This window comes from Papaver somniferum, unplaced genomic scaffold, assembly GCF_003573695.1.
Source record: "Papaver somniferum cultivar HN1 unplaced genomic scaffold, ASM357369v1 unplaced-scaffold_128, whole genome shotgun sequence".
NCBI classification, from domain to species: Eukaryota; Viridiplantae; Streptophyta; class Magnoliopsida; order Ranunculales; family Papaveraceae; genus Papaver; species Papaver somniferum.
This window is the reverse complement of record NW_020621936.1, coordinates 1,475,708-1,547,796: the sequence shown is the minus strand read 5'-3', so window position 1 is coordinate 1,547,796 and position 72,089 is coordinate 1,475,708. Positions and strand designations below refer to the sequence as shown.

The following is a 72,089-nucleotide window of genomic DNA, read 5'->3' as shown; positions in this document are numbered from 1 at the left end:
AATGATTAACTAAACTAATTACAATTAGTGTATATATTAGGATTAACCATTCGAATAATTTCTGGAAATCAAAACTTTTTTCATCATTTTTTTTTATTTGATTCAGTAGATGATTTTGAAGATTTTAGTTTTAAATTTTTTTACGGAAATCAACCACCCAATATGATGAAGTATATCCTCAAAGTTCTTAGGGGATGCTTATATTTTGAGGATTTTGTAGATCCAATCCGGTTAAATCCATCAATTTTTTTAAATTTTTTTGTTGCAGTTACGGTTGGGAAATATTGTCGACCCAGCCGTAATTGGTAATTTACGGCTCGGAATTGAGGCAATCTCCTCCGTAAGTTATTTTCACGGTTGGGAAATGAAAAACTCCCAACCGAAAGTGTTTTTTCTTTGTTTCAGTAATTATCAGAAATTGTTTCGGCTAGGTTTTCCAAGCCGAAAATACAATTTACGACTGGGAAGCCTAGCCGAAACAAGCACGTTCGGCGGAGAAAACCTATCCGAGATTTTTATTTTATTTTATTAGAACCGCTTGCAGCTAGGATTTCCTAAGCGTGGACACCTTTTTACGGCTGGAAATTTTTACTGGGTTACGATTAGTAATTATCATTTCTCAACTGTAATATAGGATTTACGGTGGGGAAAATAAGAACTCCCAGCCGTGTACAGTTTCAAAAACTGTTTCTTTTGCTCCACTTAATCGAACCGAATTTTTTGGCCTATCCAAAATAAAAATAAATTGTGCGTTTCTTAGTTTTGGTTTTTTTTTATCATCACGACACGATGGAAAAGATGAAGAAGAAGAATGGAAAAAAAATATTGTTTTTTATGATCCTTATTTTCATCACGATGCGATAGAGAATCACGCTGTGATGGAGAAGATGAAGAAGGTTTTTAAATGATAATCATCTTGATCGTGATGAAAGAAGGAGAAGAGAAGAAAAAGAAGAAAAGATTTTTTTTTTCCAAAAATAAATAAATAGTTAGATTATAATTTATTTATGTAGTAAGGGTAAATTTGACTTTTCACATGCATAAGTCCCACTCCCCAAAGTTCGGATATTAGATAGCTTATGAAGCCTCCAGATCTATAACGAAAATGATTAACCTACCTACCAATAATCACGCGTGAAAATCCTGCGTCTAATAGGAATGGGACCCACATCAGCCCATCTACCAACCAAATGTTGAGAGTTTAAATCTCATCTGTCCATTTTTTCTGTCGGGAGATTTTGCGGTGGAAAAGGTTAGTGAATGTAGCAGTTCCCAATCTAAAATGATTCTTTTTTAATGACTACGAGCAAAACAATCTATGGACCAAACATCCTGGTCGTACTAGATGACTCATGGACAAAATTGCCTTAGGAAAAAAAGAAAAAGAAAAAGAAGGAGAAAACAAAAAAGCTAGGCTATCCAAAACAAAAGAAAAAGACGGGGCTTGGATAAAGAAATATATGCAGTGTAGAATAAAGAAGTATATATCGACAATTTAGTGCTCAGTCTAGGTTATTTCTTAGAAAACCATTTTGAAAACTGTCGATTTCAGGATAGTCCTTGTTGTTCATTTTATGAAAGACACGAGAGATCTTTTCCAGCAGAAAATGGAGACACTGCTAGACAACCAACTACTTTTTCTTTTGATGAGCGCAGCTAACTTTCGCAAAAGTAGATGTATTCTGACCTATATATAATAATGAAATCATTCTGGTTGGCGAACTTATTCTAGTACATTGGATAAGTAATTCTTAATAGCCTACATAGATGGGAAACGTGAAGTACAATGGACCGGAGGTTCATAGTCAGTTCACAAACCACAACCTATTAATTTCTTTGTTGAGAAGGTCACGTAATTTACAACTTTAGCTCGCCATTAGTCTTCGCTACTCCCATGCTGCCATGCATGCTTATAACAATGCTCAACATATATGTTTTAAAACAACACAAAATGGGTTAAAAAGATTAAAATTAACAATTCCAGGGTAAAAAGGACATTTAGATTTTAATACTGTTTAAATTAGGGGTGTCAACGGGTCCGGGTCTTCCAGGGTATCACTAGACCCGGACCCTACTTATAAAGGTCGGGTCCGGTTTCTAACGGTTCCGGGTCCGGTTCCTAAATTTGTGGACTCAGAACCGGACCCGTTTAAATATCCGGGTACCCGTTGGGTCTAAAGAAAACTATTTAAAAAATCTTAAAAACTTAATATATTTCTCTTTTTAGCTTGGATTTAAGTAATTTTTATAAAAAATTATTATTATTTCTTATGAATGTACTAAATAAAGATTAAATGTAAGAGAAAAAATTTAAATGAGTAAAATATCAAAGCTAAAACTAGAAAAAATACTTATAATTTTGCTAAAAACATGAATAAAAGAATGAATAAACGGGTACCCGATACCCGCGGGTACCCAATGGGTATTACCCGTTTGGACTCGTTTAAATTCGGGTCCAATCGGGTAATTACCCGCCGGGTCCTAAGTAGCTAATGGGTCCAACTTTAGGACCCGGAACCGAACCCTAATATACCGGGTCCGGTTCCGGATCCGGGTAATGGGTACCCATTGACAGCCCTAGTCTAAATGGACAAAAATGTAAAAATAGGCAGGATGTAAACAATTTCATCCTATCCATTTTCAAATACTTTTTCTTATTTTTAGCATTAGTTTGGTATTGTTGCGGCTTCTGTAAAAGCACTTTTCTGCTGTGTGTTGTTGTGCTGTGCTGTGAGAAAAAAGCAGTTAGACGTTTGGTAAAAAATTAATTAAAGTTAAAGCTGATTAAAAAAGCTATCAAAGTGTGTTTGGTAAAATATGAAATTCAACCATTGTTACTGTAGCAAATGACAAAAACAGACATATCTCTGAAATAACTTTACTTAGTTTTATTAGGCTCAAAAATAATTAATATTTTATTATTAAATATAAATATATATAATATTAGATTTACTAATGGTCATTATTATTATGATTGTTAAAAAAAAATATTTTACTTAACCACTTTTATTATATATATATATATATTATAAAAAGAAGTGGTGTGTGTGTAGCCTTACAAATCCGACCATCGATTTTGTCACCCACGATGGAGATCGATCGGTTATATGTCCTATATAGACGTCCGTCCGATCCTGTTTTTAACATATAATTTTGGACGGCGTGGATTATGTCGCGGCGCAGGACAAAGCTAACCCTAAACCAAAAATTATTCCTATACACGGCTAACCGTGACTAAGCATTCGTAGTCGTCAATTTTTTTATGGTAAGGCTTCGAATTTGATTTCCTTAATCCTGCCCAATCGTAGTTTTCCTAAATCACTCCAGGCACAGATTGACTTATTATATATTGTATATAGCCGTCTGTTGGATCGTTTGGGTTTCCTAATATGGCTAGGCACAGATTGGCTTGGCTAGGTTTCCTGAATTTCCTAAAACCATATTAGCGGTATTTCCAAATTTATTTAGTTTATGCACCAGTATATAAGAAGACTTCCCCATTAATTAAGTTTGTTAATAACAAAAAAGAGGCAATTGATCGGGTTTGTCAGAAAGATTGGTTATCCGTGTATTCTGGTATTTAGATTGCTTCATAGTCCTTCGGAAAGCAGCTCAGGTTATTATTCATTGGTTCTTCAATTTGGGGTGAAGTAGTAAAATTCTAGGATTTTTTCCTTTTTTGTGATAGAATATATTAGTTTTTCCTTTTCTCCTTTCTGTCTGCATCCGGATTATATATGTAGTGTTCAATTTTTGTTATGTGTGTTATGTTTATGTTAATGCAGGATCAAGCACTTGATCAAAGAATTACAAGAAATCAATAAGAAGAAATTCATTATAATGAAGAAGCTTACATGAAGAAGTTGGTGTTGATTTTTCAAGAAAGCTTTTTTCTCCTCTATGTTCTCTACGACCCCTTCGTCATCTTCATCTCCATCTTCACCACCAGATGAAGAAGTCGCCGATGAAGACGGTTTCTTCTCTTGATCACCGTCAAAAAAACGCTAAAACCATATCATCAGTAATATCCACTGGATCATCAACACGACCTGATGATAAAAAAAAGTTTGGTAATTCATCTTCAAATCCAGTTAAAATCCTACGACTCATTGGATTATTAGTCTCCCGCTAACTCTACCCATGATTAAAAAAAAAATCTTTGATTATCTTAGAAATGATTGGAATACTGTGCAACAAACCACTAGGACATCCTTAAAGGACCACGGTCGGGGCTGTAAGCCCGGACTAATTTGACCAGACCAACGAAACACTAGGACACCCTTGAGAGGTCACAGCCGGGGCTGTAAGTCCCGACTAATTTGACCCGACCAACAAAATACTAGGACACCCTTGAGAGGCTGCTAATTTGACCCGACCAACAAAACACTGAATTGTAGGACCCATCTAACTTATAGGCTTGATATTTGACAGTACTGATTAATCAATTTTGCTAATGACTAACATTTTATGGGAGAATACTCACCAGCCGACCAAATAACAAAAGAAAATCGAAAAAGGTTGAGTCCCGGCCGTAGGCCGGGGTGATACCTAGTATATATATATATATATATATATATATATATATAATTTTCAAACAAAAAATCAAAGTTAAATTAATTACTTTTTATTTTTATTTTTATTAGTGGAATATTAAAAGAATTGGTATATAAAATAATTTGAAAATAAAAATAAAAATATTTAAAGAATAAAATACAAGAAATAAAAAAATTGATTGTTTATAAGTTTAAGGACATTTTTTGTCATTTATAAAATAAAGTATGGATAAAAATGATAAATCAAACATTAAATTTAGGTGGGACTACAACTTATGCTTTTGTAGCTTTTAAAAGCTCCTCCTCCGAAGCTTTTAAAAGTTGAGGAATTTCGCTAGTGCTTTTGATAAAAAAACACTTTAGTTTTTTTTTACCAAACACTAATTTCACAAATTATTGACATATATAAATTTCGAAAGTGTTTTTGAAAAAATAAAAGCATTACCAAACTTAGTCTTAATTTACATCGGGATGCATCCAGTTTCATCCTTACTATTTTTTAAATTTAAGTCAGGATGAATCCAGTTTCCTCCTTGCTATTTTTTTAGTGTCCATTTCACCCATACTAATTTTTACTCGTCCATTTGTACCATGTTTTAAAAATATTTGGACAAATGACCCATTTTCCGTTAAAACAATAATAATACCGTCTCAGGGAACATTTTAACGAGTACTAATACAATACCATGGCAAAGCTCGGCTGTAGAATCAGATAGAACGAAATATGAGATTTTATTTGTTTTTTAAGTCTAGAAAGAAAAACAAATTCTTGATTATCCTTCTTTTAGCACATGGTGTTTTTGAGCAAAAGTAGAAAAAGCATGAGAACCGCAATACATCTTATTAGTCCGCGACTTGGCTTTCACCCTTACGTTGCTTATGATGGTGTTAGTTTTCCAAACTAAAATCAATATTGTCCTACCATGTAGTCAAGTTTACTACACACCTAAGTAGACTTCCCTTCGTGACATCAATAAAGGTTTGATCAACGACCTACTACTACTCACCTAACATCCAAACTCTGAAGTGTAAATGTTGATCCCATATAACAGCACATATGAATTCAGATCCTCCGTACTTCACCAGTTCACCCCATTCTTCCATGAATTGTGTTGCGCTCCCCCATTTTGGTCTCCCAAAACTAAACTCTTGCTTTATGATAATAATCCACCTAAAAGAATGATATTATCATATGCGACTTGTGAATGTTCTAATATTGGGATTGATGAGTCATACCAATGAACAACGGTGATCATTTAGATATCGATTAGAAGTAAAGCAAAAGAGATGATGAGAGTCAAGCCATACCTACCCCACACAAACTTAACGTCTAAATTAATGCATCAAAATTCTAATTATATGAAAAAGTTGTTTATATATACTTGAAAAGCTCAAACCCATTCCTTGATTGTATTTCCGCCTCTTCTATTATACTTTTTTTTTTTACCCGATGTCTCTCTCTGCAACAAAGATAAGGGATTCATTAACAGTACTCTTCTCAAATCTCTGCACATTTTCTCTTATTCTCTTCTACATTATTCTTTTTGAATCAGTGTTTTACATCATATCAGTTGTGGACAAGTTATGGCGACATCCTAAGCGTACAAACAAAACGATAGAAGAGCATATTCCGGCGGCTCAATATAGAGCCGAAATTAATTCAGAACCGGTTGAGTGTTCTGTTTGTTTATCAAAATTTGAGGAAGGAGTGGTGATTAGAGAATTGCAATGTAGCCATTTTTTTCACAAGGATTGTGTTGATAAATGGCTTCAACAAGAGTCCCCGACATGTCCTATGTGTAGGAAAACCGTGAAAATCGTCGTCAATCATGGTGAATTTCTAAACCATCAAGAGTTCGACGGCGCCAATGAGTTGTTGTTTCCCATGTTGTGCGGAATGCATGGTAATCATTTGCATAGATTTTTCTACTGATTAACATTATTTTTTTTGACGCTTGATGATTTTTATGTATATAACACAGGTAGGGCTGCACATGGTTCGGTTTTCATCGGTTTTTTGAAAAAATTAAACCGAAACCGAACTACTCGGTTTCCAATAATGAAAACCAATGAAACCATTTGGGTAGTTCGGTTTTTCTCGGTTCGGTTCCAACTCGGTTTTGTATAAAACCATTCGGTTTTTGGTTAACCACTGAAATTTTTTATATCTGTCAGTCTCACAAAAATGACAGGCAAATTTTTCTGAACCTGTCACTCAAGTTTCAAATACATCAAATGTTCCAACTTCCAATACATATTGATAGAAACATTAAATTTTAAAGAGTCTAGTTTCTCCTTAATAACAAAAATGAAAAAACATCAAAAAATCATAATCATAAGTTCATAACTGACTACACATCATGAAAAAACATCAAAAAATCATAAACATCACCAGACATGTTTTCATCATTTGCATAGAGACACTTGTACTCTTCGAAAAGTTCTTGAAAATCAGTTTTCACATAAGTCGATAAGTGTTTACGTAATGACGGACCCGTGATATCTAAAGTATCAAGAATAAAATTTAAACCTTTCATCTTCTCACGTGGATCAAGCAAAACAGCAATGAACATGAGAGTGTTCATTTTCTCATATTCTCCCCAATACTTATTAAACTTGTCTAGCATTTTAGTGCCCATACCAGAGAGAAATGGATCTGAACTTTTTACCCATGTGTTCATTGTTCTATGAATGACACTTACGTTAAACAAGAACTCATGCGAAGTAACACGAGTACAGTAAGAAAACTTGACAGTCAAATCAAAGAATACCTTTAAAAATTTTCCAAATGATCTTGCATTGGCCCAATCTTCCATATATGGAGCATGTATAGGAGGCGGAGGAGGGGCCTTCTTCTTGCCTTTGTTATGAGCAATAGTAGAAGCTTCTTCCATGTCAACATCATTACTAGCACCGGTAGAAGTAGAAAATACAGGAGGGATGGATCTTTCGTTGAAACAAAACTTCTTTTTGAAAGCCTTATCTTCCCGTGCTAGCCTTTCAAAAGCTTTCTGATATCTACAAGCAGCTTCCAACATCATGTAAGTGGAATTCCATCTTGTATCCACATCTAAAACTAAACCTTTTTTGCAATCTATCTTTTCTTGTTTAGCACAATCCATAAACTTACTCAACCTAGCAGGAGAACTCATCACATGCTTCACCACTGCCCTTACTCTCTTAATAGCCATGTGATACTCTCCCAAGCCAGCATTCACAACAAGTGCAAGCACATGAGCAGCACATCTAACTTGCATAAACTTAGTATTCAGTACACCTTTTGAACTAATCACTTGCTCCTTTAAATGACCATCCTCCCTTAGATAATCAATAGCTAAATCATTAGCACTAACATTGTCAAGAGTAATAGTAAAAACCCCAGGAAGTTCCCAATCTAACAAACATTCCTCTAACATCTTCCCAATTACCTCACCTGAATGACCTAAAATTTGGAAAAAGTTGATTACCAGTTTGTGCAGCTTCCAATCTTTATCAATAAAATGCGCAGTTACAACCATGTAGCTTTTATTTTGGGCATTTGAGGTCCATGTGTCAGTGGTGAGACAAACTCTCACATTGTTTTCCTTGAAGTAGTTCTTCATCTTCTCCTTTTCAGCTTCATACAAATTTAACACACCCCGCGAAATGGTCATACGAGAAGGGATCTTGAATCTGGATTCAAGTACCCTACAAAGTTCCTTGAACCCTTCTCCTTCAACCACTCTAAACGGCTGCTCATCTAAAATCACAAATAAAATCACTGCCTTTGTACATGCATCTTGATTAAAAGTTGCTGCAACCAATTTTCCTTCTCCTCCTAGCCTAGCCGGTTGAAAATCAAGCGTTTGCTGTCCTTTTTCCTCCTTGGGCTTCTTTTTACATATCTTCAAATGATTATTCATACCACCTGTCCCATACTTGGTACCCTGAGCTGCAATCTTTGTCTTACAGTGGCGACATTTTGCATATTTCGAAGGCTTGGGGTCCATATCAAAGTGGTTCCACACATCAGAACGTTTCTTTCCCTTTGGTTCTGTCACTTGACTCACTTCTGTGTCATCTTCAGTTGCATCTTCAGGGGTTTTACGCTTATTGCTATGTGTTTCTGTCACTTTTATGACAGCTTCAGTTGCATCTCCATCTGCACTAGCATCTCCAGCAACACTAGCATCTTTAGCAGCACTTGCACCTCCAGCTGAATTTGCACCTCCATCTGAACTTGCATTAGGTGGAGGTCGAGGTGGCCGCTTATTAGAAGAAACAGAGGCAGTAGGTGTTGAACTGGATCCTCCTCGCATTGTCAAAAGGCAAGTCTGCAATGTGATAAACCATACATTTAATTTAAACCATACATTTAAGCAAAACCCCAATTTTTGGTTGTATGGGGTGATTACAAAAATGTTAAGAATTACAAATCTTAAAATAATTCTAACTCTCTGCATTCTTCTAAATTAACCGTATATTAGGCACAAAAATAGTCATTTTCACATGGAGACTTATTCTTTCTACCCATTACTAATCAACTTTCTGATTCTTTCTACCCATTACTAATCAACTTTCTGATTCAATTCACAAAAACCCTAACTTAAGAAGAAATTAAAATGAAACCCTATACAATTCTCTATTCTTAAATTAAGAACAAACCCATCACTAATTACTCATTTTATAATTCAATTTCACATATATTTAAGAATAATTGACAAACCCTAATTTATGTATTCTGATTTACCTTCCCTAATTTATGTAAATCAACCTAAATGACCAATTTTACATTTGAAATCCCCAATTTTTTTCAATTTTACAAACCCTGATATCATAATTAAAATCATAAACATGACAACAATCACATAAATATGAACATGACAACAATCACAAGATTCACAACCAAACTACTTGCAGAGATCCCTGTAAATCAAGAATAAAGGTACAAAAATCAAACAAAACGAAAAATTAAAAAAAAAAAATTAATCAGTAATTTCAATAGCAGATTCAAAACCCCCAAATCTCCATTTCTAGTAAAAAAAATTTAAAGGAATCTGAAACAAAACCCAGATCTACAAAGTTTCAAAAAGAAATCAAACCTGAAAGACACCAGAAGTAGGAGTAATCAAAGAGAAGTTGGATTGAACAGCACCAGAAGAATCACGAGAAAGAGCTTCCTGAACCAATTTCCTCTACAAATCATAAGCACAGCTGCCAAAAATCAGTCGAGTCGAGTGAAGTTGGAAGTGGAACTGTCTGTGGGAAAGCTTTCTGATAATATGATATCTATGAAAGAAGAGAAGAGCGATGTAAGTTATTACTTATTAGGGTTAAATATCCCCATCAACGGCCTAAAATCATTTAATCCTACGGTCACTATTAATCGGTTAACCAATTGGTTATTGGTTCGGTTTTATTTCAAAACCTAAACCGAAACCGATACTGTCGGTTATCTGAAACTGACAACCATAAATGAACCACAGGAATATGGTTATGGTTCGGTTCGGTTAAAAAATTTCGGTTTTCGGTTTCGGTTTCGGTTATGGTTCGGTTTTGTGCAGCCCTAAACACAGGTAGAAATTAGTATACAATACAAAATTTTATGCAATCATTTATCTCTTGGAAAAGTACATTGATTATACTTTAAAGTTAAATTTTTAGGTAGATTTCAAGAATTATTGCAGATGATTCCTTGTACGGATCAACTCTCAAGAGTCTCAAGACTTCGAAGGTCTTCGATTCTATAAAATTTGGATAAATGCACCACAAATATGGCGTACGTACGATTCAAATTCACTACTCAAATGCATACAAACAGTAATCGATTGAATGCATCTAGAGTGCACTGGTTAATTACATAAATCAGTAGCACTTTCAAATAAAAATATCGCTTGCACCATTTTTAGAGTGTACTTACGTTCTTCCCGAACCATAAAATCCATCTGTGCTAGTCCTTGATATGATTGTCTGTTGGTTTTTAAGAATCACCTATGCAGAGTATGGCGTGAATGGAAAATATCAATAAGTCTAAATTCACTTCGATCTTTCCACCGAAAATTCCACCCAGACATAAGTGGCGGGTCCCATTTCTGCCCGCGCCTATCTTAATACTAAGAACGTTAAGTATTATCGGTTTGATTCCCTTTCGGGATAAATCGAAGTGGAAACTTCGTTGTGTGTACGCTAACTGGAAAAATATTTTCTACCTTGTTCTAACTATCTAGAAAGTGAATTAATTCCATGAAAATGATTTTTTATTTTATTTTTCCAATATTTTTGTCTAAGAAAAGGCTGAAAATTTTGGGTGGAAAACCAATTCCGAGGAAGGTGTCAACTCATTTTTCTACTGGAAGGAAATAATTCAATCAAAAATGATACATACACCGAAGCTGTGTCCCGTGAGGTGCACCGATCGCATGGTGTGGGAGAAAAAACAGTGGTGGGCCCCACCATTGACCCCACCCCTGCAGATCGCGGGGATTGTTCGGTGTTTGTATCATAACTGTAATTCAATTTCCCGCCGAGTAGAAAAATGTTTAAGAGTAGGAAGATATGCATGTTGCTCTCTGCTAATGTGAGCCAAAGTAATTATCAAGCTAGATTTTTATCTTCACGCATGCTCACAGATGGAATTGTTGATGTGAACGCAACCAAATTGTTGATGGAATTGTTGATGGAGGAGCCAAAGTAAGGAAAATCATCTCCAGTTCCTTCCATTTTGTTCTGCAAGTGATTCATATTAGAGCTTGTTTTATTCTGAAATGAGATCTCAACATCTGATTCATCCTTAGATGGATCGTAGTTGGATCCGAATCATAGGAACATGTGGACTATCAATAACATTGTTAGAAACAATCATCATTTGCAAATTGGATGAATGATTGGTTTCTTGTGCACTGGTGGTAAGATTGGTTGCTCCAAATTTCTAACTAACTCTACATTCTCCTTGAGTGCATCAAGTTCAAATTCAATATTGTTTTCTTTCATATACAAATCTCATTATCAGTACATGTGTTAATTAATTGGAGATAAAAAAAAGATCTGGATGAAGAAAAAGGTTGGTCTCATTTTGGTGCAGAAAAGATTAATTAGCTAATTGGCCCAGTCTATAATGAATTACAAAGTAACTAGAGAATAAACAATTTTGATTAAGTGGCTATGATGACTGCCAAATGTAATAGAAGATTTTGAGATTCCAAGATAAGAGGATAGATATTGAGAGCTACAATGGGTTTACACCAGGAAGCTTTAGAAGAGACATACTTTAAAATTATCTTTGGGGACCATCCCATTTTTTTTTTGAGGGGGCATCCTCAATTTTGTTCTAGGTTGCTAAGTACGAAGTATATAAAAATACTCTCTCCGTTTTTGGTAAAGAGATAGTTTCACTTTTTCAATTTGACTTACTTTTAGGCTAAAATGAAAAAAATGAAAGTATCTCTTTTCCAGAAACGAAGATAGTAAGAAGTTTCTTATCCATATACTTTAGTTAATAGTCAAAATGCTCTTTCTTAAATTAATTGATTGTTGATTTTAGATTAGATTAGCGAGTTAGATAATAAATCGGAGTTAGCGTTAGTTGTAGAATCAGAACTATTGAGATAGAGAAGAAAAGAAAGCAGAAGAGTTTTCGAAAAACTTTTTGATAACAAATTAGGTTTTGATGTTCTTGAATTCAAAATGAGGGATTTGAGTGATAATTCTGAGGATTGTGAACCTTCAACTTGTAGAGTGAAGGAAGTATTCTCTAATCTTCATAACTGAAAAAGCGGGGGTCTAACAACACCACCCAATATTTCGCTTAGCAATCTGTATGGACTAACTCCGAAATACTTTGCTAGAGAATCAACTAGATAGTCAGACTCAATCTAGATAAAAGTATCTCAAGGAGTTAATATCTCTCTCTTGATTTGATTTTTACTCAAGCTAAAAACAATAGCGAGTCTTTATCAAATACAAGGAATACTTGGACGGTACCAAAGACCAATGTCCAAGGATCAATCAATATCAATCAACAACCAAAGGTTGGATTTCCAATTGATGATCACCAACGCACAACCTGTATTGTTTCAATTATATAAAAAATAATGCGGAAAAGAAATAACACATACACCAAAAATTTTGTTAACGAGGAAACCGCAAATGCAGAAAATCCCCGGGACCTAGTCCAGATTGAATACACATTGTATTAAGACGCTACAGATACTATCCTACTCCAAACTAACTTCGGACTGGACTGTAGTTGAAACCCAATCAGTCTCCCACGATCCAAGGTACAGTTGTACTCCTACGCCTCTGATCCCAGCAGGATACTACGCACTTGATTCCCTTAGATGATCTCACCCACAACCAAGAGTTGCTGCAACCCAAAATCACAGACTTGATAATAAACAGAACTGTCTCACACAGAAAAGTCTATCAAAGGATAAATCTGTCTCCCACAGATAAACCCTAGGTTTTGTTCCGTCTTTTGATATAAAATCAAGGTGAACAGAAACCAATTGATAATCTGGTCTTATATTCCCGAAGAACAACCTAGATTAATCAATCACCTCTCTACAATCCTTCCTGACTACACAAGTGGATTGTCTAGGAATCACAAACAGTGAGTTGAAGATGTTTGTGACTTTTTTATCTTGCATATCGGAGAACTCTCACGATCTCAAGCCAATCAATCGATTGTACTCGTACGATAGAAGATGCAAGATCAGATCACACAACTACGATAAAGTAGTATCGGTCTGGCTTCACAATCCCAATGAAGTCTTTAAGTCGTTAACTTGATTTTAGAGAAGAAAATCAAAGGTTAATGGAGATCGACTCTAGTGGGAGCACTAATAGCACCCAAACGTGTGGGGATTAGTTTTGCACAATGCTATATGTCTCCTTTATATAGCCTTCTAATCAGGGTTTTCCCTTAGTTACAATGCAATCCTTATTCACCGTTAGATGAAAACCTGATTTAGATTCAAGCTAATATTTCTCAACCGTTAGATCGAAAACTTAGCTTGTCACACACACTTGGGTAGACGTTTACTGGGTTCGTGAAAACCATGCCCAAACGTGTATGTGTATGTTGGTTCAACATAGTAACCCAAAAGGTTAACCATATGAGCATTTCATATTAACCTTGTTCTTCTTCACCATAACCAGTTCAATTGACTCAAATGAACTAGTTAAAGAGTTGTTCAATTGCTATGAGATCTTATGTAACTACACAAGACACAATTGAAACAAAGATGATTTGATTCGATTGAATCGGCTCATGAACATTATAGCCACGGTTTGTATAAAGCATTCCTTAGTAATTTAATGTTTCATGTTCAGAGCACATCTTTAGATCATAACCTCTTAAGTTCACAAACAAGTTCGCGGACTTAAGTTAATCGGTTGAGTTTTCTAAACTCAGCAGAAATTCTCGGAAAGAGAACTTCCGCCAGTTCGCAAACTGAGTTCGCGGACTTAGCACACAAACGAGTTTTGGAAAATCCAGCATAAATTCTCGGTTGAGAACTTCCGACAGTCCGCGGATTGAGTCTGCGAACTGGGTTCGCGGACTTGGCAAGCCAATTCTACAATCCTTCCGATTTCTCTTGATCAAAAAAGTTCGAAAACTTCGGTTCAAGGAATACATGGTTATGTAATCTAAACTCTCATTTCAATCGTTGTGACATTCTCAGAGGACGCTATGTAGCCGTTATTCACAGACCGATTCACGTCAGAGCAATTCTCAAAGTGATTGAAACTTTTCATGACTTTCGTCACTAGGTGAAGATAAACTTGATCAAAGCGAAACATTTTACCAACACACGATTTCGAGATAAAAGATAAGCAATGAATGCTCAGCTCGAAATGTCAAATGTGTATGATCTAGTCTATATGGCATACGACTTTTGTCTCATAAGAAGTAGGAGATAGAAGAGATAGACTTTTGAGTGATAGATAAGTTCAAGTCTCCACATACCTTTTTGTTGATGAAGTTCCACGGTTCCTTGTATAGATCTTCGTCGTTGTATGATGAATCGCCATGAAGTCCTTGAGCTCTACTACACTTTTCTATCCTAGTCCGAGACTTGGCTATGTAGGCTAGAAATCAAGACTTATAGTTTTGATCACTAACACTGACAAACATGCTTGAGATAGCAAAGCATGCGAGGTTTACCGAGCCATGCTCTAACAATAACGATTCGATAATGAGAGATTTCTTAGTTAGTGAAATGTATTCTTCCCTAAACTCAATCTCAATATGATGGTTTTTACGAGCCAAACGAGGACCAAAATGAAGGATATGAATATTATTGGGATACTCGGGCATACGTTTTTTTTTTGTTGCTTGAATTGGCTAAAATTTGCTGAAGGTAAAATATATATATGAGTTTCCGCTAGGTCGATTTTAAACTCGGAAACCTATTCTCCAGGTCTCGTCAGAACTTAGCTTTAATGGAGTTTGGGCTTAGATCAGCTACCTATTCTTCAGATTTGGTAGCCGAACTTAGCTTTAATGAAGGTTTAGGATTAATTCGGCTACATGATCTCAAGAACTCCTATACAAATTCATATTTTGGGTTTTACAGAGTACTAATGTTCGAATTGGTCGAGTCCACCACTTTTCTAGCCGAATCTACACGTAGAAACTTAGCGCAAAAATTGGAGTACTAGTTTCGGCTAGTAATACCAAGTTTAATTTACCTTGCCGAATTTATGTGTTTTGCGTAACAAGCTAATATGTTCGGTAAAGGTAAATTTGAAGAGTTTCTTGCATAACTTGTATGTTCTCTAAGAAAAATTTAAGAAACCATGCCGAACCTAGCTATGATAGATATTATATTTGTATTCGACATGGTCGACCATGCCGAACCTGATAGTATTGCTTTGTATTTGCAACTTATGTCGTGATAATTTTCATAGATACAACTTGAACCTATACATGTGGATGATCAAACTTCTCATGTTGGTATTTTGTACGTAGGTACATCCATCCATTATGTGAATGGATTGATAAGTTACCACAATTTATGTGTGCTTCAATATTTTGAAATGAATTGTCAATATTGCACCTTTATATTTTACCCTATGTATACATGGGAAAATTTTGATGAAGCAAATATTTTGGGATAAAAAACATGCAAAACTTGATATAGATTAGTTTTGAATGGAAAATCTAGCAAAACGTACTTTAAAATGGTTAGTGAGAGAAGTTGTTAGAATGAAAGTCACTGGAAGAAGGGTTATGTGTATAACGAAAATACCGGAAGGAGAAATACAACTATCTGAAAGAAGACAAATTGCACATTCAAGCTTTTATTTGATATCAACAAAGAAACAAAGAAAGAAATGAGTTTTATACGAAGGTTCAGAAAGTCACCATACCCGCCCTTTTCCGGAATATCTTTAAGGATATGTAATTGTCGCAAGACTCACTCCTCAAGAAATGGACAAAGTAGCTATGTTAGAGCATTGCTCGGTCGAACTCGCATGCGTTGCGATATCAAGTATGTTTGTCAATATTAGTGATCAAAACTATATGTCTTGATTTCTAGTATACTTATGACTAAGTCTCGGTCTAGGATAGTTAGGAATAGTTGAGCTCCAGACTCCATGGAGATTATCTTGCAAAGACGAAGAACTACTCAAGGAATTGGTGAAACTTCATCCGACTAAAAGGTATGTGGAGACTTGAACTCATCTTTTCACTCAAAAGTCTATCTACTCTATCTCATACTCTTGAGACAACAGTCGTATAAGTATGATAGTTTTCATACATACACACTTGCTATTTCGAGCCGAGTTTACTCGCCTATCTTTTTCTCGAAATACGTGTTGATAAGCTTTTGCTTTAACCATCTTCATTTTTACCAGTGATGAAAGTCATGATGACGTTTCAATTTTGAAAATAGCTTTGATGACGATAGTCGATTCTTTATGTCTAACGACTGTTATAACATTATAGAAGAATGTTTCAATGATTGAAATGTAGAGTTGAGAATATGTAACCACCTATGGATGTAAGCATTGAGTGTGTTCGCACATTTGTGTATAAATCCATGTGCCGGAAACCAAGTGCGTGCATATGTGTGCATGCGGTATTGGTTAAGGAGACAAGTTGGGTATGCGTACCAGTCACCTTAGGTACGTGTACCCGTACGCGTACTGGCGAAACTTTTTCACCCAAAAAAGTCTGCTGAGTTTGGAAACTAAAACCAACTCAAAATCCGGTATCTAAGGTACGCATACCCGTACGCGTACCCAAGATGGTTATCTCTCAAATCGGTAGTTCATGGACTTAAAACAATAAATTATAAGGAACGCAATCTTTGCAAACCGTGGGTATATTGTTCATGAGTTGATTCAAATGAATCAAACCGATTTTGTTTCAATTGTGTCTATGTATAAATACCTAAGAAATTGAACAACTCTTGAACTAGTTCTTATGAGTCATTTGAACTAGTTATGAGAAAGATGAATTCGGTTGATATGAAATCACTCATATGGCTAACCATTGGTCAACCATTTGTGAACCAACCAATGTACACGTTTAGGTACGGTTACTCAAACCTAAATTAATACATTTCATTTGTGTGTGACAAGCTAAGTTTCGATCTAACAATTGAAAGATATTAGCTTGGATAAATCAGGTTTTTCATCTAACGGTGAATATTGAATGCTTTGTTACCAAGGTAACTTGGATTGCAAACCCTGATTTGAAAACTATATAAGGATACGTCTAGCAACTGTGCAAAACTAATCCTCTCACCTCCTGTGTGATAATAGTTGGTTTGATAGAGTCGATTCTTCTTTAATCATAGGTTTCTTTTCGAGACCATGTCGATTAACGACTTAAAGACTTCATTGGGATTGTGAAGCCAGACGAAACTACTTCTCTTGTAGTTGAGCGATCTGATCTTGCCATTTTCTATCGTACGAGTTCAATTGGAATAATTGACTTGAGATTATATCTCCGATAGGGAAAGATAAAAACAAATTACAAACATCTTCATCTCATCGTTTGTGATTCCGCAATATCTAGTTTGGATACCATACGATTTAGATTATTGTGAGGTGATTGATAATACTAGGCTGTTCTTCGGGAATATAAGTCTGGTTTATCAATTGGTTCTTGTTCACCTTGATTTTTATCAAAAGACAGAACAAAACTTTTAGGTTTATCTGTGGGAGACAAATTTATCTATCTTTGTAGACTTTTCTGTGTGATACAAATTTGTTTATTAAAGTCTTCGACTTTGGGTCGTAGCAACTCTTAGTTGTGGGTGAGATCATATAAGGGAATCAAGTGCGTAGTATCCTGCTGGGATCAGAGACGTAAGGAGCGCAATTGTACCTTTAATCAGTGTGAGATTGATTAGGGTTCAACTACAGTCCAGACCGAAGTTAGTTTGTAGTAGGCTAGTGTCTGTAGCGGCTTAATACAATGTGGTGTTCAATCTGGACTAGGTCCAAGGGTTTTTATGCATTTGCGGTTTTCTCGTTAACAAAACTTCTGGTGTCTGTGTTATTTCTATTCCTCATTATATTTTGTTATATAATTGAAATATCACAGGTTGTGCGTTGTATCGATCAATAGTGAAATCCAACCTTTGGTTGTCGATTGGAAATCGATTGATCCTTGGACATTGGTCTTTGGTACCGTCCAAGTTTATCATCCTTGTATTTGATAAAGACTCGCAAATTCCTATTTGCTTGAGTAAAGATCAAATCAAGTGAGAGATATATTAACTCCTCGATATACTTTTCTCTAGGTTGAGTCTGACTGTCTAGTTGATTCTCTAGAAAGTATATTGGAGTTAGTCCATACAGACTGCTAATCGAAATATTGGGTGAGGTTGTTAGACCCCCCGCATTTTCAAGCTAAAATGAGGAAATCGCATATTCCACCAATTAATATCATTCACATAATAAATAATGATGATAAGGATAACCACTCCTCAGAAAAATAGGTTTGTTTATGCATTTATCAACCACCATAAACACTTGGGAAATCAAGCGACAAGTTTGGTATAGTCGGCTCACTACCAATTGAAGAAGAATCTTTCTGGATGTATTGATAATATTATGAATGTTTTTAATGCCATAGAAAATTCTTTCATTCGCCACATTCATAGAATCAAAGAAAAGTTCCAAAAAAGAGCTCAATCTTCAAGATTATTAATTGGGTGATAAATCGTTTCTCGTATTGAGAAGTTGATGGTAGAATGTGAAGTTTAAGGTTGTGAAATCATGAATCATAACGCGAATCGTGAGTCGCAGGTTCATGGTCATTTTTATATGTTCCTTGGAAATTAAAAATATGAAAATATTTTGCAAATAATATTACCATATTTAGTAAACAACTACAAGATCAACATAGAAATAATTATACATACACTTATAACAATAAAAACGGGCACAGTCTGGTGGCTTACTACTCAACCAAGGAGTTCTAGGTGCAAGGTTTGATTCATACTAACTTATTTTTGCAACTTAATTTAGATTTCATGATCTTGGTAAAAGTCAAGAATCGTATCTTAAGGAAAAAATCTTTACGATCTGTAGAGATACGATTCAACTTTGCTTTTCGAATCGATTTGTAAAAATTTAGCGTGAATCGTACGAGTCAAATTGTGACTTGTACGATTTTAATAACCTTGATGAAGTTGATTAAGGATTAAGACACCAAGTTGGACGAAGTATATATTTGTAACATGAATAAGTCTATGGGATTCCCTTGTCGCTATATGAAAGTTAACTATGAATATTGTGTGATTCCTTTAGGCGACACTGATCTATTTTGGAAATAATTAAGTTTCACCCCTCCTCCCACGGAAGAGACTGGAAAAGAGTTTGGGGACGCCAAAATTGGAAGAACCGTACACAAGATATACAACAACATGAACAAACTGCAAAATCAAATATTTTGGGATGACATGAGGAGAATCGTTTACCACACACTCCGGAGAATGTTTACGAACCAGAAAATGGTAATCCCAGAGGTAGTCCAAGCAACAAAACAAACAAACAAGTAAGTGTACGAAGGCGTTGGATAAGAATCATGCTAACATTAATACTAACCGTAGTGATTCTTTATCCCACGAGTATACTGCATCTATGTGTTTAGAGGAATCAGGGAAACGAGGTGGAGTAGTGAGGATAAGGCGAAACAAGTGAACGAGATATGAAGAAAAACGATCTGATGTTTCCATCGACACCAAGCCAACCAACTTAACGAGACGTGAAGCTAAAGGACCTCATGTTTCCCAACCAACAAAAAATTTAAGCAAGTGATGATAATCTAACATTTGTAGATTGAATGTTTTCATGAGTACCTCATATTCTTCACCGACGTCCCTCTGAATGGTAATTTTGGTTTTTACGTTGAGCTAGAACTCTTTACAAATCTTTCCAAGGAATATGATGGGTGTGAAATCACTTATTTGAGGAAAAGGGTGTTGATCAAACTACGGGAGAAACCAGCATTTTGCAATACAATGATGCTAGACACAGATTGTGGGGTGAATAAGGAGTTTTTCAAATTTCAACGACGTTTACATGGGGGAAATCCTATTGCAAGGTGTTAGAGCACCGCTCGGTCGAACTCGCAAGCGTTGTATCTCAAGCTTGTTTGTCAAGTTTAGGTGATCAAAACTATAAGTCTTGATTTCTAGTCTACTTATAGCTATGTCTCGGACTAGGATAAAATGTGTAGTTGAGCTTTAGACTTCACGGGGTTCATCGATTGGAGACGAAGATCTACTGAGGAAAGCTTGGAGAAACTTCATCAACAAAAGGTATGTGGAGACTAAAACTTATCTATCACTCAGAAGTATATTCTATTTTATCTCCTATTGAAACTAAGTCGTATAGTTATATAGACTTTCAAATTATACACATTTGATATTTTGATCTGAGTTTAACTCGCTTATATCTTTCTCGAAATATGTGTTGGAAGCTTTTTGCTTTAGCTACATTCATCATTATTCTTGACGATCTTAGTTGGAAACAATTTATTTGTTGGAAACTAAATAATGAGTTAAAAGATGATCATGTGAAAATTTCCTTGAAATATCTTACATGATTTGTGTGAGACAATCATCTGATGTACATTCAGAATGTTTCGTATTGATCATTCAATCACTTGAAAATTACTTATAAGCTAAAAGTTTGTGTAAGACAGCTATTGTCGTCTTATAAGGATGTTTCAATGATTGAAATGAGATTTTAGAACAATTAACCATTATCTGGATATAGCACAATATGCATACCAGTATCCAAAATGTTTGTAATGACCCGTCCCTCTACCGATACCCGTCCATGGATTGCTCCTGCCCGATCACGTTAAACTGCAGAGTTTTCTGCCAACTCTGGAGCCAATTGTGCTGAAAAGGCCTCGGTGTTAGGAAAGGACAAACCATTACCTATATTCCATTCCATTGGCGAACCACCGCCAAAATCGGGGTATTACACTGTTGCAGTATGATTCAGGTCCGGAAACCAAGTTTGCATACCAGTATGTGAACGATTTTAACTGTTAAAGTACATGAACCAAGTACACATACCAGTATGCGAACGGCTTTACCTGAGTTAGGTCCGGGAAGACAATATGCATACCCGTTTGCGAACTGTCGGACAAGACCAAAGTCCCGAACTTAAGTTTGAGTACCCGTTTGCAAACTAAGTTGGTTTATGTTCTAAAATTGGTTAAGTATGATTTCATACTCATGAAAAAATACATATATAAATTAAGGAATGAAATCTATGCAAACTGTGGCTAAATGTTTATGAATTGATTCTCTTGAATCAATCCGATTTTGTTTCAGTTGTGTCTTGTATACTTCTATGAGAATATAAACAATTGAACAACTCTATGAGTAACATAATTAGATTCATTTGATCTAAAAGTGTTAGATGAATGTGGTTAATAGAAAAGTGTTCATATGGATATACACGTTTAGGTACGGTTACCCATATCTAAATGAAGGTATGTTTCATTTGTGTGTAACAAGCTAAGACCATCTAATGGTGGAGAGATATATTGCTTTGGTTTTAAGCAAACTTAGCTTGATTCTTTAATCAGGATTTCATCTAATGGTGAATATTGATTGTTTTGTTTCAAAGATATTAAACCCTGATTTGAAGACTATATAAGGGAGAACTCTAGCAACTGGGAAACCTAATCCCCACACCTCTTGTGTGATACTAGTTACGTATTAGAGTCGATTCTCCTTTAACCTAGGTTTTTCCTAAATCCATTATAGGTTAACGACTTAAAGACTTCATTGAGATTCTGAAGCCAGACCCAACTATTTTCTCTGTAGTTGCGTGTTCTAATCTTACTTGTTTTATCGTATTTAGTACTATCTTCTCTAAGATTGGCTCGAGATTTATCTGCGATAGGTAAGATATAAAAATTAATCACAAAGCTCTTCGTCTCATTCTTAGTGATTCCACAATAACTTGTTCTACTACCATATAGTTAAGTTATTGCGAGGTGATTGATATTTCTAGGCTGTTCTTCGAGAATATAAGACCGGATTATCAATTGGTTCATGTTCACCTTTATTTATCAAAAGACGGAACAAAAACTTCGTAGGTATTTCTGTGGGAGACAGATTTATCTATCAGAATAGATTTTTCTGTGGGAGACAAATTTGTTTATCAAGTCTTCGACTTTGGGTCGTAGCAACTCTTAGTTATGGGTGAGATTATCTAAGGGAATCAAGTGCGTAGAGTCCTGCTTGGATTCAAAGGAGTAAGGAATGCGACTGTACCTTAATCGGTGTGGGACTTGGTTAGGGCTCAACTACATTCCAGTCTGAAGTGAACTTGTAGTAGGCTAGTGTCTGTAGCGGCTTAATACAGTGTGGTGCTCAAATTTAGACTAGGTCCCAGGGTTTTTCTGCATTTGCGGTTTCCTCGTTAACAAAACTTCTGGTGTTTGTGTTATTTCTTTTCCGCATTATATTTGATTATCTAATTGAAATATCACAGGGTGGCATAGTTCAATCAACTGGTAAATCCGACCTTTGGTTGTTGATCGAAATTGATTGACACTTGAACATTGGTTTTTGATACCGTTCAAGTTATTTCTCATATCAATCGGGCTACAGATTTCTATATGTTCGATTGCAGATTATATTGAGAAATTGAGATATAACTCTTGGATGTTTTTTCTTGATTGAGTATGACTGTCTATTTGATTCTCTTGGAATTATATTTGAGTTAGTCCATACAGATTGTGGAACGAAATATTGGGTGTGGTTGTTAGACCCCCCGTTTTTTCAATTGGTATCAGAGATGGCAAACACATTTAAGACATCGTAAGTCCGTGTTCGTAGCAATTTGACAATATGGACAGAAGTGTTATATCAAACAACGTATCACCGATTCAGAAATTTTCTGGTTTGGTTCAAAGCTTTGATTCTCCTGAGAAATCTCTCACGTCCTCTCCATTGTCTGAAATGTGTATAACTGGGGAACACACCTAGATGAACAGTTGGATGATCTTTCACATGAAAGTGATTCAGATGATGGACAAGATGTTGACGAGGAAGTCTCGCAATACATCAAGCTTTTTGACCATCTCATAAATAAAAAGAAGTCAACATCTTGCTTGACTAAGTTTCTGACTCCTCTCTGTGTAGAAAACAAGAAAATGATGAAACTCTTTAAGGGTTACGATTATGGGTATAATCTCTTCTTAAATATTGTGAAGAAGATGTGCGTTCAAAGAATTCCGAATGTGAAAATCTTCGTCGAAATCTCTTTGTGTTGAAAGAAGAACTTGCTGAATCTGAAGCAAGATGTAGCTCTCAACAAAGTTGTTTTAATAACAAAGAAAATGTTTTTCTCTCACGAGAAAAACAATTGGAGGATGGTATTTCTGCTGCTCATAACAAGGTAAATATGCTGGAAGAAAACTTGTAAAAGTTTAACATTAGGTCAACAAAATTATCCACTATGCTGGGAGATTGTAAAAAACATCGTGATACACGAGGTTTGCGCTATAAAGGAATAAACGCTTCAAGTAGTAGCAAAATTGATTTTGTTTGCACTAATAGTAATTTCCAGCAGAAAAATTTCACTGATGGTAAAAGTGAAAAATTACCTTCAGCGCTAGAAGTTTCAAAAAACAAGGGTGGTCAACCTCCTGTTCATATGAGACCGGTTAATAACATTCCCTTCATATGTTATTATTGCGGAAACAATGGTCATATTGAGAGGAGATGTTGTTTTTATTTGCGGAATGAAAAACTTCATAACATTCTTATCTGGATGTCTAAGGAAGTAATCAAACATGTTTATCATAAAACTGAAAAAGCGGGGGTAAAACAACCACACCCAATATTTCGCTTAGCAATCTGTATGGACTAACTCCAATATACTTTTAAGAGAATCAACTAGACGGTCAGGATCAATCTTAATAAAAGTATATCAAAAAGTTATATCTCACTTTCTCGATTCAATACTTACTCAAGCATATAGAAATCTGCGAGTCTAATTGAATACAAGAGAAAACACTTGAACGGTACCAAAGATCAATGTTCAAGGATCAATCAATTTCAATCAACAATCAAAGGTTGGATTTCCCAATTGATCGATTCAACGCACAACCTGTGATATTTCAATTATATAACAAAATATAATGCGGAAAAGAAATAACACAGACACCAGAAGTTTTGTTAACGAGGAAACCACAAATGCAGAAAAACCTCGAGACCTAGTCCAGATTGAACACACACACTGTATTAAGCCGCTACAGACACTAGCCGAATACAAACTAACTTCAGTCTGGACTGTAGTTGAACCCTAATCAATCTCACACTGATCCAAGGTACAGTTGCGCTCCTTACGTCTCTGATCCCAGCATGATACTACACACTTGATTCCCTTAGCTGATCTCACCCACAACTAAGAGTTGCTACGACCCAAAGTCGAAGAATTTAATAAACAAATCTGTATCACACAGAAAAGTCTACGATAATAAATAAATATGTCTCCTACATAAATACCTATGAGTTTTTGTTCCGTCTTTTGATAAATCAAGGTGAACATGAACCAATTGATAACCCGGACTTATATTCCCGAAGAACAGCGTATATTATCAATCACCTCACAATAATCTTAATCGACGTGGCGAAAGAAGATATTGTGGAATCACAAACAATGAAATGAAGATGTTTGTGACTACTTTTATATCTTGCCTATCGGAGATATCAATCTCTAGACAATCGTTATGATTGTACTCAACACGATAGAATCAGCAAGATCAGAACACACAACTGCAAGAAAGTAGTATCGGTATGGCTTCACAATCCCAATGAAGTCTTCAAGTCGTTAACCTACAGGGTCTCGTTACACACAAATGAAATGCACGTTTTAGGTTTGTCTAACCGTACCCAAACACGTACATTTAGTTGGTTCAATGATAGTTAACCAAATGGTTAACCATATGAGCACTTTCATATCAACCATATTCTTCTTTACCATAACTAGTTCAAATGACTCAAATTAACTATTTAGAGAGTTCTTCAATTGCTTAGATCTTATATAAGTATACAAGACACAATCGAAGCAAAAACAATTTGATTCACTCGAATCGATTCATGAACTTTATAGCCACGGTTTGCAATTATGCATTCCTTAGTTTATATAAGTTTAAGTTCACGAATAATCGTTTTTGGAAAATAACCAACCTAAGTACGCGGAATAAGTTTGTTTTCAGTTCACAAACTCCAGCAGATTTTCACGGGACGCGAACTTCCGATGGTGCGCGGACTATATTTCCGGTTTTCATGAGCAACAAAGTACGCATACTTTGGTTCAAGGAATAAGGACTTACGCACGTATGAGTTATCACACAATGTTTATATCCAACAATGGTTATATATTTGTTGATGGTGGATTTTAGTTCAGGTCTAAAATTGTAAAAGCCAAATTTAATATGCTGACATCTTGCAGAAGATAAAGCTATTTGATAAGTGATGAATACTTCTTCGCTTTATTGATTCACCTAGAATGGAGCATGTGGCAACAATCCCAGTATTCTGTGAATTAAATACACAAAATTCATCCAGGTTGGAGCATGTGGCAACAATCCCAAATACCCTGTGAATTTTTAGCATTATTTATAATGCATGATTAGCCTTGTGTTTCCTGTGCTGTTCCCGCAGAACTCTCATTATTGGTGCGGCATGATAACTGAGTGTTGTTCTCAGCAGAGTAACACGAATCTCAAAGTGTCAATAGTGAGGCATGCAAGAAATATCCGTACAGGCTACATCTCCCGGTGTGATATACTAGCCCGATTGAGCATATTTAATTCCCCAAGGGAAATCTGGATTGTCCATGACAGTCTCAGAAACAATCACGACCACGCAAGTTGGCCGCATCATTCAACCAGCCTAGACTATCCCCAGCAGGAGCAGGCTACCACCTTAATGACCACCAGCGGGCACGTTTATCCCCTGATCGGTCGAATGCATGATACGCCCCCAAAACAACCACCGAACGCCAGCCTGAAGTAGGATGGTTGGGTTTGTGTGGAGCAGCTTGGAAAAGCTTGTACGCGCAAGACTGCCAATGTCGGTCTCAAACAGATCGCGGTCGTTCAACTTCGCCGACCTAGTTGGACGACATAGATCATCTGGTGGTTGATCGGTCAAGTGTTGCTATACGATCGGCCAAGTCTGGTGGCTGATCGGTCAAGTCTGGCGGGCCCACTCTCTAGCCACACGATCGGCCTCCACAAGGGAGGAGCATGGCTTGCCAAATCGTTTGGTTAAAGTTGCATGCGCACGACTGATCCAAAACCCTAATTAGGGTTTGCGGCATGTTACATGTGTCGCTAATCGATCACGAGCGTCCATCTTCGAAAGCTTGGATGGAGGGTGTAGATATAGATTTAAAAGGTCCCGAGCATGTCAACATGATCACTGTGGTCCCATCTACACGCATGACCGATCGGCCAATGCCAAACATGGACGAATGGCTCGATTCGTGCGCCCAAACTACGCATGTTGCGTGGTCTCCAATTCTTTTGAGGCAATGGATTTCTGCCGCAAACCAATCTCAACCACTCAAATTTGCCGGTCAAATTGAGTGGCTTAGATCACATATTCATGGGACAATGAGGTACGGACGTGTACACCGGCAAGCCGTCTACACGCATGCCCGGTCGGTCCTGTCAAAAACGTCTCCCATGCTTGGATTCGACCAAGCTGAAGAGTGATGCTTGCACACCTCTTCAAAACCCTAAAACTTCATCAACGGTCGCAGATGAGTGTCATATATCATCTCGTCCGTCCAACTCTTCCAGCTTTGTTAGGAAGCCCAAGCTAGGAGTTATTTGGCCAATAAGGTGTCGCGGTGATCACCATCCATCACTCTACCACATCATGTGATTGGCCAAGGGAGGGCTTGCCTACGCAGCCTCCAAACGATCACTTGAAGGTAGCTATGCGTGCAGCTGTTTTGAGACGCTTAATCCGCGACTTACTCCGATAAGCTTTAAAACAGTGATGCTTCATGCATATTGAATATATTATATGCATTACATGCATATAATACACACGATATTTCATAAATATCGGTTTCCCAAATAACTTAGTTATTTAACCTAGCACCGTATGCTACCTTCTGCGGGTCCCACGATCCACACAATCGAGAATCAAGCATGTCACAAACTGGGGGATACTTACTGGGATATTGGTCTGGAGGTTTACAGCGTGCAGCGCGCAACGCGCCATCACAAGAACGTGTCAGGAAGACATGGACGGTTAGTAATGATGGGAGAAGTGGGAAAATATTGATCGTGTGACACTAACACGACTCCACTACTCCATCACTCCACTTCCTCCACTTCCCACGAGTGATGAGGGTTAGGCTCAATGACTTGTATAAATAGGCTCTCCTCCCTATTTTCAAAAAAGAGACAAGACAGAAATCAAGTGTTGATACAACGTATTCAAACACCCAGAACTGATAGCTTACATCATTGCAAGCCAGTTCCTCTTTCTAATACAAGTCATAAACAACCAACACCTCCAAAATCTCAACACCTTCTTTGCTTCCCTCCCTAAGATCAACCCCATCTCATTCACTTTGTGACCGAAGCAAGTCTGGAACGACCATTTCTTGGTTTAGGCCATAATTGTACAAATTGATCTCTCGAATCAGAAAGCATTCCCGTGCAGTGCATTTGTTTAGGGTTTAGATTCGTTTCTCATCCACACACACCCAAAATTACCAAAAACCGCAGAAACAGTTTTCACCCCTAAACAATTGGTGACCACAGCGACAGATTAATCTCTCGGTTGTGAAGTCAATTTCTTCAATACCAATTCAATTTTACTGATTTCGAAAATGGTGGATCTTAGTTCTGGATCAGCAATTAATCCTGACGGGACTAGCTCTGACAACACTCTCGGTGTTGATGTCCCAATCAGTGGTGTCACCGTGCAGCCAGTCAATACCATCAATGTATCTCGTGGAATTACTTCCTCTACTACCAGCACCATCGGAGCAGGAGGAGATATTCCATTGGGCGTGACACCTCCTATCACCAGAGCCAGAGCAGCCGCAAACCCTGGCATATCTTCAACTGTAACGCCTCCATCCATCACCAGAGCAACTTCCACTCCTCCATCGGGACGAGGAGCTAGAGGAGCCAGAGGAGGACAACCCCCTATTACCATGGTGGATTTTATGGAGAGACAAGAAGTTCTCGCTAGGGCCCAAACGGACATGGATACAACTCAGAAAGAGGTACTCACTTTTCTTGAGACATTAACCAATCGATTGCCACAAGAGCCGCGACATCCCCTGGAGCCAACAAGGAACACATTCAACACACCCGGAGAAGGTACTTCAGCGGCGCGGGCCTACATGGACCTGATCAAAGAAGCGATAAACGACATACTCGATCTCCTCATCAAGATGACATCAGATATGAGCGGTCCTGTCATGGAAACTTCTACACTGGGTACTGATCCTCACAACAATCCTCCTCAAGTCAATAGTTTCACTATGAACCAGAGGTCGGTGGATCAGGAAGCGGCTTCAGTGGAAAGTTTATGCGAACTTTTACACCTCTCGAAGAATCAGCGGGCGGAGACGTTTGCTGTAATCAACCAGAGGAAGGTCACAACCGTGCCCTACATGTTACCGAACGCATCAAAGATTCAGAGTTCAAGAGGTACCTTACCGACACAGGAGCGTCTTCGAATGTGATTACTCTCAAGACTCTCAGGACAGCCAAGGTTCGCCCGAGCAAGATCGTATGGAAGCTTACTACAATGACAGACTTCAAGGGAAACCAAACCAACACGTACGAGTATGGAAATCTGAATTTATCTGTAGGGCCCGTCCAGTCAAAGGTGAAATTCGAAGTCATAAAAAGAGAGCAAGACTACCACATGATATTGGGGAGACCTTGGCTTTATGACAGTAGGATTGTCCCTTCGACATATCACCAGTTCCTGAAGACTATGCTGAATAAAGAAGTGGTTCGTATCCCTGCATCGTTGTCTCCCTATGCACCGATATGTAGAGTGGAATTGTTTGAACCAAGAGAAGCTCCGCAGGAAGGATCATACAAAGTTCATTGCATTCCACTCCCCACATGGGCGTCAATTCAGGAGGAGGATCGACTCGCATCATTGAGGGCTAAACCCCACGATGCATCTTTGATGAAAAGGCATTCTTATTCATCTCACGCTAAGTGGGAACGAACTTTTGTGGAAAGTCGTGACCAAAAAAGGAAAACCGTATACTGACGCCGCTTTTAGCAATGAGCAGGAGAGACTATTACCCAGTCTCCCCGCCCAACGGATTGCTATAACAACGACGATCCAAATGGAGAGGTGCTGGATGCTCCACCACAGCTGCAAGACGGCACAAACTCCACAACTGATGAGCTCGAAATTGTTAACATCGGGAATGAGGAATCTCCTAGGCCTATCTCCACCAGCTCAACCTTGTGTACGGATGAACGCACGAAGCTTGTACAACTTCTCAAAGAATACCAGGACATATTCGCTTGGACGTATGAAGAAATTCCCTGTCCATATGAAAAATTGGTCACCCACCATCTACATGTCATACCTGGAGCCAAGGTGATCAAGCAATCTCCGAGGCAATTCAGGCACGAGTCAGAAGAGCAAATCAAGACTGAGATTCAGAAGTTGCTTATTGCTGTATTCATTAAGCTCATCCATCATCCGACCTGGTTGGCTAATGTGGTCCCGGTGAAAAGAAAAACGGACAGATCAAGTGCTGCATGGATTTCAGAGACTTGAACAAATGCTGCCCCAAAGACGATTTTCTTCTACCTAACACTGCATGTTAGTAGACTCCATCAGCGGACACGACATGTTCTTCTTCATGAATGGATATAGCGGGTACAAACAGATAAGGATGTACGAGCATGACGCAAGTAAGACAACTTTTCAAACTCCTCTCGAAAATTTTTATTATATTGTAATGCCATTTGGTTTAAAGAATGCTGGTGCAACGTATCAACGCTCTATGGCGGCAATCTTCCACTGGAGCCGATACCTCAAGGGAGAAGCCTCAAAAAGATAATGATGTCCGCGCGTCATGTCGAGAAAGATCCGGGCGAATCACTCTATCAGACGATGGTGCATGTCTATCGTGCTATGTTGGAGAATCTGCGCTTTTGGTCATCCTCTGGACTTCGTGAAGCTGTTGAACGCTCATCTAAAATAGCATCCGCCCTGCTAGAAAGAACCAGGTTTTCCAGTAATTAAGATCCTCATGATGTTCGTTACTCAACATACATCTCGCCAACATGCGATACAACCTTCAGCCTTCCGTAAGCAGTTTCGCTGAAGCAGTAAGAGGAAAGACACCGAGATATAACATCTTGCGCGTCCAAAATTGCCAACTCCAACTCTAGTACCACATGCACAACTGCCACAATGATGAAACAACGTCCAAGATATTCCATATCTGGATCGACGATAACTAGATCAATGAGAGACGCTTTCAGAATTTGTCTCCCGTGGAAGAAGTAGTTGCGTTACCAAAGGAGATTGAACCTGGGACTTAAGAGGTACATACAGATCCTCCATGTCAAAAACTTCACCATATCAACGACCACTACGTACAAAAGACCCATCGGGCATACAAGATAGAGCCACGCAGACCACGCTTGGGGACTGAGGCTCAGCATGAAATTCCTTCGCCGAGAGAGATGGTCAATCAAGAAGCATGTAATTCGCAAGGGGAAACCAAACTGAAGAAGAGGCTGCTTCAACACTCTCTCCAGCAGAAGCCGCTTCAACGCTCCCTCCACCAGAAGCTGCTTCAACGCTCTCTAGGACCTGCTCGCTCTAGAAGCTTATTCAACGCTCTCCGGGGCCTGCTCGCTCTAGAAGCTGCTTCAACGCTCTCCGGGACCTTCTCGCTCCAGAAGCTGCTTCAACGCTCTCCGGGACCTGCTCGCTCCAGAAGCTGCTTCAACGCTGTCCGTGACCTGCTCGCTCCAGAAGATGCTTCAACGCTCTTTGCAGGACCCACATTCACATTTGAGCACACAAGGTTCATTTTTGAGCAAAGCAAGCACGCGGTGGGTCCCATGTTCGAGCGAAGCAGGCAGAAAGGCCGGTGTTTGGTCAAGGAAGCAAGGATGGTGTTTGGCCAAGATAGCAGGGTCGGTGTTTGGTCGAAGTAGCAAGGATGACACTCAAGCAAGCACATCAACAGTACGGGCAAAACAGGCACATGACAGGGCCGACGTTTGAAACATGTACACGGTGGACCCGTGTTTGATCGAAGCATGCACATCTGCCCATGTTCGAAGCAAGCATTCCTACATCGGGTCGCACGTTCGACCGAATCAGGCACGCAGTGGACCCACGTTTAACCGAAGCAGGCACAACAAGCCCACGTTCGATCAAGAAGGCGCATGATGAGTCCCACGGTTGACCGAAGTAGGCGAGCCCACATGCCTATCAAACAGGTGCAACAGAGTGACGTTTGGTCGAAGCATATACATGGTGGGGTCCACATTCGTCTAGGGTTACATGCACGGTTTTCTATTGGAAGAGGAGTATACAAGTTCTATTCCCTTCTTGGCTCAAATACCCGAAGGAGGAAACCGGTCCCACCAAGGTCGTGGTCACACCTGGCGTACTCACACGGACGATTTCCAACAAGGCCGACCAGAGTCCCTCCAGGTAAACTTCCTTTGTATTTTCTTTTTACGTTGTATACTTCACCATCTCATGCCTACCCCACAATAATGCAACCACTATGTGCTAGGCAGGGGACTTAATGTTGACGGTGGATTTTAGTTCAGGGATAATTAAAATTGTAAAAGCCAAATTTAATACGCTGACATCTTGCAGAAGATAAATCTATTTGATAAGTGATGCATACTTCTTCGCTTTGTTGATTCACCTAGAATGGAGCATGTGGAAAAAATCCCAGTATTCTGTGAATTACATACACAAAATTCATCCAGGTTGGAGCATGTGGCAACAATCTCAAATACTAGAGCTGGCAAACCAGCCAAAACCCGCGGATAAATCCGACCCGGCCCGTGAAAACCCGCACCCGGCTTGGCTGTTTGTCTTAACAACCCTGGTTAGGGTTGGAGAAATGCCGGCTTGTGTGAGAACGGATAAACCTGGCCCGTCCCATAAATCCGCGGATATAACCCGTATACCCGCAGTTCCATTTATGCCGCGTGTCCCTCTCAATTTGTATACGTGTCTGGGTATAAAACATAAAAAACGCTAGCTTAGTTATCTTCTCTGCTTTCTACTTCTTTCTTCTTCTCCGTCCGCAGCGGCAGCTGCAGATTCGCAGTTCACTGATTAGTTGAATGTTGAAATCGATCTTGAAAGACTTGACTTGAATCTTCACAATCACCGAACTCCTGGGTATGTGTGATTTCTAATTGATTTTAATCTTCAAAAAAATGAGTCTTCTTCTCCATCTTAACTTCTGCAGATAGTGATTCGATTAGTTTGAGTTTTTTCAGATTCTGGAATTGGGGTTTTGTTAATAATCTCTGCTAATTCTTCATCTTGTTGTGGAAGATTCAGAGTTTAGGACAGGTAATCTTCTAATCCTATCTTCTTTAGTTTTTCTGTGTACTGTGTTTATGTAATTCATGTCATGTCTGATAATTTCTCTAGATTGGTTATGTTTCAAACTTTCACTACTCAATGACCAAAGTTGATGATTGAGTCATTTTGCAAGTCAATTGCTGATGTTAGTCCATGAACCATGATAGTAGACAGTAGTAACAATCTGATGGATTTTGTTTTCTTTTCTTGTCCAAGTTATTTTCCCTTATTGGTTTGAATTCTTTGAGTGTTTTGTTATTGAAGCATGATAGTAACTAGTAAGTAATGTACTGATTTTTGTGTCTTTGACCTATTCTTTGTGGCTCCATCCAGATTCCAGGATGTCAAGTGTACAAGAACAAACTCATTATAACGATGTTATGAGTAGTGACGGTGAGGATGATGATGTTGAGATGGTAGATCCTTTGGATGGCTCTACAACTGTTGATTGTGCACCTGCACCAGTTTCAGGTGAAAAGGAACATAAACTTAGATCTGATGTTTGGGAATATTTTGATCTCATTAAATATAAAGATGGATCAAAGAAGGGAGTGTGTAAGGCTTGTAAAGTGGGATATAAATATGATAGCCAGAAAGGTGGAACCTCATCTATGAAAAGGCATAAGTGCCGTGAGCGTCATTCTCAGGACATAGGGCAAATGATTTTATCTGCAAAGAATGGCCAGTTGTCTTCCCGCGTACACAAAATTGATCAGATAAAGTTTCGAGATCTTATTTCAGAATTACTCATTGCAAGAAATGTCCCATTGGCTTTGGTGGAGTGGAAAGAATTTAGGGACATATGTGCTTATCTAAATGAGGATGCTAAACCAATAGCAAGGAATACTGGGAAAGCCGATATTGTCAAAAAACATAATGCACGAAAAGAAGTTATTCGAAACATATTGAAACTTGCTCCAGGTACGATTCAAAATTTCAAATCCTGCTGACCCACATCATATGTTTTATTTTATACTTTTATGTATGTGTAATTGATTATGATAAGATGTGCTGATATGTATGTGTAATCCTTACAGGTAGGATGTGTCTAACATCAGACATGTGGACCTATGTTACGACTACAGGGTATATAAGATTAACTGTCCACTTTCTTGATCAAAATTGGGAATTAAAGAAGTATCTACTGAATTTTTGTGAACTTCCACCACCTCATACAGGTGAAGCACTTACTTGAGTGTTCAGATCTTTTATTTTATGTGCATGTGATATTTTACTTGAGTCTTGAGATCTTTCACCACCTCATACATGTGAACTGAAGTACTTAATTGGGAGTTTAACTTTTGCGTTCCACTACCTCATACATGTGAAAAACTTTCTGCCAAGCTATTTGCAATGATAGAAGATTAGGCAATTGAAGAAAAAGTATCCAACATCACCTTGGATAATGATGCAAATAACGGAGCTTGTGCTAGAATTATGCAGAGTAGACTTGTTGCAAAGAAGATCCTGTTTAACAAGGGAAAATACTTTAATGTGCTTTGTTGTGCTCACATCTTAGCTCTTATTGTAAAAGATGGAATTGTGAAGATTGATCCAGTTGTGCTTAAGTTAAGAAAGTCAGTGAAGTCGCTTAAAAAGTCCCAAGTAAGAAAACAAAAATTCTTGGACATTGTTGATACTTTAGGAATGTCTGCAGTAAGAAGGGGTATTCGTCAAGATGTTAAGACAAGGTGGGTTTCCACTTTTATTTTGTTATACAATTAAAGAATGGTATTATTGTTTATAATATACTCATTGAATGTTTGTTACTTTTTTTTTATACAGATGGAATTCAACTTATCTTATGTTAGACAGTTGTCTTGTGTATAGAAGTGTTTTCGCTCACTTGAAGGAGGTGGATTCAGACTATAAAGACTGCCCAACTGACGAAGAATGGGATCAAATTGAAGTGGTCACAAAGTTTCTCAAGACATTTTATGATCTCACAACTTTGTTTTCTGTTAGTAAGTATCCTACCTCCAATCTATATTTTGAAGGAGTTTGTCAAGTTCAGGTGTTATTAAAAAAACAAAGAACAAATGAAATTGTATTCATTAGGGACATGGTGAAAGAGATGCAACAAAAGTTTAACAATTATTGGGAGAACTTAAGTCCTATATTGGCTATGGCACTTGTGTTAGATCCTAGATTGAAACTGAAGTATCTAAACTTTGCTTACTCCAAGTTGTATCCTGATGTAAGACAATTAGAAAGTAAAGTTGCTGATGTGCGTGAAGATATGAAAAAACTTTATAATGAGTATTACACCTTGTCAAGAGCTTCTGGTAGTGGAAATCAGAATTTTGGTATTCAAACTGGTGCGAATTCTTCCCATCAAGGAAGTGAGTGGATCCAGGTAATTTTAAAGCTTACTTATTTCAGTACATGTGGTCTTGTATTATTTTGTGTTTTAACCAAACAAAGTGCGTTTATGAAGTTATATTATATGTCCTCATAGAAGATAACTAGTGCTTGCACTCACTTATTGCTTGTTTCATGCAGGAATATGCTGCAGCACAGGAAAGTGGTGGTGATCTGCAATCTGACTTGTCAGAGTTGGATCAATATCTTAGTGAGAAATATGGATTTGTTAATCAACCGCTCGATATCCTAATGTACTGGAAAGCCCAGGAACAACGATTTCCAGTACTTTCAAGAATGGCAGGGGATATTTTGTCAATTCTTATTTCAACCTTCGGAATCTGCATTCAACATTGGTGGAAGGGTAATTGATCGGTTTCGCAGTTCTTTATTACCTGAAAATGCTGAGGCGTTGATAACAACTTGTGATTGGAAACATGGAGTTGGTAAGTGTGCCTAAGTGGCGCCGCGTAATTCAGTAATACTTCATTTAGTTGAATGTGTAAATTTCATATATAACTTTGATTGTTTTTATCCATGTAGGAAAAGAAGATATGGATGAAGACAATGGGATTATTGTAGAAGATGTATTAGGATTTGAACTTGGTGCAGTAGAGGATAGGGAAGAGGAGGATGGGGAAGTAAGTTCTTATGCGTCTAATTAGTATGCGTACTTCTTCAATATAAAGCGGGGTAATTATGCAAATTCTATGTTTTTTACTTGAATATTTTCTTTTGTTTGATTTATTTTTGCTTGAAATTACAGATTCATATTGAATAGTTGGAGCTACTCAAAGATAGACATGGAAAATGAGAATTTTTTTGGACAAACAGTTATCGCAGTGTCTCCAAATTTTGTATAAAAAAGAGATTGGAGATGTTTCTTGGACAGTTATCACTTTTTTTTATTAACCACAATATACATTTTGTGCAGGAAGTGGTTATTAATATCTTTATTGTTGCACTTGGTGATACAAAGTACAAACAATGGTATTACTATGGTTTCGAAGGTTTTTTTTCTTTTTTGAAGATATCATGAACTGATGAGTACTAAACTACAATGATTAGTATACTGTGTATCTGTGACTCTGTGAGTCTGTGTTCCTCTCATGATGCAAAACTAGTGCCAAATTATTGTTAAATTTTGCAATTTTCTTGATCCTTTCATTAAGTTTTTAAATTTCGGTGCGACACCGAGTCACTGACTGTTGAATCTGTAATCTGTTGATTGAATTGAATGGAAATGTCAAATGAATTAGATGAATGTTAGGTTGCAGAGAAGGAGTTTTTGATGGCCTGAATGTGGTCGGAAATAATCCAGAAATCAGAGGAAACTCTGTCAATTCGTTCGTTGACTAAGCAGAAACCAGCTATCCCGTGAACCCGCAAGCTTTACCCGCTACGGGCGCGGGTTGAAGAAATGACCACCCGTGAAGAATATCAACCCGCAGGTTTTGGCCCGTGTTAACCCGAACCCATGTAACCCGTAACAAGCCAGACCCGGCCCGCCCGTTGGCCAGCTCTACCAAATAACCTGTGAATTTTTAGTATTATTTATAATGCATGATTAGCCTTGTGTTTCCTGTGCTGTTCCCGCAGAACCCTCATTATTGGTGCGGCATGACGACTGAGTGTTTTTCTCAGCAGAGTAACACGAATTTCCAAGTGTCAATAGTGAGTCATGCACGAAATACCCGTACATGCTACATCTCTCGGTGTGTTATACTAGCCCGATTGAGCATATTTAATTCCCCAAGGGAAATCTGGACTGTCCATGTCAGTCTCAGAATTAATCACGACCACGCAAGTTGGCCGTATGATTTAACCAGCCTAGACGATCTCCAGCAGGAGCAGGCTACCACCTTAATGACCACCAGCGGTCCCGTTTATCCCCTGATCTGTCGAATGCATGCAACGTACCCAAAACAACCACCGAACGCCAACCTGAAGTAGGATGGTTGGGTTGGTGTGGAGCAGCTTGGAAAAGCTTGTACGCGCAAGACTGCCAATGTCGGTCTCAAACAGATCGCGACCGTTCAACTTAGCCTTCCTAGTTGGACGGCATAGATCGTCTAGTGGCTGATCGGTCAAGTGTTGCTATACACTCTGGCGGGACCACTCTCTACCCACACGATCGGCCTCCATAAGGGAGGAGCATGGCTTTCCAAATCCAAAACCCTAATTAGGGTTTGCGGCATGTTACATGTGTCGCTAATCGATCACGAGTGTCCATCTTCTCAAGCTTGGATGAAGGGTGTAGATATAGAATTAAAAGGTCCCGAGCATGTCAACATGATCACCGTGAGCCCATCTACATGCATGACCGATCGTCCAAGGCCAATCATGGCCGAATGCTTCGATTCGTGCGCCCAAACTAGGCATGTTGCATGGTCTCCAATTCCTTTGCGGCAACGGATTTCTGCCGCAAACCGATCTCAACCACTTAACTTTTCCAGTCAAATTGAGTGGCTTAGATCACATCTTCATGGGACAGTGAGGTACGAACGTGTACACTGGAAAGCCGTCTACACGCATGTCCGGTCGGTCCTGCCAAAAGCGTTTCCCATGCTTGGATTCGACCAAGCTGAAGAGTGATGCTTGTGCACCTCTTCAAAACCCTAAAACTTCATCAACGGTCGCAGATGAGCGTCATATATCATCTCGTCCGTCCAACTTTACCAGCTTGGTTAGGCAGCCCAGGCTAGGAGTTAGTTGGCCAATAAGGTGTCGTGGTGATCACCATCCATCACTCTACCACATCATGTGATCGGCCAAGGGAGGGCTTGCCTACGCAGCCTCCAAGCGATCACTTGAAGGTAGCTATGCGTGCAACTGTTTTGAGATGCTTAATCCGCGACTTACTCCGATAAGCTTTAAAACAGCAATGCTTCATGCATATTGAATATATTCGATGCATTGCATGCATAGAATACACACGATATTTCATAAATATCGGTTTCACAAATAACTTAGTTATTTAACCTAGCACCGTATGCTACCTTCTACGGGTCCCCCGATCCACACAATGGAGACATCAAGCATGTCACAATCTGGGGGATACTTACTGGGATATTGGTATAGCGGTTTACAGCGTGCAGCGCGCAACGCGCCATCACAAGAACGGGTCAGGAAGACATGGACGGTTAGTAATGATGGGAGAAGTGGGCAAGGACTGATCGTGTGACACTAACACGACTCCACTACTCCATCACTCCACTTCCTCCACTTCCCACGAGAGATGAGGGTTAGGCTCAATGACTTGTATAAATAGGTTCTCCTCCCTATTTCCAAAAAAGAGACAAGACAGAAATCAAGTGTTGATACAACGTATTCAAACACCCAGAACTGATAGCTTACATCATTGCAAGCCAGTTCCTCTTTCTGATACAAGTCATAAACATCAAACACCTCCACAATCTCATCACCTTCTTCGCTTCCCTCCCTAAGATCAACCCCATCTCCTTCACTTTGTGACCGAAGCAATTCTGGAATGGCCATTTCTTGGTTTAGGCCAGAATTGTACAAATTGATCTGTCGAATCAGAAAGCACTCCCGTGCAGTGCATTTGTTTAGGGTTTAGATTCGTTTCTCATCCACACACGCCCAAATTTACCAAAACCGCAGAAACAGTTTTCACCCCTAAACAATATTCTAAACTCTCATTTCAATCATTGAAACATTCTTAGAGAACGTTATATAGTTGTTATTCACAAACTATTTTTCGTCAAAGAAATTTTCAAGTAATTGAAACTTCATATGACTTTCGTCACTAGTAAAGATGAACTTGGCCAAAGCGAAAGCTTACCAACATATATTTTGAGAAATAGATAAGCGAGATAAACACGGCTCGAAATAGCAAATGTGTATAATCATAGTCTATATAGCTGTTAGATCATAGATCGGTCAACCTCGCATGCGTTGCTATCTCAAGCATGTTTGTCAATGTTAGTGATCAAAACTATAAGTCTTGATTTCTAGCCTACATAGCTAAGTCTCGGACTAGGATAGAAAAGTGTAGTTGAGCTCAAGGACTTCATGACGATTCATCATACAACGACGAAGATCTATACAAGGAACCGTGGAACTTCATCAACAAAAAGGTATGTGGAGACTTGAACTTATCTATCACTCAATAGTCTATCTCTTCTATCTCCTACTTCTTATGAGACAAAAGTCGTATGCTATATAGACTAGATCATACACATTTAACATTTCGAGCTGAGCATTCATTGCTTATCTTTTATTTCGAAATCATGTGTTGGTAAAGCGTTTCTCTTTGATCAAGTTTATCTTCACCTAGTGACGAAAGTCATGAAAAGTTTCAATCACTTTGAGAATTGCTCTGACGTGAATCGGTCTGTGAATAACGGCTACATAGTGTCCTCTGAGAATGTATCAATGATTGAAATGAGAGTTTAGATTACATAACCATGTATTCCTTGAACCGAAGTTTTTGAACTTTGTTGATCAAGAGAAATCGGGAGGATTGTGGCAATGGCTTGACAAGTCTGCGAACCTAGTTCCCAGACTCAGTCCGGGAACTGTCGGAAGTTCTCGACCGAGAATTTATGCTAGGATTTTCAAAATACTCATTTGTATGCTCAGTCCGCGAACTCAGTCCGTGAACCCAATCCGCGAACTGGCGGAAGTTCTCTTTCCGAGAATTTCTGCTGAGTTTGGAAAACTCAACCGATTAACTCAAGTCCGCGAACTTGTTTGTGAACTTAAGAGGTTATGATCTAAAGATGTGCTTTGAACATGAAACATTAAATTACTAAGGAATGCATTATGCAAACCGTGGCTATAATGTTCATGAGCCGATTCAATCAAATCGAATCATCTTTGCTTCAATTGTGTCTTGTGTAGTTACATAAGATCTCATAGCAATTGAACAACTCTGTAACTAGTTCATTTGAGTCAATTGAACTAGTTATGGTGAAGAAGAACAAGGTTAATATGAAATGCTCATATGGTTAACCTTTTGGGTTACTATGTTGAACCGACATACACGTACACGTTTGGGCATGGTTTTCACGAACCCAGTAAACGTCTACCCAAGTGTGTGTGACAAGCTAAGTTTTCGATCTATCGGTTGAGAAATATTAGCTTGAATCTAAATCAGGTTTTCATCTAACGGTGAATAAGGATTGCTTTGTAACTAAGGCAAAACCCTGATTTGAAGGCTATATAAAGGAGACATTTAGCATTGTGCAAAACTAATACACACACGTCTGTGTGCTACTAGTGCGCCCGCTAGAGTCGATCTCCATTAACCTTTGATTTTATTCTTTAAAATAAAATTAACGACTTAAAGACTTTATTGGGATTCTGAAGCCAGACCGATACTACTTTATTGTAGTTGTGTGATCTGATCTTGCATCTTCTATCGTACGAATACAATCGATTGATTGGCTTTAGATCGTGAGAGTTCTCCGATAGGCAAGATAAAGAAGTCACAAACATCATCGTCTCACTGTTTATGATTCCTCGACAATCCTCTTGTGTAGTCAGGAAGAATTGTAGAGAAGTGATTGATTAATCTAGGCTGTTCTTCGGGAATATAAGACCGGATTATCAATTGGTTCATGTTACCTTGATTTTATATCTAAAGACGGAACAAAACCTAGGGTTTATCTTTGGGAGACAGATTTATCCTTTTATAAACTTTTCTGTGTGAGACAGATCTGTTTATTATCAAGTCTGTGATTTTGGGTTACAACAACTCTTGGTTGTGGGTGAGATCAGCTAAGGGAATCAAGTGCGCAGTATCCTGCTGGGATCAGAGGCGTAGGAGTACAACTGTATCTTGTATCAGTGGGAGATTGATAGGGTTTCAACTATAGTCAAGTCCGAAGTTAGTTTGCAGTAGGCTAGTGTCTGTAGCGGCTTAATACAATGTGTATTCAATCTGGACTGGGACACGAGGTTTTTATGCATTTGCGGTTTCCTCATTAACAAAACTTCTGGTGTCTGTGTTATTTCTTTTCCGCATTATATTTTATATAATTGAAATAATACAGGTTGTGCGTTCGTGATCATAGACTTCTCTAATCCAACCTTTGGTTGTTGATTGTAGTTGATTGATCCTTGTACATTGGTCTTTGGTACCGTCCAAGTTATCTCTCTTTGATAAAGACTCGCAGATTTCTATTTGCTTGAGTAAAGATCAAATCGAGAGATTGAGATAATAACTCCTTGAGATACTTTCTATCTAGATTGAGTCTGACTGTCTAGTTGATTCTCTAGCAAAGTGTTTCGGAGTTAGTCCATACAGATTGCTAATCGAAATATTGGATGGTGTTGTTAGACCCCCGCTTTTTCAATAGCAATATGACTTTTGTATCAAGATAGGAGATAAAGTAGATAGACTTTTGGGTGATAGATAAGTTCAAGTCTCCACATACCTTTTAGTCGATGAAGTTCCACCAGTTCCTTGAGTAGTTCTTCGTCTTTGTATGATGATCGCCATGGAGTCTAGAGATCAACTACACTTTCTATCCTAGTCCGAGACTTAGCTATAAGTAGACTAGAAATCAAGACTTATAGTTTTTATCACTAACATTGACAAACATGCTTGAGATAGCAACGCATACGAGTTCGACCGAGCAGTGCTCTAACAATCTCCCCCTTTGTCAATTTTAGTGACAAAACTATCAATACATATGGAATAAAAAAATAAATATAAACTTTTGTACCTTCTCTTCCACATGCCTGATCTTCTTGGTTCTTCAACATTACTCGAAATCTTCGTCATTTCCAAGTACTCCAATGATCCCAAAGGTTGTAAGTTTAGCATCATCGTTGCTGAAAATCCGTAGCCATAACAATGAGAAAACAAGAATTCTCAATCATTGTTACACAATGTCATAATATTATTACACAATGTCATAATATTATTACACAACATCAAAGTTCAATTATATCACAACTTCGACAACAATACTATGGTGATATGTATCACTCCCGCTTAGTCAATACTCCATCTCACATGGAAACCACTCCCCCTTACATAATGATCCGAAAACCATATGTATTTGTAGTGTGAACTACACATTAGTTCTCCCCCTTTTTGTCAATAAAATTGGCAAAGGTACGAAAACTAGTGGGATCCTAATGAATTTCCATAGAGACATTTCATGACCAAAAGTAAGCACATATCAACTTTTTAGATGCAATCATATAGCCGAAGCTAAATGCTTTCATCAAGGAGTTTATAAAAATACAAGATAACTCCTATAATATTCCACAGCCTCACTCCCCACAAAGATTTGGCAATTAAGCACAAGTTCAATTAAGAACTCTCCCCCATAAAATGTCATTCCCGAAAGAACAACAAGAGCGACCTTACTTTCACAAGAAAAGAAGGATTTCTTTGGAAATAACAAATTACATACGAATATGAATTTGAATCCAAAAATACTCAATCAAATTAACCACAAGAAAACCCATGATTAATTTAATCGGAAATGCCCAACATAAGAGAACTTACGGAGCCGCACAGTATATACATAAAAATATGGATCAGGGAAGATCAATACTGCGAAATAGACAAGAATTTATTCTATTTTCCATCGCTATTTGCACAATAACATACAATAGACATAATCCTCGTAAACAAAAGTTCATCCTATCTTCCATCAATACATGCATATCGACATATGAAAGACTTAACTTTTGACAAGATATGGGACAATCATAGTTCACGGACGCAAACACACATATCCCGTAACAAATTGCAATATATAAAACCATAAAGACTAATACTGCAAAAATCGTTTTCCAAATTTTTTTAGAATATAAACAAATAAACCTAAAAACAATAAAGATGAAAACGTTGGACATAGCTATGTGTAATCACAATAATGGATATTCCAAACTCTAGTTATTCTTCTAGACAAAACAAGAAAATAAAATTCTCATCAGAAGATTTACCAGGCAAATAAAAAATCAAAGTTCATTGAGAACCTCATACCTTTCATGAATCCATCAACGAAGGTATCACTGATTTCCTTTACTCTCTTGACCATAGAAACTCCATGTTCGTGGGTCAGAACACTAACCTTACGATCAAAAACCCGAGAAAGTTGTCTAGCCTTGACACAGTCCATGATGAGCTTCTTTTGATTTCGTATCAGAATATTTTGATTAGCAAGGATTCTGGCCTGACCATCTAAGAGTTGGTTTATTTGCAGTTGAAGATTTGCAAACTCGACCTTTGAATCGTTCTGAAAACGAGTCAAATCCTTGATAGAATCATCAATCCAGGAGTTGTGCTCTTTCCTTGCAAGAGCATCTTTTTCAGAACTATCTCTTGAACCAAATCACGTCCTTGAGTATCTTCCTCCATATCAAGATGCACAATCTCTTGAGGTTTTGCAGAGTTCTCCATATAATTTTTTGTTAGGGATGGAATAACACAATATAGAGTATATATATATATACGTGTTTGTGAAGGAAACTCTTGTTATGAAACCCTATGAACTCACAAGAGGAGGACGAGAATGTTTGTGGACCGACAACAATAAAAACACAAACAGTACTTAAGATATTATACAACATACTTGAGCATTTCCAAATCATCATCCTTGCATCTCTCAAGTTCGAAAACAAGGATGAGAATACCTGGAATCAGGTGGTAGAGTGATAAGTAATCCCACTATGATCTTTGAGGAAGAAGTTGTACACATCATCTGAATGTTTGACCTTTGTGTTCTTTGCTTTTCTTCGATTGACTTTCATTCCATATGATTAGGAACCAACCTGTTTAACATCCCCATCAGAAGGATTTTTCTGAGGACAAAGTCTAGGACCTCTTGAGATTGGTTCAAGAGGATAAGGATACAGAGAGATCCATTTCTTAGACTTAGATTTACCAGACTCGATCTTATAAACACATGGAATGTGTTCATTATTGGCACAATAATTTATACCATTGAGATGAACTTGTAACCTGTGACGCTTTCTATAAAAAAAGGTCATTTTTATAAGGTTTCTGGTATTCTATGGGCACATGATTCACTGTAGATATCGTCAGAAGATTTACTCCATTGATGGTAGAAAGAAGCAAATTATGGAGATTAGAGATTTGTTTCCTCCTAGCAAAACAATGAATAGCATAGTGATTCTTTTTCCCACAGAAAGAACAGGTTCGTGGAGAAGAAACAATAACTGGAACCTGTTTGAAATTCATAGCCGTATCAGAAGTTTGCAAGTCATGTAATCCTTTCTTGACAAAAACTTCTTTTGGAGAACATCTCTTCATGTGCTGTAATTCAGACTGAGAATTAGTCGGTACAGAAGAATTTCTCCTTAAAACAGAGTTTTCCTTTTCCAAGGATTTGCAATGTTCATGGGATAGAATAAGGGAAGCATCTAGTTTCTCTTTTTCGACACGAAGTCTGTTTAGTTCTGATGAATGCACCTCGATCAAACGTTTTTCTCTAATTGAATCTTCCTTGACAATATCCTCAAGAACGCTAATCTTTTCACGCCGTAGAGTAGTTTCTTGAAAGAGTTTTTCGATATTTTTAGATAAGGACTCAATGATATTATAGAGTACCTGTTCTCAACTAAGAGACTTTCCAAATTCATCAATAAGCTGAGCATGATTATGAAAATCAATAGCCTCAGTAGAATTTTTTGAGATTGAGCTCCATTTCAGCTTTTGTGATAGTGTTAAATGTCTCAATAGAGGGACTGATATCAACATTTGATAGAACAACATTTCTATCTCGGGATTCGGAAGAATCAGCTAAGGATTAATCCTTTGAGGTGATCCCAAGAAATTTGGCACAATCAAAAGCTTTGGAAGACATATTGGTATGCGTATACGCCAAAAAATGAGATTTTGTCCACAGACTCAGATTGCTACAAACACAGACTTGTATGGTATTTAAACGTGTTTGTCTGCTCTGATACCAATTGAAAAAGCGGGGGTACAACAACCACACCCAATATTTCTCTTAGCAATCTGTATCGACTAACTCCAATATACTTTTAAGAGAATCAACTAGACAGTCAGACTCAATCTTAATAAAAGTATATCAAAGAGTTATATCTCACTTTCTCGATTCAATACTTACTCAAGCAAATAAAAATCTACGAGTCTAATCGAATACAAGAGAAAACACTTGAACGGTACAAAAGACCAATGTTCAAAGATCAATAAATTTCAATCAAAAACCAAAGGTTGGATTTCCCAATTGATCGATTCAACGCACAACCTGTGATATTTCAATTATACAACAAAATATAATGCGGAAAAGAAATAACACAGACACCAGAAGTTTTGTTAACGAGGAAACCGCAAATGCATAAAAACCCCGGGACCTAGTCCAGATTGAATACACACTGTATTAAGCCGCTACAGACACTAACCTAATACAAACTAACTTCGGTCTGGACTGTAGTTGAACCCCAATCAATCGCACACTGATCCAAGGTACAGTTGCACTCCTTACATCTCTGATCCCAACAGGATACTACTCACTTGATTCCCTTAGATGATATCACCCACAACTAAGAGTTGTTACGACCCGAAGTGGAAGAATTTAATAAACAAATATGTATCACACAGAAAAGTCTACGGTAATAGATAAATCTGTCTCCCACATAAATACCTACGAGTTTTTGTTCCGTCTTTTGATAAATCAAGGTAAACAGGAACCAATTGATAACTCAGACTTATATTCCCGAAGAACAACCTAGAATTATCAATCACCTCACAATAATCTAAATCGACTAGCGAAAGAAGATATTGAGGAATCACAAACGATAAGACTAAGATGTTTGTGACTTCTTTTATATCTTGCCTATCAGAGAAATCAATCTCAAGCCAATATTACGTTTGTACTTAGTACGATAGGAACAACAAGATCAGATCACGCAACTACAAAGAAAATAGTTGGGTATGGCTTCACAATCCCAATGAAGTCTTCAAGTCGTTAACCTACAGGATCTCGGTAGAAAACTATGGTTAAAGGAGACTCGACTCTAGCTTATACAACTAGTATCACACAGGAGGTGTGGGGATTAGGTTTCCCAGTTGCTAAAGTTCTCCTTTATATAGTCTTTCAAATCATGGTTTACAATCTAAGTTACCTTGGTAACAAAGCATTCAATATTCACCGTTCGATAAAAACCTGATTAGATTCAAGCTAATATATTTCAACCGTTAGATCGAAACTTAGCTTGTTACACACAAATGAAATGCACGTTTCAGGTTTGTGTAATCGTACCCAAACATGTACATTTAGTTGGTTCAACAATAGTTAACCAAATGGTTAGCCATATGAACACTTTCATAGCAACCATATTCTTCTTTACCATAACTAGTTCACATGACTCAAATGAACTAGTTAGAGAGTTGTTCAATTTCTTAGATCTTATAGAAGTATACAAGACACAATCGAAGCAAAAACGATTTGATTCACTCGAATCAGTTCATGAACTTTATAGCCACAGTTTGCCATTATGCATTCCTTAGTTTATATAAGTTTAAGTTCACGAATAATCGTTTTTAGAAAATAACCAACCTAAGTACGCGGACTGGTATGCAGAGTTAAGTACCCGAAATAATTTTATTTTCAGTTCACAAACTCCAGCTGATTTTCACGGGATGTGAACTTCCGATGGTGCGCGTACTGGTACGCGGATTTTAGTTCCGATTTTCCTGAGCAGCAAAGTACGCATACTTTGGTTCAAGGAATAAGGACTTACACATGTATGAGTTATCACACAATGTTTATATCAAACAATGATTATATAATCTAAACTCTCATTTCAATCATTGAAACATTCTTAGAGGACGTTATATAGTTGTTATTCACAAACCATTTTTCGTCAAAGCAATTTTCAAATAATTGAAACTTCATATGACTTTCGTCACTAGTAAAGATGAACTTGGCCAAAACGAAAGCTTACCAACACATATTTCGAGAAATAGATAAGCGAGATAAAATCGGCTCGAAAAAGCAAATGTGTATAATCATAGTCTATATAGCAATACGACTTTTGTCTCAAGATAGGAGATAAAGTAGATAGACTTTTGGGTGATAGATAAGTTCAAGTCTCCACATACCTTTTAGTCGATGAAGTTCCACCAGTTCCTTGAGTAGTTCTTCGTCTTTGTATGATGATCGCCATGGAGTCTAGAGCTCAACTACACTTTTTATCCTAGTCTGAGACTTAGCTATAAGTAGACTAGAAATCAAGACTTATAGTTTTGATCACTAACGTTGACAAACATGCTTGAGATAGCAACACATGCGAGTTCGACCGAGTAGTACTCTAACAATTACTGACCTTAAACATCCGACCCTCCGACAAGGAGAGTGTTGTGATGAGCCAATTCTTGCTTGTAAAGATAACACAAAGGTTTTTTACAACTGTAAAAAGAATCGTGTTATAAGGGCAAATGACTGCCTTGTTGGTCCAATGAGTTAGAAATTTTTTTCAAACTCTTCTTTCGTAACTGAAGGAAGTTTTGGATCAAAAATGTCAACCATTCCTGAATATATTCATATCAATAATCGTATTTCGGAACTCAAAACCAGTATAAATAGGCTCAAGCGTAGCATTAAGAAGGCAAGGAAAACGGCAGCTTCAGGTATCTCTTGTCCTCCTTTTATCGGTTCTCTTGAGACTAACTCGATTGACTTCTCTGATGTTATCAAAAAATTAAAAGTTGAGAATTTCAATATCCTTGATGAGCAATATTCTCATCGAATTACAACTTGACTGCTTACAGCTGTGCGTCCTCTTTGAGACCATGTGAGGATGCACATGATGCTCAAGAAGATTTCTTCTTGACAAAGTGGTCTTTGTTAAAATAAAATTTTGATCATCTTATTGTTGAGCCTTGCTCCGGTTAATTATTACACTTGTAATATAAATGATCGTTAACTCTTAAGATAATACTCTTTGTTGGTTGCTTGGAAAAAACTTTGTTTTGTTCCTCCTTTAAGACAATTGACTTGTTGTTTTTCAAAAAATAAATTTTGCTCTAAATTTCTTTAGACTAAGTTACTCTGTCGTAAGTTTAGAACTTGTTTTTGATCTTTTGTGAAACGTGCTTCTAAGACTCCATCGGTTCCTTGGTTCTGAATTTGGGTTCATAACCACGAACGTCCGTGCAACTACTTCATGACAAAACGTACAGTTTACTGGCAAGTTTGGAAAGATAAATGTGTGCTTCTAGGGTTTCCCTATGATAACACACACACACATATATATATATATATATATATATCAAGAATTATTTTTCTCCTGATATATGCTAGTTCCGTATCCTCAAGATTTATCTTGTGATATCATGGAGTGCACAATGGATGGATGGAAAAAGGAAGACAAAGTTGAAGTTGGAAAAGTTTCTGAGTTTCATGAGAACCCTGTTTCATAACCTGCTATCATGCAGTTGATCATGAAAATAATCAACCTGTCCAGATGTCATCTAAATTCGTTGGAAATTTTCTTCGAGTTTTTGGGGTTGTACGTGATCAACTTGAAATTGCAACAAAGAATCTTGAGTATGAAGATTGAACTGAAGAAAGCAACTGATGGTATTACTTGTGTTCGATCTCTGGTTGCTGATTATGTCTGATGTCTTTCAGTTTGTTCTTAGGAGTTGATTTTATTATGTCTAGGAAACTTTTTATGAGAATTTATTCTTGTGTTTTAAGAAGGATAACTAGGGTTTGGAATAGCAAATATTGTGATTTTCATCTTGAAATGTTTTAGATTTATTTATTTAAATTCTAAGTTATTTGGAAGATGATTTTGCAGTATTAATCTTTATGGTTTTATATATTGTAAAATTTTTATGGGATATGTGTGTTTACGTCCGTGAACTATGATTATCTCATATATGTCAGAAGTTAAGTCTATTATGTCTTTATGCAAATATTGATAAAAGATAGAATGAACTTTTGAATATTCTGCAGGATTGATCTTTCCATGATCCACTTCTATGTGAAAGTACTGTATGGCTCAGTAAGTTTTCTTATGTTGAGCATTTTCAATTAAATTAATCATTAAGTTTCTCTTGTGGTTAATTTATCTGAGTTTTCTGGATACAAATGGTCTCTTTTGTTGTTCTTTCGGGGATGACATTTTATTTGTGGGGGGTGGGGGGGGGGGGGGGGGTAGAAGTTCTTGATTGAACTTGTGCTTAATTTCCAAATCTTTGTGGGGAGTGCGGTTGTGGAATATTGTAGGAGTTTTCATGTGTCTTCATAAACTCCTTGATAAATACACTAAGTTTCGACTATGTGAAATCATCGAAACCAAGTTGATATGTTCTCTTTTAGTCATGAAGTGTCTCTATGAGAATTTCATTATGATCCCGTTGGTTTTCGTACCTTTGCCAATTTATATTGACAAAAAAGGGGAGAATTATTTTGTAGTTCACGCTACATACATATGGTTTACGAATCATTATGTAAGAGGGAGTGGTTTTCATTGTGAGATGAAGTATTGACTAAGGGGGAGTGATACATATCACCATAATATTATTGTCAAAGTTGTGATGCAATTGAACTTTGATGTTGTGTAATAATACTATGCCACTGTATAACAGTAATTGAGAACATATGTTTTCTTATTGTTATAGCTACGGAGCTTCAACAACAATGAAGCTGAGTTGAACACGTTCAAAATCACTGGAGTACTTGGAGTGACGAAGAATTCAAGGAATTTTGAAGAACCAACGAAACCAAGCATGTTGGATGAGAAGCTACAAAGTTTATTTATTTTGTAATCCATATGTATTGATAGTTTTGTCGCTAAAATTGACAAAGGGGGAGATTGTTAGAGCACTGCTCGATCGAACGCGCAAGCGTTGATATCTCAAGCTTGTTTGTCAAGTTTAGGCGATCAAAACTATAAGTCTTGATTTCTAGTCTACTTATAGCTATGTCTCGGACTAGGATAGAATGTGTAGTTGAGTTTTAGACTTCACGACGTTCATCGATTGAAGACGAAGATCTACTGAGGAGAGCTTGGAGGAACTTGATCAACAAAAGGTATGTGGAGACTAAAACTTATCTATCACTTAGAAGTCTATTCTATTCTATCTCCTATTGACACTAAGTCGTATATCTATACAGACTTTTCATTATACACATTTGATATTTCGAGCTGAGTTTAACTCGCCTATATCTTTCTCGAAATATGTGTTGGAAGATTTTTGCTTTAGCTACATTCATCATTCTTCTTGACGAGTTTAGATGGAAACAATTTATTTGTTGGAAACTAAATAATGAGTCAAAAGATGATCATGTGAAAATTGCCTTGAAACATCTTACATGATTTGTGTGAGACAATCATTTGATGTAGACTCAGAATGTTTCGTATTGATCATTCGATCACTTGAAAATTACTTAAAAGCTAATAGTTTGTGTGAGACAACTATTGTCATCTTATAAGGATGTTTCAGTGATTGAAATGGGAGTTTAGAACAATTAACCATTATCCGATATAGCACAGTATGCATATTAGTGTGCAAACTGTTGTAGTATGATGCAGGTCCAGAAACCAAGTTTGTATACCAGTGTGCAAACGGTTTTAACTGTTAAAGTCCGGGAACCAAGTATGCATACCAGTATGCGAACGGTTTTACCTGAGTTAGGTACGGGACGACAGTATGCATACGCGTTTGCGAACTGTCGGACAAGACCAAAGTCCGGAACTTAAGTTTGCGTACCCGTTTTCAAACTAAGTTGGTTTATGTTCCAAAATCGGTTAAATATGATTTCATACTCATGAAAAAATACACATATAAATTAAGGAATGCAATCGTTGCAAACCATGGCTTAATGCTCATGAATTGATTCTATTAAATCAATCTGATTTTGTTTCAATTGTGTCTTGTATACTTCTATGAGAATATAAACAATTGAACAACTCTATGAGTAAAACATAATTAGATTCATTTGATTATAATTTGATCTAGAGGTGTTAGATGAATGTGGTTAGTAGAAAAGTGTTTATATGGCTAACTTCGGTTAACTATTGTTGAGCCAACTCAATATACACGTTTAGGTACTGTAACCTATATATAAATGAAGGTATATTTCATTTGTGTGTAACAAGATAAAACCATTTTCTTTGGCTTTAAACAAACTTAGCTTGAATCTTAAATTAGGATTTCATCTTACGGTGAATATTGATTGCTTTGTTTCAAAGCTATCAAACCCTGATTTGAGGACTATATAAGGGAGAACTCTAGCAACTGGGAAACCTAATCTCCACACCTCATGTGTGATACTAGTTGCGGACTAGAGTCGATTCTCCTTTAACCTAGGTTTTTCCTAAAACTATTACAGGTTAATGACTTAAAGACTTCATTGGGATTCTGAAGCCAGATTCAACTATTTTCTCTATAGTTGCGTGTTCTGATCTTACTTGTTTTATCGTATTGAGTACTATATTCTCTAAGATTGGCTCGAGATTAATCTCCGATAGGTAAGATGTAAAAAGTAATCACAAATCTCTTTGTCTCATTCTTTGTGATTCCAAAATAACTTGTTCTACTACCATATAGTTAAGTTACTGTGAAGTGATTGATATTTGTAGACTGTTTTTCCGGAATATAAGACCGGATTATCAGTTGGTTCATGTTCACCTTGATTTATCAATAGAGAGAACAAAAACTTCGTAGGTATTTCTGCGGGAGACAGATTTATCTATCAGAATAGACTTTTCTGTGGGAGACAGATTTGTTTATCAAGTCTTCGACTTTGGGTCGAAGCAACTCTTAGTTGTGGGTGAGATCATCTAAGGGAATCAAGTGTGTAGAGTCTTGCGGGGATTCAGAGGCGTAAGGAACGCGACTGTACCTTAATCGCCGTGAGACTTGGTTAGGGCTCAACTACATTCCAGTTCGAAGTTATCTTATAGTAGGCTAGTGTGTGTAGTGGCTTAATACAGTGTGGTGTTCAAATTTGGACTAGGTCCCGAGGTTTTTCTGCATTTGTGGTTTCCTCGTTAACAAAACTTCTGGTGTCTGTGTTATTTATTTTCCGCATTATATTTGTTTATATTATTGAAATATCACAGGTTGTGCGTAATTCAATCAATTGGTGAATCCGACCTTTGGTTGTTGATTGACACTTGAACATTGGTTTTTGATACCGTTCAAGTTATTTTTCATATCAATCGGGCTCATATATTTCTATCTGTTCGATTGCAGATTGTATTGAGAAATTGAGATATAACACTTGGATGTTTTTCCTTGATTGAGTTTGACTGTCTAGTTGATTCTCTTGGAATTATATTTGAGTTAGTCCATACAGTTAGCCGAACGAAATATTTGGTGTGGTTGTTAGACCCCCGCTTTTTCACAAGGGCTCATTGGATGCAAATGCCGATATATCGGTACTTAATCGCCTCCACATTCAACTGCGTGGTTCAGTATTTCTCAAATGTTTATAATGCTACATTCACCTAAGAAACAAGCGTGTGTATTTACCAACTTCAACATAGAAGAACGGTGATTTCCTTCGTTGGAGGCAACCACTTTATCGGTCTCTGGTTATAACCCAGTTTTCTTATGCTTCTGTTGTGCAAAAAAAATTATGGGAAGGATTTAACCCCGGTCTAATGAGGGGTTGGTGAAATTAGTATAAGCAAAACAGGAATATGTGGAGTGGTTTGATAATATCTGTGGAAATTTTAGTTGCAGGAAATCCTACACTACACCCCTCACAGGATTTCATTAACATTCAACTCATTTTTGGATTAACAATCCTAATTTTATTGATGAATATTTGAACAATCTTACAAGAAAAGATAAAGGAATCAAGAATAACCACTGCTCTAAATTTTCTCTCTCCTATTTACTTGCTTCTCACTCAAAAAAGATCACTCCCTTTCCTTTACAACTGAACGACTATTTATAGAGAATTACATAGTGGATGACAACTAATCTGTCCTTTATTTTCGGATATGACTTGCGACATTATCGAAACTTTATAAATATTAATCTCGCAAAACTTCCTTATTTTCGCAGGACCGTCACACTTTTCTCATGATTTGGTTGATGTCGTTTACTATGTCGTTTCTGAAGTTGTTCTGCGACACTGTCGTGTTGAGGTATTATTGCTACGAGATTCTGATCCTACATCTTTCCTCTTCTCATATATTCTCTGCGAAGTAGAGAACGATGTGAGAAATGCTCGCAGTCATCCATCACTTCATATTCTGCATTTATCACACGTATCCTTTCTCCCATCTGTTTCTTGACACGTCTTCTGTAACCGCTGCTTTTCAACCGCTCACGTATTTTCGCATTAATTGTGTTTATCTTCTCGAAAATATCCTCTATATATACTCTTCTTACTCTCCCTTTTCTTCTTTTTTACTCTCTTTTTCATCTTCTCTGCAACTTCATCCTTTTCTCCGTAAATTCCTCTGCTGTAATTTTTCTTCTATCTTCCTTCTTAAATCTTCGTCCATTCCCATACTCTATATTTATATATGCCTCCAAGTGGTCAAAAACATGAGAAAACCTTAAAGGATGTTCAAAAAGATCTTGCTGAGAAAGGTTTCACACTTTCTACCATTCATGGTGAAAGTGCCAAGTCAATTCTTTCTATCAAACTTTTCTCTGATCAACATTGTGATGATCAATCAATCATAGTTTCACTGGGTCAAATTCTCGCAGGTCTCCTCATTCCTCTTTATGACCCAGATATTCCTATGTTCTATGAGATTCTCGCTCACTCGGTATTTTCGCGAGCTATCTTCCAATTGAGTGGGGATTGCATCCGTCTGATGCTGGAGTTCGCTAACCGTGGTGCTGGTAAAGGATATCTTTATTCCAAAGAACTTAGGGATCCTAAATTCATAGATCTAGAGATAATCGCTGAGAAGTATACAGTAGCGAATTTCTTCGAAAATTATGAATTAATATCCATGAAGAAAGAGAATACTCGCTGGGGTATTCGCTTGAAAAGGAAGGATGTTATTGCTGAAGATAAAATGCTCATGCATGACATTGATTGGCATTCTGTAATAAATAAAACCCCTCTCCAATCCAAAGATGATAAATGGTGCGTCTTCCCCTTGATGCTGAAAGGACCCTATATTGCTGGTTTTAATGTCATTCCTGCGAATCTCACCGCTTATCGACCCTGGGTATTCTCTTGGCCTGATAAAGTGAAAGAGGTATATTTCTTCTAATTTCGCCCACTTTATGTTTCTTTATTTATCTTTACTCTTTTGTTCACTGATTCTTGCGACATTCTACAGATCCAGAAACTGAAAGATAGCTACCGCAGGACTGGTAAATCCAATACCTTGCTAGCTCTTCGCTCATACACAGATGAGGTAAGAAATATTCTTTTACGATTTTAAACAATATATTGTTGCCTCTGCTTCTTATCTTCATTTGTGTGTGAAGGTTATTGCTGAAGTAGAAGAATCCACCAAGGCTGCGACGGATGGTGATAAGGGTAAAGATATTCTTCGCAAAGGAAAATCATCTGCATCCTATTCAAAGAAAAGAAAGAGAGGGAATTCTCCTCCTCCTTCAGATATTCATTTCCCTGATGGTTCTGAAGATGATGAATATAACAAAGATGATGATGACGACTCTGCTGCGAATAAAGATTCTCCACCTGAATCCTCTATGACACAGTTATCTGGTATCTTCTCTGATTCTTGTCAAGGGATGGGAGATAATTGCCTCGCCAGTATATGCAAAGCTCTCGCAACTATTTGGCGATACTCCTTTGTTGGATGGTGATAGTTCTCTTCGTGGAGTCTCCAAATCAGTAACTCTTAGCTTCCTAAATTCCCTCAATAGTTTGGTATACCTTCGTATTTTTACTTCTTCATTATTGTGACTCAAAATTTCTTATTATTTTAATTATTTTTTGTATTTTCTTCGCAGGATGGAAAAGCTTCTTTCGCTGTTGCCTCAGATTTGGAGAGGAGACACGAAATTCTTGAAAAGAAGAATCTTCAATTTCGTACGAAGAATAAAGAACTAAAACTGAATCTAAAGGTCTTTGTGAGAAGAACGAACAATTAGAAGCCGAAGTTAAAGGTCTTCGCGAGAAGAACAAACAACTGGAAACCGACACTTCTTCGCAAAGGAACAAAATTTATACTCTTCAAAAAGCTAATGATCAGCTCTATGGTATGCAATTTTTCTCCTTTCCTTTCATTCATTCATCCTATTGTCTTATCTTATTTGATTAATCTTTTTTGCAGACATTTATGGTCTTTCTGATGAAGCCGTTCTTCTTCGTTCATTTCCCGATGCCCTAGATAATGACACTCTTCTTGAACATCTTAATAAACCTTTGAATAGTTTCTCTAATGATAAAATTTCATCTCTGCCTTTGAATGAACTTAAATCCAAATTTCGCCTCTTAGAGATTGATCATAGATCTAGTTTAGTTTTGGCCAACCAATTTAAACGTTTTTATCTCAATTCTAAAGAGAATATCAATGAATTAAGAACCAAGATTAGCAAACTCATAAATGATAAAGATCGTATCTCTGATCAAGGTGTTAAGGCTTTGGCGAAATTCCAAGAGACTCTTCTTGAGGTTCAACTTGAACGAGATGAAGCCAATTGTCAAAATGCTGTGCTTAGCGAGAGAGAAAACCAAGTTCGTTCTCGTCTTCTCATAAATAGTGATGATGAGTTCGCTTAGGCCGCGATAATCTTGGATAACGCCAGAAAAGATTTAGGTGTAAATGTTAGTCTCCAAGTTGAGCGTACAGCCTTGATTAGAGATATGATTTCTGAGAGACAAGGTCATAAACTGTTTTCCTTTATTAATCTTTGGTTTTTCACGATTTTTTATCAAGTTACTGATTAATTGCTGTATGCTTCGCAGGATCTGAAAGTAGATATCGCCAAAGAGTTGAGGAACTTGAAGATGAAAAAGAGGAACTCGTAAAGAATCTTTCTTCTCGCAACGACAAATATTCTAGATTAAAGAATCAAACCAAGATCACTGTTGCGAACTTTAAGAACGACGCTCTGCATTTTCGCAATCAAACTATTCAAATGGTTTGTGATGACCATAGTATTACTCACTCTGATTATCCTTGTCTCTTGGAGGAGATCCCAAAGAACATTCATAGTCTGACCATCTCTGATAGCGAAGCTGATGATGAAGAATCTAATGGTGATGAAGGTTCTGATGGAGATAAAGGTTCTGATGCAGATGAAGAAGAGAACAAGTCTGATGAAGATGATGAAGGATCAACTAAGAAGTAGTCTTTGTTTCTTTCTTTGATCTTCTGTAATACTTGTACATTTATTCCTTCTTTTTGTATATTTGCGAATTCTTTTGGTTCCCCATATTCCTTAGTATATGAGTTTCTTTCATTTCAACCTGCATTCATTAAAAAAATTCTTCCTTGCAATACGGTTAATCAACATAGTCATTAATTTTTGAATTTTTGCGTAAATCTATCATGTGGAGACAAAATAACATTTTCTAATTTCATTTATTCCCATACTTGCCTCTGTTATTTGTATCCAAATGAGAGATTTTGCAGATTTTTCTTATTTTGTGCCTCAACTTCGCAGTTGGTTATGTATAATTTCGCAATCATATGCGAAGTGAATTTTAATTCTTTTCAAAATCTCCTTCCTGTGTGGTCTTATTTTTCCTTCCTAGTTAAAGGTCTTATTATGCCATCTCTTGTCATTGCGACAAAATCGCAGGACGTCCTTGCACTTTCATGAAAAAACCCATTGATCTTGCCTTAACTTTTTTCTTTGTATTATTGCCTCTCCAGGATAGTTGCGAAAATATGACAGGCCTAAATTTTCTTGCGAAAATAAAGCCCCATGACATTGCCGTCTTGTGACGAAATCGCAGGACGTCTTCGCACTTTCATGTGAAAACCCATTGATCTCGTTTTATCTCTCTCTTTAGTATTATTGCCTCTTCAAGATTGTCGCACAAATATGACAAGCCTTAATACCCTTGTAGGTAAAAAGCCTCATGACATTTGCGTCTTAAGACACTTATCATCTCCCTAATGTAGGGTGCCGCCCTTATCTCCCCCCTGGTTGCCCCTTCAAGGAGGCGTACCTCTACCATACAAGGTTGGCTCCTCCCATCCGGTCTTAACAACAACCAGTTTTTTTCGCAACCTCTTATCCATTTTACCTATAGGGTTTATGGTTACGAGACTGCACCCTAAGTGGGGTTTTCTTCGGGCCGAGTGCAGTATAAGCCAAGACTTGTTAAGAATGGCAAGGTACGCTCCAGACGCCCCTGGCACTCTTGACTCAACCGTGTACCTCTGCGCCTTGGTCAGATTCTGCACTCCTTGGGATAGTCCTTATTACCTTAGTCGCCTAATCTAAGTCATATGCTTAAGCTGAGAATCCAAGGTACCTCTCCCGGATGGGCTTTATTGACCCCAAATCTCCATGACTCAGGTTCCGGGGGAGGTGTATCCTTACCCTGAGCCATGCAACAGGTACCCCCTTATATGACGTACTTTAGGTCTTACATTTGCCTCTTGCTAAATTGTATTCGCGAACTAGGGTGTACGCCATAAAGGTTCTCCCCTTTCTCTTTTGTCATTGTTCTCTGATTGTCTTTTGTAGAATTCATTATCTCTGCGAGATTCTCGCACATCATCACATCGTATTTTCACTTCTCAATCTCTTTTTTATCATTCAGTAAAATGTACTTTTGAGAATTTTATTTGTTGCGAGAGTTTCGCAACAAATCAATCATTCATACACTTCTTATTTTTATTACCTTTGTCATTCTCTGCTTCTTTGTTATTTTCTGCTACTGCTTTCTTGGTAGTGGTATGTTCACCATTTCTTATTCTGAGCTAGCATTAGTTTCACAAAATTTCTTCTTCTTTTCGTTCGATTGCATCCACCATCAATCTCTCACTTCTTTGTGTCTGTTTGATTTTGCGTCGCCAACTTTCCTTCTTGTTTGCTCTTCCTTCACAGGATTCTACCTCAGTTTCGTAACATTTCTTTCCTTCAACCCAATCTCCTTTTATGATTCCTACACCGCTGGGGTGAGGGAATTTGATGCATTGATGGAAAGTTGAAGCTACACCTAGAATCCCATGTATCCAAGGTCAACCAATTAATGCATTGTACGGTGACTCTACGTCAACAACACAGAACAGGATTTCAGAAGATATTCCCTTCAATGGAATTCGCATAGTAACCTCCCCTTTAGGCTTGCTGGCAGTACCATTAAAACCATATATCTTATATGTTGATGGTATAAGATCATCATCTCTCCCTCCCATGGTTTTATAAGTATGATAGAATAAGATGTTCACAGAGCTTCCGGTATCGATTAAAATCCTATTAATTTACCATGAGTCTTCAGCTTCATCATCTTCATCTTCATTCGGTTTTGGATTAATTTCTAATTTTACCACCAATGGATTGTCATGTACTTCTCCACCTTTGGGGACTTCTTCTGCGATAAAAGAAATAGTCTGCTTCTGCCATTCCTTTAGTGGCGAGATTTTCGCAATGTTCATAATTTATCTTCCATTACTGTCTCTTGCGAACACTCTACTCAAAACATTGTCATGAAAATCTTCAATTGTCTTGTATGAATGTACGATAGAGTGACAGAATAGATTCTTTGCTTTTGTACCAACTTCTACGAAGAATGTTTCCTTCTCTTTCACCGTGGTTACTCTGTGATGCTCTGGTGGTGGTGGTAGTAATGGTTGATATTGTGGGTGTCCTACCAGAAAGTGGTTTAGTTTTCCTTGATCTATCATTCTCAGAATAATTCTCTTTATATTTCTGCAATCATTTGTAGTATGTCCGTGAAAATGATGATAAGAACAGAACTCATGACTTCTGCGGCTTTGAGGTGGTTCCGTTCCATGTTCCATGGTGTTGGTATATTCTCCATCAAAATTATAGCTTCCCATATTTTCTCCACACTTGCATTCAGAGGTGGCATCTTGATTTCTTCCCATACTACCTTGTGACTTCCTTGTCCTCTATTATAATTTTGTCTTTGACCTCCATAAGTTTCTTGCGGCTGATCAAGTCTTTGAATCTTATTATTTCCACCACGATTATAGAAATTTCTTTCTCTTTCATACTCCTCTTGATCTCGGCTTCCCATAGCCACCAGTTTCTGTTGATTGTTGTTGCCCGTAACCTTTTCTTGTTGTACTTGCGAAGTGCTCGCCACTGTGTTTATTAGTTTAGGTAATAAGCTTGCATTCGCTGCTTGTGAATTGGTGTTCGCAACTGGGTATGATTCCATTTCATTTTGCCTTTCCTCTAGAGCAATATACTCTTCCTGAAGTTCTCGCAGTTCAATCATTGTGATTGTATTCTTGACTATAAAAATTTGGATATACAATAGATTGGTTGCGAACATAGCATTGATAAATAATAAGATAATATATCTCTCATGCACACGGCCAGCCATTTCACTACACATAGTTCTCCACCTTTTAGTTAGGTGCTTCAAACTTTCGCCAATCCTTTGTTTTAATCCAAACACATCTTCAATACCAGGTCGCGAAGAATTGTTACTTATATATGCCCCCAAGAATGTGGTATGCAAGTGATTGAAAGATGTTATTGTATTTTTTGGTAGACCTTCAAACCATTTTAACGCCTCTCATGTTAGACTGGATGCAAAATACTTGCACAATACGACATCATGATTTTCCCACTGCAACATGCACCTCATGTAGGCTTTAATGTGTTGAATTGCACAAGTTGTTCCATCAAAAATGTTGGTTAATGCGGGCAAATTGCATTTCGGAGGTATTCCTCCTAGTTGTACTTCTCTTGTAAATGGAGTTTTCGTAGCTTCTTCTATAGCTTCATCTAAATGTCTTCTGCCTACTTCTCCTCTATTATTTAGCATTCCTCTCATTTCTTCCAATTCTTTTAAGATTTGTTCATTTACCCTGAATTTTGATCCATTGGTCTTTTTAATTTCGCCTCCCTTCTTCTGCGTTCATGTCTTTCTTCTCTCGCGAAATTTTACATTTCTTCTTCTTCTTCATCATCCTCATCTCGTCTTCTCCTGTGGTTCTCTTCCTCATCTATATCTTGAATTCGTATATGATGACGTCTCTCATTTTCCCCTCCATGATTTTGTTCATTTCTTATCAATTCCAATCGTTGTCTTTCATCCCTCCTCTGTACTCTATCATACTCTTCATTGAGATTACCATTATTCCGGTTTTGTGTACGCCTTCTTTCTCGATTGTCATGATTGTTCTGGAGAATTGTCTCCTGAAGCTCTTGTTCTTCCATTTCCGCTCTCAATTTTTGACGTTCGCAAGTTAAACGTGCTTGTTCAGCATAGTGTCTTTCAATTTTTTCTTCAATCGTTTGTTGATTTCTTTGAGTTTCTCTGTCATGTAAAATTCTTCTTCCTTCTTCTCGATTCCCTTCGCCATCTTGATTATTTCTTCCCTGACGTTGTCCATTCTCCTGATTTCTATCATTTTGCCTATCATCAAAAGTTTCATTTTGTGGAACGTAACGATCATCAGTCCTTTCTCTACCTTCGCGATGTTCTTCATCCGGATTTCGTATTTCTTCTCGAATATTATTTCCAACATTAACTGTGGATGAGTTTCGCCTCATCTCTCTTCTAGTCGGTCTTGAATTCGATCTCGTAGTACTTCTTGATCTTCTACTCTGTAGTCTCATATTTTCCATCCTCAATTCGTGATTTTTCCTTGTTAGATTTGCACGCTCTTCTGTCTCAACTCTTTTTCTTCATGCATTCTTCGTCTCAACATCTCCACTGCTCCAATTTCCTCATCTTCACGAATTATTCCTTCAACTATTTCTTGTCCTCCCTCTGTTTGTCTATTATTTCTCGTTTGTCGTTCTTCTTCTTCATCTGCTGAATTTGATCGCCAAGTATGTATGCTCACTCTATCATAATCCACATTTCTATTTTGTACCGGTGTTTGTTGAATTGGTTGTTGAGTTTGATTTTCTCCATCATTTCTTATTCTAGTAGATTCTCCTGTTTCACTTCTCTCCCTTCCAGCAAGTCTTTTACTTCTTCTTCTAGCGGTTGTTGGTTGTTCGGATATATTTCTCCTTCTAGCCATTTCTTCAATACTAATGAATTGTAAGAGATTCCGTAAAATTCTTCACCAGTTATTCTAATTTCCCACAAATCAGAATATTAATCTTCAACTTTTTTTAGGGTGATCTTCAATCTTCGTTCCCTGTTTCTAGCGCCATTATGTAGTTGCAGGAAATCCTACACTACACCCCTCACAAGATTTCATTATCATTCAACTCATTTTTGGATTAACAATCCTAATTTTATTGATGAATCTTTGAACAATCTTACAAGAAAAGATAAAGGAATCAAGAATAACCACTGCTCTAAATTTTTTCTCTCCTATTTACTTGCTTCTCACTCAAAAAAGATCTCTCCCTTTCCTTTACAACTGAACGGCTATTTATAGAAAATTACATAGTGGATGACAGCTAATCTGTCCTTTATTTTCGGATATGACTTGCAACATTATCGCAACTTTATAAATATTAATCTCGCAAAACTTCCTTATTTTCGCAGGACCGTCACACTTTTCTCATGATTTGGTTGATGTCGTTTACTATGTCGTTTCTGAAGTTGTTCTGTGACACTGTCGTGTTGTGTTGTTAATAATTTCGCTGAGGCATTATTGCTGCAAGATTCTAATCCTACAGAAATAACATATCTCGTACCAATTTTTATTGAGTAAATGACGAATGTAATGAAACCAAAAATGTTTTGAAGAACATTATGAAATAACGAATATTTTTTGAAAATTGTGTTTATTTTTTGTAAAAGAGTGTAAATATTTGTCTAAGTTCGGCTAGGAGAAACAATTATGTAGCTTACCGAACTACAAGTTTTGCTGGTAAGTCTGTTTTCGATCTTGTTGGACTTGTAATGATAATTTTTTTTTTAAGTTACAAAGTAATATTCCACTAGGAGAACAAACCTAGCAGGTTTCCGAAATTGACCAACATTTATCGGGTTTATGTCGTCGGAGGTTCGTCTAGGAGATGTAATTTCCCAGATAGACGAACCTACAAATGCTTTCCCGACTGAATATTGTCAGAGGTTCGGCTCAGAGCATAATTTATTAGGTTGCCGAACTTGACCAAATTTTACCAGGATTTATGTTATCATAGGTTCGTCAAGATGAATTAAATTCGTGGGTAGCCGAATCCGACACACATTTTTCAGCCTTTGGGTTATGTTAGTTTCAACTAGATCGCAATTGTCTAGTCCGTGCCGAACGACCTAAAATAATAAAACCCAAAAAATATTGATTGACAATGATTTAAAATAACACACCAAGTTCAGTATGGTACTAATACTAAATTATAAAGCTAGAAACCAATGACCAATATTGCTACTAAGACTCAATCAGAAAGATAGAAATAAAACACATATTTTTTTTATTACCACTCGGTTACTAATTTATCTGAAATGGGTTAAGAAAAACACCTCAAGGATGTGGAAATAATCTTCGTATTTTCAAATCTTTCTTTTCCAACTTCAGCGGCATTTTCACTCCTCAGTCAATATTGATTGACAATTTGAAACAACGTTTATTATCTTTCTAAATCAACAAAACTACGTTTACGACCACGACTATGGGGGTTACTGGTGTCAGTGCAGAAGCTTTCATGAATTTTTCCCAAATAACTCTAACTGAATAAACTATTTTTTCGTCATTCTTCATCACTTTTTAGATTGTAGAATACATAGTTTGTGAAAAGAGATATATCTTCATCTAGAGTAAATTTAGGATCACTAGCTTGTTTTTCAGCTTCCTCGCCACTTTGGGTCTCATCTCTGGTTGGTTCGATAGCAGTAGTAGCAGCAGCTCCACTTGAACCTTCGCATAATTGTCAACTCCTTTTGACCGCCTTATGCCGTCTCGGATCCACAACGTTGTGTGATAGTACTTTATACCATTGGTTGTAAATGTCAGTTTGTTCTTTTGTCGACATCGACTCTCCATTTGCGAATTCTAGTCAACATTTTATTTTAGAGTTTCTTACCCGCCTTAACCTATTTTCAATTAAACTTAAAAGTAAGTTGTTTTGTTTCATACTTTGTAACAACTTGAAAAGCATAAATGGAAGAGACTTTTTTACCACATTATAAAATAACTTCATAGCGCCTTGGTCATAAGAATGCATATCTTCTGTTCCACTCTCTTATTCTTAGCCACATTCTCCTTCGCGTTCGCAGCACGAGATTGACTTTATTTATATATTACAAGAGAATGATTAATACCTTAATAGTTAATAAGATATCTTTCTGTATTGTTCCAGTGATCCATTGCCGAAGTTGTGTAATGCTTGGGATTGAAAAAGAATTCGGTGTTCTTTGCTCCCGTTTCCACCAACTAAAGATGTCATTCTCCACGGTTGGTATATTCTGTACGCAACAAATTTATCGTAATATTCTTCGAGGATCGTAGATTGAGTAACCGCAAGGATACCACAATGGATCATAGTAACCCGAAACCTGCGAGAACTCTTGTATCTCTTCTTCATATAACTCAAAAGAGTACGGGTGAAAATGGACATTTTTAACACTCATATTATAAAAGTTCTCCCTCAACGTTGTGAACTGATTCTCTTTCGAGTTATTTTACGTGTTTTTGAATAAATATATTCCTGTCATCGACTGCCCATAAACCTTACCTTTCTTTTATAAAGCCAACTTCAATTTAGGGAAGTGGTCTTAGACCCATACCTATGAAAAGTTATTCAGAAAAAAAAAGACCTCGAGATTAAAAAATGTTCGTCTATCAGAAAAAATATATAATTCTCTGCCTAACACATTACTTTGGGTTTCAGAATTTGTTCATGAACTACAAAGTTTGGCTACCTAAAATATTCTTGGCTAAAAAAAAGAAAATGGTCGGCTAGAATTTTTTTACATTTTTTTTCCTCAACCGAACATTACTCTATTAACTAGGGCTTGTTAAAGTTGAAAGGTTCGGATAGGAAACACTAAAGTTCGGTTAGAACACATGTACATAGATTTTTTTTGTTACTCAAACCTTATAAAAGATTGATGGTTAATGTTGAAAGTTACTTGAAAGAGAGTGTAGTATTAATCCTTGAAACTTTCCTAAGTTGGTCTCGAACAAATGCAAGAATCATAATGCCCCGAGAGTAGTTATTGAGCGCATAGAAGTCGTCCAAAAGATGGAGATAATTAGTGTCTACCTTATTTCCAGAAGTGTCGGGAAAGATAAGGTTGCCTAGATGATACAACAAATAAGCGGTCATACAGTGTTAATCTTATCCTCGACGTCTATCACTAACTCAACTATCTTTCTTGTCTCTTCAAAACTGTTAGAGCACTGCTCGGTCGAACTCGCAAGCGTTCCTATCTCAAGCTTGTTTGTCAATGTTAGTGATCAAAACTATAATTCTTGATTTCTAGTCTACTTATAGTGATGTCTCGGACTAGGATAGATTGTGTAGTTGAGCACTAGACTTCACAACGTTCATCAATTGAAGACGAAGAATTACTAAGGAGAGATTGTGGAACTTCATCAACAAAAGGTATGTGGAGACTAAAACTCATCTATCACTTGAAAAGTCTATTTCTACTCTATCTCCTATATTGGGACAAAAGTTGTATTATTATATAGTTGTCGATTATACACATTTGAGATTTCAGGTTGAGTTTAACTCGCTTACATATTTTTCGGAATATTTGTTGGTAAGCTTTCGCTTCAACCAAGTTTATCTTATATTCTTGACGAAAGTCAAAATATGATCATGTAAAAATCGCCGAGTAACATCTTACATGGTTTGTGTGATACAATCATTTGGTGTAGACTTGGAATGTTTTGTTATGATTATTTCAATAACTTGAAAATTTCTTTGATGCTAATAGTGTGTGAAAACGGCTATTCTCATCCTCTAAGAAAGTTTCAATGATTGAAATAGAGTTTAGAATACTTAACCATCATTGGATTATAAACATAGTGTGCATTCTTGTATGTATGTGATCCATGACCAGAACTAAAGTATGCATACCCGCTGCGTACTTGTAGTTGTGAAATTTCGTGTACCAAGTACACATACCGGTACGCATACTTGCGTAAGGTATAGGTCCGGGGAATTTCTTCTGGGTTTTGGAAGTGTACTAAGTATGCGTACCCGTTTGCATACTGGCGAACCCAAATTCAGACCGGCTACTTAAGTATGCGTACCCGTTTGCATACTTGAGTGGTTAAAGTTATAAAATCAGTTGGCTCATGAACTAATACATTTATATATTAAGGAATGCATTCTTTGAAAATCGTGGCTATAATGTTCACTAATAGATTCGAGTGAATCAAACTGATTTTGCTTCAATTGTGTTCTTGTATACTTCTACGAGAATATAACAATTGAACAACTCTTTAACTAGTTTCATTTGAGTCATTTGAACTAGTTATGGTTAAGACGAATAAGTTTGATATGAGAGTGTTCATATAACTAACCTCGGTTCACTACGGTTGAGCGAACATGGTGTACATGTTTAGGTACGGTTAGTAAACCTAAATGAGTGTACATTTCATTTGTGTATAACAAGCTAAGTTCGATCTAACGGTTGAAAGATATTAGCTTGAATCTAATCAGGTTTTCATCTAACGGTGAATATTAAATGCTTTGTTACGAAGGTAACATTGATTGCAAACCCTGATTTGAAAACTATATAAAGGAGAACTCTAGCAACTGGGAAACCTTATCCTAACAACTCCTGTGTGATACTAGTTGTATAAGCGTCGATTCTCCTTTAACCTTAGGTTTTTCACGGAACCCTGTAGGTTAACGACTTAAAGACTTCATTGGGATTGTGAAGCCAGACCCAACTATTTTCTCTGTAGTTGCGTGATCTGATCTTGCTGTTTCTATCGTATTTAAGTACTATCTTCACTAAGATTGACTCGAGATTTAATCTACGATAGGCAAGATAAAAAGTAGTCACAAACATCTTCGTCTCATCGTTTGTGATTCCAAAATATCTTGTTTCACTACCATACGACTAAGATTATTGTGAAGGGATTGATATTTCTAGGCTGTTATTCGGGAATATAAGTCCGGTATATCAATTGGTTCCTATTCACATTGATTTATCAAAAGACGGAACAAAACTCGTAGGTATTTCTGTGGGAGACAGATTTATCTATTCCTATAGACTTTTCTATGTGAGACAGATTTGTCTATCAAGTCTTCGACTTTGGGTCGTAGAAACTCTTGGTTGTGGGTGAGATCAGCTAAGGGAATCAAATGCGTAGTATCCTGCTGGGATCAGAGACGTAAGGAGCGCAACTGTACCTTGAATCAGTGTGATATTGATTAGGGTTCAACTACAGTCCAGTCAGAAGTTCATTGGTAGTAGGCTAGTGTCTGTAGCGGCTTAATACAATGTGGTGTTCATATCTGGACTAGGTCCCGGGGTTTTCTGCATTTGCGGTTTTCCTGGTTAACAAAATTAAGGTGTCCGTGTTATTTCTTTTCCGCATTATATTTTGTTATATAATTGAAATATCACAGGTTGTGCGTTGAATCGATTAATTGGGAAATCCAACCTTTGGTTGTTGATTGAAATTGATTGATCCTTGAACATTGGTCTTTGGTACCGTTCAAGTTATTTCTCTTATATTCAATCGGGCTCGCAAATTCCTATTTGTTGATTGCAGATTGAATTGAGAGATAGAGATATAAAAGTCTTTGATATACTTTTCTCTAGATTGAGTCCAACTGTCTAGTTGATTCTCTTGAAAGTATATTGGAGTTTGTCTATTCAGATTGCCAAACAAAATATTGGGTGTGGTTGTTAGACCCACGATTTTTCAAAAACTAGACCCACGATTTTTCAAAAACTACCAACTTCAACTGCCTCAACTTCTTCAATTCCTTTCCTTGTTCGTCATGTGCTCATTCTCTTTAACAGAGTACTAACGTCTAATCATCCAGTACTTCCATATTTTCAAAACTCATCGAGTCTTGATAGCTTTCTTGAAATCATATCCCATCAAATCTTAGGATTGTGGTTCTCAACATATCATCAGGAATGATTGCAATTGCGAAAATGGGAGATGCGTTGTTTTGCATCTTGGGATAATGTCCCTCGGAAAATACGGATGCAGTCATAATTTCATACTTAATATGTACGTAATATATCATAGACCATAACGCAGATGCTTTAACTTTCTCCACCACCTCATCACACTCCTCCATGACATCTCATCCAACATCCTTCTGGTGTCTCAAGATTCGAACCACATTTTCATGATCCTACAAAAGAAACATCAGATCATATATATTAATTCTTATAAAATATAAGTCGGAAAAATATCCATAGAGAAGATTTAGTACCTTTGTCACAGAGATTTTTGCATCAAATGAATGTTTATAGCCAAAAAACACTTTTGCCCCGTCTTTTGGCGTACCATAAGTTGGCTACGTGGAGGAAAACACAAGCTTCGGTGAGGAATGTGTGGATATATAGCACAAAGATTTTTAGGCTTTTTCTTTTCTTTAACAGGAACAACAACAATATTTTTTTGTTATCATTGATTACATCCTTTCCCCCAAGTGTATATTGTGGCGAGGGGTGGGAGTTCTAGAATATGTCGCTATTGTTTCCTTTGATTTTTTGGACTTACCCCTAAGAGAAACTAAGTATATGTCCAAGTTCGGGTAAGAAGATCGAACTTCTGCTATGACAAAAAGTTCGGCTAGCAAAAAATTGAAGTTCAATTAAGAGTGATGTAAATAAAAGACACAGATAGAGAGCTAAAAGGATTTTCTGACTTAGCCGAACTCAATGAATTGTCGATTATAGAGTAATGGTTCGGTTAGGATCAAATAATTACAGATAAATGTTCGTTTAGGAACAAATAGACATTTAACGGTCCTTTTGACCTTCGGGATACCATTTTTTTCACATGATTATTCCCGACAATAAATATATATATACACACCAAATAGGTGCTCAGTAATCAGGATTAGGATCACGCTTACATTTTTGTCTTATTTCTGCATAAGTACCTGAGTTTGGTGAAACTAACTCTCAATGTAACTCTGCGGTTGAAGATATGCAAAACTATCAGTGCTATTAAATTTCAGAAACTTAACTCTTTGTCATTCTTTTGGTCATAAAAAAACGAAACAGGATCTTGTATTAGAATCTCCCCATTTTTTAAATACCGATACGGCTTTATGGTATTTATGGGAAGTAGTGATTAGCTTAGTCCAAGATTCTCTCACTCCACAATATTGCATGACCCATACATCTACCCGATCATTAAACACGCCAGAAATTAAGCAAAGGGAATCTCCCAACACTCTGAGATCACAACATCTACCTTTTGGAAGTAGAAGAATTTCTTCAAGAATAGGCAAATTCATGAACTTCTTACTGTTAATGTCAAAGGCGACTATGTCTCTGATGATTTCGTTGGTAGCACTCTCCAATGAAGAGGACCATTCAGAAGCAAACTTGCTGATTCAAGATACCCATAAGGTATGTCATTGACTCTTCTCCATGTATTCGATTTTAACGTGTATACATAAATTTCATACCCTGCTATACATACCAACTTGTAATCATTAATTTTTCTATAATAACCAAACACGTAGGAAGGCCACAGAAGACTGTCAGTTGGTACTTGGTAGCATAATTTCCTTGTACTCTTTGGTTGATGGGTTCCAAAAAGAATTAGTGCATCACTTCCAGCGGCACCTAAACAAAGTAAGCCATCTCAAGATCCAAAAATCCGAATGAAACGACTTTCTTCATCTCCATACTTTCTTTTCAATCTTGGATTATCCATTAGAACAACTTCATCACACTCGCATGTTAACAAAGGTAATGATGTTGACGCTGGTAGTATCAAAGCGTAATCAACAAAATAAAATGTATCAGTACAATTATCACCCATGAATGCAACATCTTCGATCATGGTTTTTCTTGGAAAGATTATTGACAATTCAGGACTAGTAATATTTGTATACCAGGTCTTGCATACATATTTGAAACACAAGATGGATTTCACTGGTAGCCTTAAAAAATCTCTTCTTGGATCTCTTCTGGAAAGCTTGAGCTTAACGTTATCGCTTCTTCTATGCTCGTAGCTTCGTAGAGATTTCAAAGATATGAATGTACTTTCCTTTTGCCCTGTTGGTAACATAGGATGGGCTTTTATAGGTGGAATTTTTAGGAATCCTGGTAATATTACTAATTTTAGGGCGGCGTGGTCCGTTGGGGCAGGCTAGAGCCAGATTGCACTGCCAATCCAACCCACTGAACACTCCGTAATAGCCACTTCTTACGCCTCTTCATATTTCCGATGAGGGGTAGAAGATCGACCTTCCACTGATATTGCGTATAGTTTTCTGTATATATGACAAATTCTTTGACACACGAATTCCAGTTGCTAACAAACATATATTGGAAAGAACTGCACGAAAGCTTGTTAGGATAATATCTGTGACGTGATGCTCAAGTTATTATTTTGTGAATGTTCCAGAATATGTTATACATAGAATGTCTTGTATTTTATGAAATCTTAAGTTAAGCAATACTTGTGTTGCAAGTCTTAAATTGTTTTAAGGTTCTAGGTTAAGAGTCTGTACAAATATATGTCCTTATTGTATGAACGAAATACACATTGGAAATCAATAGAACACTACTTTTCTAAACTCTACTTATCTCTTCTCTATACCTAACTTATACCTAAACTCGACTTGGTATCATCCTTGTTTGATTCTGCATGACTTCCGCATCTTCTACAGTGTTTCAACACTTTCAACTGTTCTCAATTCTTCACAATCTATGTTGGCCTCACCTGTTTTCTATCAACCTCATCACATTATCACTATCAAGCTTGATGAAACAAATTATTCTCTTTGGCGTGCTCAATTTTTATCCTATCTTCAAGGTCATGAACTTGATGGCTTTGTTAATAATGAAAAACCCTATCCTCTTGTTACTCTTGAAAACACATCAACTCCGAATCCTGAATATGCTCCTTGGAAGAACAAGACAAAATTCTTCTTGGTTGGATTTTTTTTCTCTAACTCTATTCTGAGGCATGTTCATCGCCTCACCACCTCACAGGAAGTTTGGTCTTCCCTCGAATCTTTATTTGCTTCTAAGTCTGATGCTCATATTCATAATTTACAATGTTAACTTCGTGCCTTGAAGAAAGGATCATTGTCTATGAGAGCTTATATAGATTGTGCTCGTGATATTTTTGACAGACTTGATGCTTCTCATACTACTGTCACCAATAATGAATTACGTCATTGTATTCTAGCTGGGTTGGATTCATCTTACGACTCCATAGTTACGTCTCTTACTACCTCCATGGGGACTATAAAGCTTGAAGACTTCATTAACCATCTTCTTACCTTTGAGTTGCGTATGGAATAATAAAACAGGTCTTTGAACTCTCAACATGTAGCTAATATTTCCTCCTCTACAAGATCAACGGTGTCAAACTCTGGTCCTCCATAAAGGAATGTCACTGGATATCAAACTGGTGGTACCCGTCAGTTAACACCTTGTCAACTATGTGATAAAACTGGACATCCTGCTCATCTCTGCTGGAAACGTTTTGATCGTAGTTTTCGTCCACAACCCCCTCGTCATCCACCATCTTCACCTTCTCAGTCTTTTTCTGCTCCTTGTGCCTACATTTCTCAATCACCAAGATCAACTTATACTGCTCCTTGGGTCCCTGATAGTGGAGAAATTGATCATATCACTAATGATCATTCTTGGATACATCTTGTCCTGATCAAGTCAGATTGGGTAATGGTGCTTTCATTCAATTTCTCATGTTGGTTCTTCTATTGTAGGAACTCCTGATCGTAAGTTACATCTTCACAACACAACTTATACTCCTCAAACTTCTCACAATTTGTTATATGTATCTCGAGTGCCAACTGATAACAATATGTTATTTGAATTTCATCCTGATTTTTGTTTTGTGAAGGATCGATGTACGAAGAAGGTTCTTCTACGCGACCGTAGGGAAGGTGGTCTCTATGAACTTGATGCTTCATCAGTCTCTCCATCAGCCTGTGTTGGTGAACGTACTAGTCTACATGATTGGCACTCTAGATTAGTTCACCTTATGATGTGTATTGTGCGTCATATTATTTCTAAGTTTTCTCTTCTTGTTTCTAGTAATACTATAAGTTTTTTTCCTCCTGTCATGAGCATCTTAGCCACATATTATCTTTTCCTTCTAGTACAACTAAATTTTGAATCCTTTAGACTTGGTTGTTTCTGATATCTGCGGTCCTTCTCATGTTTTGTCTAAAGAAGGATATCAATACTATATTATTTTCATTGATGCTCACAATCGTTTTACTTGTATGTTTCCTATGTCTCACAAATCAGACGTGTCTTGTATCTTTCCTGTGTTTCAAAAACATCTGGAAAATCTTTTTAGTAGAAAAATCAAAATGTTTCAATCAGATAATGCTGCTGAATATCATAAGTTCACTCCTTACCTTAAACAACATGGTATTTTTCATCGATTCTCATGCCCACATATATCTGAACAAAATGGTTTAGTTGAATGACGACATCGTCATATTCGTGAAACTGGTCTTACTTTATTATCCATTGCCTCTGTTCCTTCGTCTTATTGGTATGATGCATTCTTTATAACATGTTACTTAATGAATCGTGCTTCGTCTTCTGTTCTTGAATTATGAGGCTCTTTTTGGTACATCACCAAATTATAATTCATTGTTTTTTTTTGGGTGTTTATGTTATCCTCACCTTCGCACATATCGATCTCATAAAATGGAATCGTTATCCTTTCCTCGTATCTTCATATGGTATAGTGATCGTATCTATATCAGTTACCATGTTGTGCTCAATGAGACTGTATTTCCCTTTGCTGCATCGTCGGCACCATCTTTGTCATCTACTGATCAGGTAATACCTATTTTACGAAATATCATTCCAATCTATATAAGTTCTTCTCATAATATTATGCCGCAACAACTATCTTCTACTGATAATATACAACTTCCTTCACCAATCGTTGATGCTCAAGTATCTCAGGAAGAATCATTAATTAATCCTCAAGC

At 37.2% G+C, this 72,089-nt stretch overlaps 1 protein-coding gene and 1 long non-coding RNA gene across 2 annotated transcripts; both read left to right on the top strand.

Annotated features, from left to right (window-relative positions):
• Positions 1 to 5,979: 5,979 nt before the first annotated feature.
• LOC113332042 lies at positions 5,980 to 6,836 on the top strand. The gene is made up of 2 exons (XR_003351300.1): positions 5,980 to 6,457; positions 6,536 to 6,836. It is a non-coding gene; the product is annotated as an uncharacterized LOC113332042 (long non-coding RNA).
• A 26,200-nt stretch (positions 6,837 to 33,036) lies between these two features.
• Positions 33,037 to 70,413, top strand: LOC113332095 (zinc finger BED domain-containing protein RICESLEEPER 1-like). Its single transcript, XM_026578767.1, has 8 exons — positions 33,037 to 33,544; positions 33,661 to 33,801; positions 34,143 to 34,314; positions 34,409 to 34,979; positions 35,126 to 35,348; positions 35,528 to 35,625; positions 68,413 to 68,502; positions 70,186 to 70,413. Exons 1-8 carry the CDS (start codon positions 33,037 to 33,039, stop codon positions 70,411 to 70,413), a joined length of 2,031 nt encoding a protein of 676 aa, XP_026434552.1.
• Positions 70,414 to 72,089: the final 1,676 nt, after the last annotated feature.

Coding starts and splice junctions, on each gene's coding strand:
- LOC113332095 (XM_026578767.1), top strand. CDS start 33,037: ATGGTAGATCCTTTGGATGGCTCTACAACTGTTGATTGTGCACCTGCA. Junction 34,980..35,125: donor AAGGAAGTGAGTGGATCCAG/GTAATTTTAAAG, acceptor TGTTTCATGCAG/GAATATGCTGCAGCACAGGA. Junction 68,503..70,185: donor TGATTCAAGATACCCATAAG/GTATGTCATTGA, acceptor CGTGCCTTGAAG/AAAGGATCATTGTCTATGAG.